Source organism: Trichosurus vulpecula, chromosome 1, assembly GCF_011100635.1.
Source record: "Trichosurus vulpecula isolate mTriVul1 chromosome 1, mTriVul1.pri, whole genome shotgun sequence".
Taxonomy (NCBI): Eukaryota; Metazoa; Chordata; class Mammalia; order Diprotodontia; family Phalangeridae; genus Trichosurus; species Trichosurus vulpecula.
This window is the reverse complement of record NC_050573.1, coordinates 2,359,642-2,428,659: the sequence shown is the minus strand read 5'-3', so window position 1 is coordinate 2,428,659 and position 69,018 is coordinate 2,359,642. Positions and strand designations below refer to the sequence as shown.

Below are 69,018 nucleotides of genomic sequence, written 5' to 3'. Positions count from 1 at the left end.
CGTGAATAGGGCTATAATAATAGATTCACGGACCTCACAGGTATGGCTGATGCTGGCAATTGCCACAAGCCACTTGGATGGAAGGTGACCTTGTGTGATTAACGGATGAAACCTTGTACATCTGGGGAAAAGCTGGGAGGACAATCCTAGTCTCTATCTAGGATGGGATCCTCTTGGTTTAGTCTTCCCATTGTGTTCACTTGTATATCTGGGGAAAGGCTGGGAGGACAATCTTAGTCTCTATCTAGGATGGGATACTCTTGGCTTAGTTTCCTCATTGTGTTCCTTTTGAAAAGAAACATTTCCCACCTGAGTTTGGCTCTGATATTGGATCTTTGCATAACTGAAATCTCAACCAAACTGGAGATGATTTTATTTGAAGGATAATAGCCCATACTTGCCTACTCTTTTAGTTCTTTGTTTTGATTAACCTTGTTGCTAGTTCTGTCTCTTTTAGGCTTAAGCACCCTGCACTTTCGGTGACTGCCTAAGCACATAGCATTCTTGGAATTCCTGCCAGCTCGCTAAAGAACTGACCTCTGGAATGGGACTCTTGGGGCAGGGACAGCTCTATGTCCAGTTTCAGCAAGAAGAAGCTGTGGAAAATGAGACCTTCACCCCTTACCCCAAGATTTTGAGCCCCAATCGTTTGGGGGGGTGGAATGATGATACTGTTCTGTGTACTTATTTTGTGTTATCCTTGCTATAAGGTTTTATTGTTGTGATATTATTGATCCTATGTAATGGATACAAAGATCTAGGCATGGACATTTGAATTATTAACAATTATTTTGGGGATGATTGATTGAAGAGATTATCTTGCTGGGACCTAGGGGTGGGTCACATTTGCATCATAAACCAATATTTGGGAATGTCACTGAATGATATGTTTTGCTTTATTGTGAATGATATGTTTTAGTTTCCTGCATAATTGGATCACGGTGTTCCAAGATATATACTTTAATTTAAATTATGATTGGATTGTATATCCTAGAACATTGTGAGGGGTGGAGTGTAAGCAGAATGGCCTTTGTTTTCTTTGAGTGACTCAGTTTATCTCATTGAGCCTTGCTGGGTGCTGGGCCCCAGGCCCAGAGCCCTGTTAGGTGTGGAAACTTGGTGGGGTAGGGCTAACTCCAGGAAGAGCCTATGTTGGATTAAAGTAAGCTTGTCAACCCCTTCACCTTGCTTCCCTTGGTTAAGCAGATCAAAAGAACCTGTGCTTTCCCGGCATGCCTGCAGAAGCTGTGGGCAGATCTTACACCCCCACAGAAGCTGCTAGCCAGATGGTTAAAAACAGCTTCTGTTGGAGCTAGAGGCAGCTACAGCCAAAGCTGAAGCAGGAGCTACCGGTAGCAGAGCTGACCTACGTGTGGACCAAAGAGTGCTGAGCTGTTTTTCTGGTTTGTTTTTTTTTTTTTTTTGGTTCTGTTTCTTCTTTCTCATGATTAATTCCATTGGTCATAATTCTTCTCCACAACTTGACTAGTTTATAAATTAATTCAATGCGAACTTATACGTGGTAGTTATATGAGATTCCATGCTGACTTGGGGAGGGAGGGGGGAGGGAGAGGAGAAAATCTGGAACTCAAAATTATGTAAAACCATGTGTTGTAAACTAAAAATTAAAAAAAATAAGCTCTACATAACAACAACAACAAAAAGAATAACTTAGCCAGCAAACTGAATATGATCCTGAATGAGAAAAAATGACTGCTTGATGAATTGAGAGACTGTCAGGTTTGGAACAAGAAGATCAAAACTCATTGGAAAATTCGATATAAAATATGCAGAAGAAATATCAGGAAATCATCAAAGCCTGATTATTAGGCCCCCATGAAGGTCAAACTGTTTTAGTATCATTTCTATATGAAAAAGTTATCAGTATTCTTTAACTGTCATCATTCCTGACGTAGTTTGAAAGACAGGTGGTGGCTGAGTTGTGTATGATGGGGTGATGATAAAAACCAAACGTGTGTAGGGAAAGTCAAAAGTGAAAAATCATATTGGAAAAAGGGAGAGTGAAAAAAAGACCTCATGGAGAGGAAGCAAGTAGGGGTGGAGGGGTGCTAATGTTGGAACTAAGGTTCTCATCTGGGTTGAAAAAGAAGCATCTTATACATGTGAAAGGGTGTACAAATCTTCTGAACATGTAGAGAGGTGAGAAAATTGGGGAACAGGATGGGGGAGGGACTTTTCTGAGGGGTGTGTGGACTGGGATTTAGGAGGGTCAGGGAGAGGTGGAGGACTTTTGGAGACCTTGTGGGCTGAAATTGGGGGGAAGGAAATGGGTGACTCTTGAAGGTTTGGGTGAATTGGGGGGTAGGAAGGTGGGGGGAGAAGATAAAGTAAAAGCAATAGGGTAAAAAGAGAAGGCAGAAAAGAAAATCATGAGTAAAAATGAGATGGAAAGAAATTCACAGACAGCAATTATGACTTTGAATGTGATTGAGATGTTGACAGCAACTTGCTTTGTGGTGACACCTGGAAAGTGCAGGGATCCCCATCATTTGGGGAAAGGCTGAATGGGTTGTGGTGTGTGGTTGTGATGGAATGCTACTGTGCTGTAAGAAAGGATGAGCTCAGTGGTCTTAGAACAGCCTGGAAAGACTTGCACAAAGTGTCTAAGAGCAAAGTGAGCAGAACCAAGAGAACACTGTATACAGTAACAGCAATATTGTGTTCAGATGGGTTTGAGCACATGAGTCATTTTGACTATTTTAAGGACACAAATTAAAAATAAAGGGCGGGTAAAGAGTTTCGCTATCTGTATCCAGAGAAAGAACTGACAAACGGTGGTATGTATGGAATAATGTTCCATGTATATATGTTCGTGTGTGTGCATTCACATTGTAGCCATACCTAGGGTTGGGGTAAGGGCAGAGAGAAAGAAAAGAATTTTCCATGATAATTTCTGTACATTTCAAGGAATACCACGTCATACATGGGAGATTTGCAGTTTTGTGAGCAATCATCTTTTTTATTGTACTCTTACAGAAATGCTTCTTCTGTTCCCTGAATTTTAAATAATTTTTTTTAAAAGGAAGAGGAAAATCCAGTTGCTAACGCTGAGTAGCTCACATTCTTGTGGAGAAGATAAAATGCAAATTAGTTTGTACATATAAGATTTATTTGTCATATAAAATGTTGTCATACATTCATGTGCATGTGTGTTGATAGTCATATGTATACACATATAATATATTAATTTGGCCTGGGGTTTCCCTTCCTCTGATCCACAAGTTCTCTGCTTTGGTCTCTGTGTCCTTCGGATTTAAATAAATCTTCCTACATCTCCATTCAACATGAAATGAAATAAATTCTACAGTTTACCATGGATATACAAATGAGAGATTAAAAAAATAATGTTTTAAAAAAGTAATAAATCACTTATGTCAGTGCTGATGAGGAAGATATTACCCATCATCCTCTCTCATGTTCCCCCACACATCCACCTTATTCATTGATCAAACACAAACTCTCTCCCTGATTCCACAGGAAGATGCATTTCAGAGCACAGTACTCCAAAGTTTTATTCTAACTTATCATGGAAAATGCTTTTCTCAAAACTCAGGCTCTTAACCACTGGGGTTTTAGAAGTTGACTCTGATTCTCATGAAGGGTCTGACTTTTCAGCAAATCCCTTCTCTGGGCTTCAGTTTTGTTCTGTAAATTTAATGAGAGTTGGATTTTTTAAAAGTGAAGTGTCCTTCAGCTCTACATTCCATGACTTTTAATGATTTTGGGGTTGGTGATATTCAAGGATGTGGCTGTGGACTTCACCCAGGATGAGTGGGGCCTCTTGGACCATGCTCAGAAGGAGTTGTACAAGGGGGTCATGCTGGAGAATGCCTGGAACCTGCTCTTCCTGGGTAAGGACACTTCCTCTGGTAATGCTCAGTCTTCACTCAAAGGAATATCTTCATCCCCTGGTGTGCAGGGTTTGGAGCACTGATCAGTTATTAGAGAGAGAAAAGCATTGGTCTCCTGTCCTGCTGCCTGGAGTTTCCTATAGAAAGTCTGTGCATTGCGTGACAGGAACCTGAGGGTTTCCTTGTTGCTCCTGAGGCTGTCTCTTACCTCTTCTAGGCAGCTTCAAATTAGTGTGGAAGAATCTCAGACCTGGAACTAATGTCAGGGGTCATTTACCCTAACCCCCACCTGGTCATGAATTGTGTCTGCCAGGTCTCTGAAAGGTGCTCAGGAGGCTTTTAATTACAAGCCCGTCCTCTCTGGGATGGGTCTGGGATCTGGAATATTCTTCTTTTTAACAGCATCATTTCGTAGCTCTCGATTTCTACTCGTCCCTCATATAGTGAGTTCGTCCTTAATCTTCCTTTCTATTGCCCTGAAATTCCATCACAGATGGTGGGAAAGGAAGGAAAGGGAAGAAGCACTTATTCTCACTTAGTATTTGCCAGGTGCTGGGCCTGGCGCTTTCTTTACAATATTATGTCACTTTATCCTCACAATTGGGTGATACTGTACTCCTCATTTGACAGTTGTGGAAACTGAGGAAAATGGAGTTTATGTGACTTGTCCTGTGGCACACAGCTAAGAAACTGTCTGAGGCTGGATTCAGACCCTGGCATACCTCACTCTAGGCCCAGGACTCTCTCCACTGCACCATCAGTTCACTCTAATTTCTAGAGAATGGAAAGTGTGCAATGAGTCCATCCTTCTATGAAGAAGGTGCACCAAGACCAGATTTTCTGACTCCAACCTGGTTCCCTGATCTTCTCCCCCACTTCTCCCCAAAGCTCACAAAGGAAATGGTATCAGCCTATCCTTCAGGAGGCCTGGGAACCACCCTGGGGTCCTTGCTTAAATGACTCTGGCATTGCCTGGAATAAGAGACTGGCCTAGAAATAGAATTTGGACCAACTAGGGTATCTTGAGTTTGCCAAAAGGAGACTCTCACCTGAAGAGGCAAAGATGCCCCAAATGAGCAGTACACAAGGTTTCTACAGGTTTCAGGGAGTGAGGAACAGGGGAGGGGTACAGTGCAGAAGGTGGGTGGTCAAGGATCCTCCTTCTGGCGCTTGAGGCTGGTCTCGCATAATAAGCCTTTGTAGCCTGCGTTGGATTTAGGAGTTTCCATGACAATGGGATTCGACAGGATGGGGGGCAGAGGTTTGGCTCTTTCTAACAACAGGTTGTACAAAAGGATAATGGGGCACACCCTGCTTTGGGTTACCTGCATTGTAATCACTAATGGGTGAGAACAGACTCATGTGTGTAAATCTCACAGTGGAGCAGCTCTGGGTCTGAACACCTTTCCCTAAAGAGAACTAAAGGCCAAGTTTGTCTCCATGCTCATCCTTATCTGTCTTCCCCATGCCCAGGGCTGCCAGTTCCCAGAGAAGACATGATCTCTTCCTTTGAGCAAAGGGAAGGCCCATGGATGCTGGAGCAAGAAGGCCTGAGGAGCTGCTGTCCAGGTGAGTGAGTGAAGGCAGATATATGAGAGGTGGGATTACAAGAGGCCGCTATTTGTTCTTGTGGTGAAGCAAGTGGTAGATCTGGGGGCAGGAAGGCCTGACTTGGAATTCTTTTTCAGATATTTCTCAGTAGCAGCTTCCTGGGTCAGTCACTGGACCACTGAGTCTCAGTGTCTCCAACAGTCATAAGAGGGGTTTGGACTCCATGGCCTTTCACCTTCCTTCCAGGGATAAATATATGATCCAAAAAAAAGTCATTGTTTGGAATTTGGGGGCATGGAATTCTCCTGAGAGTAGTAAAGGGGATTAGGTTTTCTTCTATGAGCTCTTTCCTAGACCTTTTTCATGTCAACCAACTTCTAAGTGTGTGCTCTGTCCCAGACCCTGTATGAAGGACTGAGTACATAACTCAATGCAAGAGATGTCCCCTGCTCCCATGGAGCTTACAGTCTGGTGGGGCAGAGAGCATGCCAACAACTGTGTAGAAACCCACTATGGACAGGAGAAATGGGAGCTAGTCAAGAGAGGGATGGCTCTGAATTTGAGGGAAAGGCTTACTGGGGGAGTTGGGCTCTAGCTGGGCTTTCAGGGAAGCCAGCAAGAACATTCTAGGCATCAGGGGTGGCAACAAAACCCCAGAGTCTGGGGGGAATCACCTGTTCCCAGAACGGGAAGGAGGCCCAAACAAATGGATTATAACATGTATGGAGCAGGGGAGGGTGGGAGAAAGAAGACTGGAAATGTAGGTGAGGATTAGGAAATGAAATGCTTTCACAGCCCTAGACAGGGTTTTATATTTCATATTTTGCTGGGGAGCCACTGGAGGCTGTTGAATACATCATGACCTGCTCAGGTAAGAGCTGAAGGAAGATGAACTTGATACCTGGATGGAGGATTAGATGGGACTGAGGGGAAAGTTGAGGCAGCTGGACCAACCAGCAGGCTCTGACAGTCTCTGAGGTATGGGGTGACAGGGGTCTGAACCAAGAACATGACAATACGGAGATAGAAAGGGGTCTATGGAATGATGCCACTGAGGTGGAATCAAGAGGACTCTACAAGAGATTGAACATGGGTGTCAGGCGTGTGAGTGTGTGGGAGTTGATGTGGAGGGCATGACATTTCATTTCTGAGCCTGGACTGTTTGGAGGATGCCTTGGATAGCATTAGGAATGGAAGAAGATGGGAAGGTTGGAGGAAAGAGAATGAGTTTCCTTTTGGATACAGTAGAAGGAGAACGAGGAGAGAGTAATGTTCCTAAAGTCTAGGGAGGGGAAGATCAGAAAGAAGGGACAGACTGAGCGTGTCAGAGCCTGCAGGGAAGTCAAGAAGGATTGGAATTAAGAAATGGCCACTGAATTTAACAATTTGAGATTACTGGTGCCTTTGGGAGATGTGTTTCACTTGAACAATACATTTCAGAGGTAGGGAGCTTGCAGAAAGTTTCTTTTCTTTCTTTTTTACTATTATAAATACCCAAATTACCTATAAAGGAGAAATGAAGAAAGATGCCATGCATATACGGAGAAAGACCTGATAAATAGAAATACGCCTAGAATAATTATACATGGATATAATTATTTGTGTCTAATTGTCACCATATCTTGGGTGGTGTGGCAAGGTAGAAAAAAGAAAAGAGCGAGAGTTCCAAAGAAAGCCAGGGAAAGGAGTTGGAGACACGAAATGGAAATGGGGCTCTCTAACTATTTAGTCATAAAATGGAGCAAGGATATTGGACACCATCTCGTGGGGGCACATGGGTCAAGTGAGAGTGTTTTAAGGATTAGAGAGAAATGATTTTATTTGTGGTAATAGGGAAAGAGTCATCAGTGTGGGAGTGAGTGAAAATTGGTGACAAGAAAGGAGATGCTGGAGGAGGAATATACAGAGGCAGAGTGAGATCATTGGCACATGTAAGGGGATTTTCATTAGCAAGCAGAAGAATAATCTTTCCATGTGATATGGGGGTCAAAAAGGAGAAGAAGACATCTCCGTTATGTGAGATGAGGAGGATAAGAAAGCCCTTGATAAATGACTAGTTTTTTTGTGTGGTTGGGAGGGGAGTGGTAGCAAGCCATGATGGAGTGCTGGGGATGAATGAAGAGATTTGGAAGAGCTGCTGTGGTGAGTGGCACAGGGAGTCAGTGTGTTGGTAAGCAAAATGGGCTCTTAGCCTTTGATTCCTGTGAGTAATTCCGTGTCTTTCATTGAGCCTTACTACGTGCAAAGCCCCAGGTCCAAACCCCTATTAGGTGTGGAACCTATGTGGGTGTGGATTGGTAACTGGGGTAGGGCCCAAGGTGGGGCTCTCAAAGGGGAGTTGCTAACTCCAGAGCCATGCTGACTTGAGTCTTACTAAACGCTGAGCCCCAGGCTCTAACCCCTATTAGGTGTTAACCTAACCTATGTGGATGTGAACCTCCCAGGGTCCTAAGGGGAGGGGCTAACTCAAGAACCAATCACCAGAGCCTAATTCTGGCCATTCAGATGATGTTTGATGACATCTGAAGCCCTATAAGAAGAAAGGACAGAGCCATTTCTTTAGAGCTCTCACTCGTGATGGTGCTGATGCAGAGACTCCAGGCAGCAGTAGCTAAGGAGCCCTCCAGTTTGTAACCTGGATGCTGAGACTTGGTTAAACTCTGGTAACTATGTACTGGGATTTGAATCAGACAAGGTCTGTCTGTTGATGTTTGTACTTTGTATTTTGTTCTGAAGTTCAGTGCTGACTTTTTCCCCTGAACTAAGTGAATGATATTTGTAAGCAGAATTAAAAGTAAGCTTGTCAACCCCTTCACGGAGCTTTCCTTAGTTAAGCAGATCAAAAGAACCTGTGCTTTTGCAGTGTGTTGGCAGCTTTCTGGGTGCAGGCCATTGGTGAATTTTACACTCCCAAAGAAGCTGCTAGCCGGATTGTTGAAACAGGGAGATGGCAAAGGATTGCCCTTCCCCAATGAGGGCCAAGCTGAAATTCCATAGCCTAAATTTGTGGTGGATCTGGCAGCCTGGTTTCATGATTTTCTCTCTGTACATTTAGCAGCACCTGAGGAGGAGAGATGCCTGCTGCCTTATTCAAGAGTCTTCTAAGGCTAAACTTTGCATAAATCATGAGGCCAAGTCCCTTTCCTAATTTCTATGGCTAATATCTGTCCCCATTCTTGGAGAATCATAGACCAGGTTAATGTAGGTGACCACCACATCACTTGAGGGAGCTGGGAGTTAGAGACCCAGAGGTGTCCTATAGCAGGAGACCCTTCAGGAGCAAAGAAAGAAGCCTCTGTAATCTTCAATATTGGTTCTGGTCTGGTTCCATCAGGGTTAGAACCTGACTAAGGGAACTACTTAGAGGTGATTGGGTACAAGAAAGGGACAGAAACTGGGCTGAGGCCTGAACATGCATTCAGCAACTAGGGGAGAGACCAGAGTGCAGGGAGGTAGTGGCTGGGACTGCTATCAGCCCTGGCCCCAGGCAGAGAATCAATAAACACAGATTAAATGCTTTCTCTTATAGGCACTATGCTAAACCATGAGGTTACAAAGGAAGGCAAAAGACAGTGTCTGCTGTCACAGAGCTCAGAATCTAGTTTACAAACTAATGCTGATACAAGGGAAAGTGAGTGTTTTGCAATGTAAATAAATTTAGTTCCCCAAGGACATAGGAGAATAAAGCAAGTGACAAGAATACAGGTTTAAGAAGGAGAACAGAGGGGCAGTGAGGTGGCATACTGAGTAGAGCACTAGCCCTGGAGTCAGGAGGACCTGAGTTCAAATCCGACATCAAAACACTTGACATATTTACTAGCTGTGAGACCTTAGAAAGCGACTTACCTCCAATTGTCCTGCCTTCCCTCTTCAAAAACAAAGAAAAGGAGAGCAGAACTGGGGAGGAAAAAGGCACAATCAAATGAAAGTAGTAGCTACCATTTATACAGCAGCTACTATGTGTTCTGCACTGTATAAATCTTGTCTCTTTTTATCCTCATAAGAGTCCTAGGGAAATAGATGCTATAATTATGCCCATTTTACAGAAAAAAAAATCTGAGGAAAACAGAGGTCTTCTGACTTCCCTAGGGTCACCCGACTGGCAAGTTTCTGAGGTGGTATTGAAATTCAAGTCTTCCTGATTCAAGGCCCAGCATTCTGTCCAATGTACCACCACTCGTATTCTCATTTTTTAAACGGAATTGTTGAAAATGCTCAATCATGGATGGGGTGCGAAAAGGAAGGTGACTTTGACAAGCTTCTTCCTGGCCTTGGAAATTCATTTTTTTAATTCTAAGCACTCATAAGGAATTGCTAATTAGTATGTTAAAATTTCTCCCACAGCCATCTGCATGCTTGTATTCAGAGTCGATCCAGGCCACTGCAGGTGAGAGTCAAGAAACTTCTCATTAAGTTGAGATCATTTCTGCCTCCTCACTGGGAAAGACCACAACGAGTAGCAGGAAATGGGGAAGCAATCACATTTTAAGAAGGCACAGAGACACGCTCTGAAGAATGTGGAGCAACAGAGTGGGAGAGGGCAGAGCTCTCAGCCTGGGAATGGGGTGGGGAAGGGAGGCAGAATGAGGAAGAGAAGGGAGGAGGAGAAGCAGAAAACATCTGTCCCCCAACCATGGCTCAGACTTGGGGTCCCTAGGCAGCGTGGCCTGAGGATGGTTGGGGAATGCAGTGGATGACCTTGGTATCTTCCATGTCTGCCCAAGCTCCAAGTCCACCACAGAGCCTGCTTCAGCCACCTTCATGGCCATTGGTATAATCTGTTCTCATCTGGTGATTCCTGGGTGGGAGGGCATAGTTCTTGTGCTTGGGGTTGGCACCCCCTCCCTCACCCATGTGTTTGTGGCTTTTTAGTAACCCTCAAGCTGGCTTAGCCAGAGGCAGTTTAGCAAGGGTGGCTGCTAGGCATGCTGCAGCTTCTTGGGGCCACAGGAGAGAGCTGGGTGAGAGGTGGACACCCAAGAAGTGTGAAAAGGGCTCAGCCAGGTGTGTTGGTGAGTAAAATGGGCTCCTTAGCACTTAAGTCAACCAAATGCCCTTGAATAGTTTGGCTTTTGTTTGCTTTGAGTAATTCAGTGTATTTCATTGAGTCTTACTAAGTGCTAAGCCCCAGGCTCTAACCCCTATTAGGTGTTAAGCTAACCTATGTGGATGTGAACCTCCCAGGGTCCTAAGGGGAGGGGCTAACTCAAGAGCCAATCATAGCAGCCTAAGTTCTGGTCATTCAGATGATGTTTGATGATGTCTGAAGCTCTATAAGAAGAGAGGACACGGCCATTTGTGCAGGGCTCTCACTCGAGATGGTGTTGATGGGGAGACTCTGGGCAGCTGCAGCTAAGGGCCCTCCAGCTTGTAACCTGGATGCTGAGACTTTGTTAAACTCTGGTAACTGTGTATTGGGATTTGAATCAGACAAGGTCAGTCTGTTGATGTTTGTGCTTTGTTTGTATTTGCTCTGAACGTCAGTATGCCAGCTTTTTCCCCTGAACTAAGTGAATGATATTTGTATGCTGAATTATAGTAAGCTTGTCAACCCCTTTAACCTTGCTTTCCTTATTAAAGCAGATCAAAAGAACCTGCAGCCTGCTGGTAGCATTCTTATTGTTGGTGTTGTGTTGGTCTTCCACTCCCACAGCAGCTGCTAGCTGAATTGTGGAAACACCAGGCCTCCCACCAGAGGGGCTAGTCCTCCTTGAACAGCCACATACCTGGAAAGCAAGAGGGGTGGGGCTAAAGACACCCTAGCAAGAGGGAGAGAATGTTCCCAGCATGGGGGACAGGCATTGGAAAGGCAAAGTCAGGAGATCAGGTCTAGGTGAAACATGAGCCAGGAGGACCGGGACCCTGGGTCAGAGAGCAGGAGGAGGAAGAACAGAGGAATGAGGTGTAAGAAGACTGGAAAGGGGGTGGGGCTGGTTATATGTACCTATTGTGTGCCAGGCACCTTGTACATTCTGCTTCCAGAATTCTCAGGGTCCTTGTTAGTGACATTCTGAATAAGGCATACAGAAGCACACATGAACAAAGAAACAAATACACGTGCACACACACTCACAAATATTTAATCAAAGGAATCAAAATTAGGGCACTTTAGGGAATTTTGTGTTCTCCCACAGGCCACCTACATGCATGTATTCAGACTGTGTCCAGGCCACTTCATGTGACAGTCAAGAAACTTCTCATTAATTTGAGATCATGGCTGCCTCCTGATGTTGGTGACCCAACGATCATGATGATGAGGCAGGGATTCCCCTGATGGACTTGAGGCAGAGCAGAACCATCATATGAAGAAAGCAGCTGCTCCTAGGCAGGCAAGAGGCCTTGCAATCTCTATCTGCAAAGCTTCCCATGGTTGTAGCTGCTCTGCCAGCCTGAAAAGGAAACCTAAGGGAAGTCAATTCCATATCAGAGGCATCTGGGCTGCTTGTCACCTGCTGTGTACAAATCAATGAAGGGCTCTGGTCCTGATGACAGCACACTCATCAGAGTGATGCTTTTATAATTTTTTAAATAATTTTTTAATTATACTGACAAGTATAATGATAATTTTCATCATCAGTGGTCAATCTATCAGATAAAGATCAATTCTTTCTTAGAAATAAGCTTCTAAACAATACCACCTTCTTGACTACTGAGTCAGAATTGGATAGTGAGCCATTGGAAAAAAGGGCTGAACCTGGGGTTCAGAGACTAGACAGGATTGGGCTCTTTAGCACTTGGAGGACCCATCCTCAGTAGGCTGGCTATAAACAGGAAACCTGGGTGCTGAGATCACTCTGCCTTCTGGAAGCCAGCTCTTCAGGAGCAGATCCCAGGTTGGTCTGGGCCAGGATCCTATAAGGTGCCAGATTCCTCCTGGCTCCCCTTCCTTTGGGCCTCATTTCGCTCTTCTTACATCTTGCTGACCAGTCTCCATGGATGTCAGGAACATGCCTCTCTCCTCGGCCTAGCTACTGCCTGGGCACCCTGTCCCTGAAACTTGACCAGACTCCCAACCACAACCCAAATGCCCCAGGACACCAACCTCGGTGGCTCCCACTGTCTCAATCTTCAGACGTCTACTATAGGACCCCAGGTATGTTCAACCCCTTCTCCCAGCTCAAGGTAAGAGGTTCCCTTGTCCTGTCTTCATCCCAGGTCCCCTGTGAATGAATAGCTTATGAAAGAGGGGAAGGGTTGCAGGCACATCTTGCTCTTTGTGTATTCACTGGGAAAGGCTACAATGAGGAACAAGAAATGGGGCTGCCATCACCCTTTTCTCAATTTATCAATCGATTTTGAGTTTTCAACATTCACTTCCATAAGTTTTAAATTACCCCGCTCCCTCCCCCGTCCCTCCCAAAGACAGAATGCAGTGTGATATGACTACTTGTACATTTCTATTAAACACATTTTCACATGAGTCATGTTGCATAGAAGAATCATAACAAATGGGAGAGAATAATGGTGTCCTTGGGTGCTTGTGCTTGAACCCCAATTCTATCATTTCTCCTTAGCCTCTGCATGGGTGCCTGTGCCTGGACCTCAATTCCAAAATCACATCGAGTTCTAAAATAACATCTCTCCCTAGCTTCAAAGAATTGGCCCTAGCAGTTCCTGTCCAGTTCAAGGGCAGCATGCCTTAGCAAAACACTCCTCTCTCCTCCTGATACTGCAGCCAGTTGCACCTATAGAATTTTATTGGTCCAACTCCCTGTGTAGTGCTAATTGGCTGTGCACTGGGACATAACAATATTTACTACTTACTGACCTTACTCATATGTATCCTAGACGTGGTCAAATGTATACTCCCTTACATCCATGTGGTTGAGCAAGACATTTGATGGAAGCCATCTGGATATTTCTAGTCAGCCCTGACCAATGGTTGACTTGGTGATGTTTCACGGTTAAAACCACACTCCCAGATAGCTCCCCCTTGGGCTGTTTCCCAGTGAAATCTGGGTAAGATACCTGCCCAGTAGAAATGTAAAGTGCATGTTCCTTTAAGAACCTACCACCTCTTAAGCACTCCCTAATCCCACCCCAAAACACCTAATTGACTTGTTTCATCTCCACACCTCCTATTTAAACTTTCCCTGTGCCATTGTAAGATTGCAGGTTCCCTAAGAACTCTTGCCCCCTGTAAAGCATAAGAAGTCTTTGTCACCTTGACTTAAAGAATGTTTGAGATCGTGAATTCATTCCAGATGGCCCCAACTCTCTGCAGTACTGGGTTCCTTGAGGGGCACTCCCCCTCAACGACCCCATCTGGGAACTGCAGTCTTGGGGTTCCTGGACCTCACCTCGCCCAACACGACCATGAGAAAGAAAAAGTAAACAAAAAAGAAGAGTCTGCTTTCTCTCTCTATTGAGCCTCCATAATGCAGGTTAGTAACTGGAGCTCCCCCCTTCTGGATCATGATCTGTGAGGTTCCCTCCAGGTTCCAACACTCCCTATGTGCCCATTTCCCTTACCCAGCAGTTGCCACATGGTTGTTGACCAGGAGTTAACTCTGGCCAGTCGGAGCCAGTTTGCTGGGGCCCGTAACTTTGGGGTTTGTGAGCTCCTTCCATGCATTGCAGTTACAACAATTTGGCTGGCAGCTGTTGTGGGGGTGAAACACCAACACAAGCCCAACATCAAGAACACTGCCAGCACAGGATCTTTGATCTGCTTTGCTGAGAAAAGTAATGTTAGGGGGTTAACAATCTTATTTCAATCCAACATACAAATATCATTCACTTAGTTCAGGGGAGAGAGCCAGCACCGTGAACTTCAGAGCAAACACAAACAGATTATAAACACCAACAGGCAGACCTGGTCTGATTCAAATCTCACTGCGCAGTTACCAGGGTTTAACAAAGTCCCAGCATCCGGATTTACAAGCTGGGGGGCTCTTAACAGCTGCCCAGAGTCTCCTCCAGTCAAAGGCCACTCTTCCAATGAGTGAGAGCCCCTGCAAATAGATCTGTTCTCTCTTTTTATACACTCTTTGGACGTCATCAAACGTCATCTGAGTGACCAGAACTTTGGCTCCTACTATTGGCTCTGGTCCTAGCAACTCACCTTAGGACCCTGAGGACTTCACACCCACCTAGGCTTAGCACCTAGTAGATGGAGTTTTGGGCCTAGGGCTTTGCACCTAGTAAGGCTCAATCAAAGACACTTAATTAATTTATCATTCTAAAACAGTTTTTAAAAGGTCCCAACTTAATTTGTATGACAGTTGTTCACTGGTCAAGCTTTGTATATTATCTCAGCAACTTTTGAGTAGGTTGGGGCCTTATGGCCCCAACTGTGTGGAAATTGAATTTTACAGCATTGTCCACCTGGCACTGGCCAGTTGGTCCCCAGGGGGGCAGCTACTATGGCTTACAGAATGTCGCTCACCCTTGGTTCTCAATACAAGGAGGGCAGAGCACCAGGTGGAGGGGCAGCTCTGATAGGTCTCATCCCACCTGGGATCCCAAAGCCCCCCGTGCCACTTTGGTCTCCATTAGAAAGACGGGGAGGGGAGGCAGACAGAAGAGAAGGAGGGAAGTAGTCTTCCTGTTCTGACCATCTTCATTTCCAAGAATGACACCCCTTCTGTGGGTTGGTGTATCACTTTCGGGTACTCTGGTGCTAGTTTAAATCTGCCAGTCTTTCTGCTCAGGAGGAGGAGGAAAGGAGGAGGGGAGGGGGTAGATGCATGGGAGAGGAGGAGCTCTTAGAGATAGAGATGGGCAGCCTGGTGGGTGGTGGCCTAGCTGGAGTTTGGGTGGAGGTCTGGGTGGAGATTGGAGGCCTGGGAGGAGTTTAGGGCTGAGGAGGCGATCCTAGCATTGGAGAAGGCTTTCCACTTTTTGGAGGGCAAGGGAGGAAGTCTGGGTCTAGCTGTGGGAGGGATTGGAGGAAAGAGCCCCGCCTTCTGGGGGGGCCTCAGGTGCTGGACAGAGTGGTGCTATTGGGAAAAGGAAGACCTTCCCAGAGTGGGCAGGACAAGAAGCAGGAAGTCTTTGTGCCCAGACTGCTCTGGCTTCCATCCACCTCAAATCTCTTCTTTGTTCCCCTAGATCTGGGATCGCTCCACCGTATGGACACCAGCTCTGCGTTTGCAGGTCCCTGGGAGATCTGAGTCGCAGCACTTCCCCTCCCCCCATTTCCTGGTTCTGCTGGCTGCCCCAGCAATTCAGTCTCCTTCTCCTCCTCTGACCACATGGTGAGTGTCCGCCAGGTCTGCAGGAGCACAGCTTCCTCCCCAACCTGGCTGCGGGATGAGCTCCCTGCCCCTAGATCTTTTCCAAACACCCCCATCACTCCCTAAATTCCTGGCTCACCTTCCCCAGATTTATCACTGGATAACACTTTTTCAGACTTTGCCCCAAGGTTTCCTGGAGTCCTGATTTCAGCCTTCCTATGAGGCCCCACGTGTCCTGTCTCACTGTCCCCTAATCTCTAACGTCCTGGTTAGAAATTCCCTTGTTTTGTCTTCAGATCCAGCCCCTTTGGAAATCCCAGAATCCTACCTTTCTACCTGCCTACCCAGTCTTGGACACAGTTACCAAAGCTCTCTCCTGGTCCCCCTTAACTGCACCCGGGTTTCTGGGGCTGATTCCCTGTCAGATTCCAGGCATGTAGCTCCCTGTCCCCACTTTCCCTTTAGGGATTCCAAGCCTAAGCTCTCCCAGAAGGTCCCAACAATCCTCCCCAGCCCCTAGTTAGACCTCAGGACACAGTCACCCTGCTTCCCCATGCTCAGTGTCCCCCTGGAGTCGCTCCAGTGTCCCTGATCTTCCTCCATAACTTTTGTGAGATTGTCTTGCCTCCCAGACCACACCCCTGCTCCCCTTCCTCAGGCCTCCTGCTCCCCTGCCTCTGGTCCCCTGCCAGGGGGCTTCATGCGAGACTGGATTTTGTCTCCCAGCCTCAGCCTTCCCTGGATCATTCCCTGGTGGCTCCATTCAAGAGCCTTCTCCCTCCTCAACCGTCTTTAGTTTCCCTCATAGATCCAGGAGTCAGTCTGTAGTCTATACAATGTGTATGTGAGTCAGGGAGAGGGGATGTAGGAAGGGCAGAGGACCACTTGGAGGGAGAGATCTGACTGAGGAGTCCTTGAGGCTCTGAATGGGGTCCCAAGCCCCCTCTGCCTCTTGGGTCTCTTTGGGAGAATGGGGGGAGGGAAGGGAAGAGAAGGAATAAGAAGGGGAGGAAGTAGTCTTAGTGTTTAGACCTTCTTCATTTCCAGCCTGACCCTCCCTGCTTCCTGCCTCCCTCTGTAGGGTGGAGTCTCTCCCCTGAGGGCAGGGCCAGGGCCTTTGTGACTCCTGTGGGGCTTCACCCTGTACATCCCTGTAGGCCAGCCTGCTGCCTGGGAAGAAAAGAGCAAGACCTCTCCCCCTCTGGGATCCTTCTCCCTGCCCAGCTCAGTCTGCAGAGGACCAGGGCCTGGCCCCAGCAGGGAGCCTGGAGCCAGAGGGAATGGCCCCTGGGAGCAGCAGCCCCCCTCCCCAGGTGAGTGCAGTCTGTGCACAGACATCAGCCAATGAGGCCATTGCCACAGGATGGTCTGTGAACCCAGCAGTGTTGTCCTCCTGGAGCATTTCTTTACAAAAACAGGCATGCAATTGAATCAGGTAGTAACAACAGTGCCCTGCTCTCTGCTCCTCTGCCTTAAACTGATTCCCTGGCTCTTTGGTATGTGAAGCACTAAGTCCTCATGCACAGTATTCTTAGCATGGCCAGTGGAGTTGTTTGCCATTTCTTTCTCCACCTTATTTTACAGATGAGGAAACTGAGGCAAGCAGGGTTCAGTGACTTCTCCAGGGTTATACAGCCAGTGTCGGAGTCAAGAATTGAGCTCAGGTCCTCCTGAGACCAGGGCCAGCACTCTATCCACAGGGCCACTTAACTTCCCCAACAACTCAGCAGCACTGTACAAACAAGCTTTGCCTAGTATAAAATGGTGTTGACTCTGAGAGGAAAAACTCTACCAATTTTGGGGACCAGGAAAATAATTTTCTCACAAAGTGAAATTTTAGCTGAGACTTGCAGGAAGCCCAAAGCAGGCATTTAGGGTCTGGTTAGAGTTAGGATTGAGAATGTTCCAGTCATGGGAGAGCGCTGTTGGAAGGGCCTTTCTCATTGCCTTCCTTTGTTTTTTCCATTTTGTTCGACTGTTTCCTCCTGTTTCCTACAGTCAGTAGCTTCGTCTTGCTTGATTCTATCTTTCAAGGAATTATTTTCTTCACTGAAATTTTGTGCCCCCTTTTCCACTTGGCCAATTCTACATTTCAAGAAGTGCTTTTCCTCAGCATTTTTGGTGCCTCCTTTGCTACGCCTTTGACTCTTTTTTTATGATTTTCTTGCATCCCTCTCATTTCTTTTCCCAATTTCTTCTCTACCTCTCGTAATGGTTTTTAAAATCCTTGTTCAGCTCTTCCATGTCTTGAGATTAATTCCAATTTGTTTTTGAGGCTTTGGATGTAAGGAGTTTTGACATAGATGTCATCCTCCCAGTGTGGTTTTTAATCTTTCTTGTCACCATAGTAACTTTCTCTAGTCAGAATTTTTCTGTTCTTTGCTCATTTTTCCAGCCCATTCCTTGACTTTAAACTCTTTACTAAAGTGGGGCTCTGCTCTCAGGGTGGAGGGCTCACTGTAAGTTTGCAGTTCTGCCAAGGTGGTAGGAGCTAAGGAGGGGTGTGTTGACTTCTCTCCTGGCCTGTGAGTGACCACAAGCATTCTTTTCTGCCCTGGAGCTATGAGGAGGGGTCCCACTCCCTAGCAGTTCCAAGCTCTTGTGTGCTCCTCCTCACACTGGGATTGCCATCCAGGACTGGGACCCAGATCCAAATATGGTCAAAGCACCAGTGCCCCCAGTGCCAGAACAGGGACCCTGTAATCTCCTTCTAACCAGTTATCTGACCCTTTACCATGTGTGGGCTGATAGGGCCACAAGCTGCCTCAGCCACCTCTGATTTCTTTCTGGGGCCCAGTCTGGACTGGCATAGCCTACGATGGACTATGCTCCCATCTTGCCCAGGTATGACACGTCTTTCCCCCTCTCACCTTCAAAGGCCCCTCCCCCTCACCTACTCTTTTGTGCTCTTCTCTTTTTGAGACCACAGAGGTGACCTCCATCCTCATTCTCCTTGACATCTCTCCAGCCTCTGACCCTGGTGATCACTCTTTCCTCCATGATACTCTCTTCCCTCTAGGCTTTTAGGACCCCACTCTCTCCTGGTTTTCCTCTGACCTGTCTGACTACTTGTCTGTCTTTTCCGCATCTTCCTGAGATCAAACCCTGTGACCATAGGTGTCCTTGGTCCTCTTCCCTTTTCCCTCTATACTACTTTCCTTGGTGATTTCATCAGCTGCCATCCATGTCATCACTATCTCTGTGCTGATGGTTCTCAAATGGACCCTTCCTGCCTCAGTCTCTCTGCTGACCTGCAGTCTTGTATGTCTAATTTCCTAAGAGATATCTCAAACTGCGTGACCAATAGACATCTGAAATTCAATGTATCATAAAGAGAGCTTGTGATTTTTACCCCAGACATTCACACACACACACACACACACACACACACACACTCCTGTTTCCCTATTACCGTATTTAAGTTGGAGGCCTATTCTGGGGCCCTTCTATTGGAATCCATATTCCTCTGTGACTTGTACAAAGTATGCATTAATACATTGCTTATTCTTAGACCTTGTATTTGGGGACTGACTAGATGAATATACTAAAAGCATTACAACAATCATTACCCCTTATAAAATCCTAAAGAACTGACTAATGCTGTTTGAGTAGGGGTCCTGAATGAATGGTTTCTCTCATATTCCCAAACCTGGCCAGCCTCTCCTTTATATGGCCCATCAGTAGGCCTCTTACTCCTCCTCTTGCTCTTGTTCTACCAAGTTTCTGTAATTCTCCGTGGGTGAATTTTCTGATGAAATAGCTCAAGCAAATCCCAGGTTAATTGAATATTGGTGTTTTTTTAACCAATGAAGGAACCCCCCCCCCCTTCCCCCTACTCCATCATTCTTGTTCACTCGTGTTCAGGACTTTATAAACTGTTTGGGATTTTTCTTGACAAAGATACTGGAGTGGTTTGCCTTTTCCTTCTCCAGTTCATTTTGCAAATGAGGAAAGTGAGGCAAGCAGGGTTCAGTGACTTGTCCAGGGTCACACAGCTGCTAATTTCTGGGGCCAGATTAGAATTTATGAAGATGGTATCTTCCTGATGCCAAGCCCAGTGCTCTGTCCATTATGCCACCTAGCTTGCTCTTCTCCATTATAGTTACTTTTATTTATAGGTAATTAATTTTATAATTAAGGAAGGCACTCAGAAAGGAAAGGAAAGGCATGAGCTGTCTTGACTATGACACATCATCTGTGGAGTAACCCGCAGCCCTCGGTGTAACAACACTGACTGGGGGCCGGCTCTTACAAATCAACAATTACAGTGAATAGGTCTTTAGAATCCTCTTCCAGATCAGACTTTATTTATTTCGGCCATTCAGGAAACAAACTAGATCTTTTCTTTAACTTTGCTCTCTCTCAAGTGATCACATTAAATGCTTTCCCCCGGAATGCCGTGCAACTGCCAGCTTCACACAGACTTTTCACAGAATTTTCTTTAGAACGTATCACTTATTAATTAGAAATTATTAAGGAAAAGTGCCCTTTAAGTTCTAGAAGAAGAGGGTAAAGTACAAATAGAAATAATCCATAAATCTGATAAGTAAACTATTCCTTGCTCTCCCAAATTACTTATAGTATCAGCTTTTGCTCCTAAATCATGAACCCATTTGACTTTTCTCTGGTATATGGTGTAAGATATTGGTCTATGCCCAGTTTCTGCCCTACCATTTTACAATTTTCCCAGCAGTTTTTGTGAAATAGTGAATTCTTAGCCCAGAAGCAGGCCTCTTTGGGTTTATCAAAGAGTAGATTGCTATAGTTGTTGACTTCTCCATCTTGTATTCGTATCCTATTCCACTGATCCACACCCCTGTTTCTTAGCCAGTACCAGGTAATTTTGATGACTGCTGCTCTGTAGTACAGTTTAATATCTGGTATGGCTAGGCCACCTTCTCTAGCATTTCTTTTCATTAATACTGTAGATATTCTAGACCTCTTCCAGATGAATTTTGTTATTTTGTCCAGCTCAGTAAAATAATTTTTTGGTAGTTCAATTGGTATGGCACTGAATAGATAGATTAATTTAGGTAAAATTTTCATTTTTATTATATTAGCTTGGCCTAACCATGAGCAACTGATATTTTTCTATTTATTTAGATCTGACTTTATTCGCGTGAAATGTGTGTCATAGTTATGTTTATATACGCCCAGGGTTTGTCTTGGCAAATAGACTCCCAAATATTTTATAGTGTCTACAGTAACTTTGAATGGAATTTCTCTTTCTGTCTCTTGCTGTTGGGCTTTGACAAGCAGGAGGATGATAAATGCTGGAGAGAATGTGGGAAAATTGGAACATTGTTATATTGCTTGTGGAGTTGTGAGATGATCCAGCCATTTTGGAGAGTAATTTGGAACTACGCCCAAAGAGCCATAGGAATGTTCATACCCTTTGACCCAGAAATACCACTTCTAGGGTTGTATCCCAAAGAAATCACACAACAGGGAAAGGGACCCATATGTACAAAGATATTTATAGTGGCTCTTTTTGTGGTAGCCAAGAATTGGAAATCAAAGGGATGCCCATCAATTGGGGAATGGCTGAACAAGCTGCGGTATATAATGGGGATGATACAGACTTCAAAGCAACCTGGAAAAACCTACATGACATAATGCTGAGTGAGCAGAGCAGAGCCAGGAGAACATTGTACACAACCACAGATATATGGATTCCGTGAGGACTAACCCTGACAGACTTCACTCTTCTCAGCAACACAAGGTACAAAGACAACTCCAAAGGACTCACGATGGAGAATGCTATCTACATCCAGAGAAAGAACTATGAAGTATGAATGCAGACTGAGGCGCACTACATGCTCGCCTTTTTTCTTCTCTTTTGTTTTTGTTTTTTGTTTTTTTTTTTGGTTCTGTTTCTTCTTTCTCATGTTTCATTCCATTGGTCATAATTCTTCGCCACAACTTGACTAGTGTATAAATTAATTCAATGCGAAGTTATACATGGTAGTTATATAAGATTCCATGCCGTCTTGAGGAGGGAGGAGAGAGGGAGGGTAGAAAATCTGGAACTCAAAATTATGTAGAACTGTGTGTTGTAAACTAAAAATAAAAAAATAAGTTAAAAAAAAAACAAATAGAAATAATCTACCATAAACCACCTGAAAGAGATGCCAAGAGGAAAACTTACATGAATGTCATAGCCAAGTTTCAAAACTCCCAGGGTAAGGAGAAAATCTTGCAAACAACAAGAAAAGAAAAAGAAAGCATTTCAATAAAGTGGAAATCTAGTTAGGATTTCCCAAGAACTGGCAGATTCCACTCTCAAAGACTGAAGGCTTGGGGACATTAGATTTCAAAGAGGAAAGGAGCTATGGTTGCACTCAAGAATAACTTACCCAGCAAAGGGAGTATGATCCTGAATGGGAAAAAATGACTGTTTGATGGATTGAGAGACTGTCAGGTTTGGAACAAGAAGAGAAAAACTCATCGGAGTTTACCATGGATATGCATATAAGAGATTAAAAAAATAATAAATCACTTATGTCATTTCTGATGAGGAGATATTACCCATCACCCTCTCTCATGTTCCCCCACACATCCACTTTGCTCACTGATCAAACACAAACTCTCTCCCTGATTCCACAGGAAGATGCATTTCACAAGAAAATACTCCTCAGTTTTATTCTACCTGATCATGGAAAATGATTTTCTCAAAACTCACTGTGGTTTTAGAAGTTAACTCTGATTGTCATAAAGGGTCTGACTATCTAGCAAATCCCTTCTCTGGGCCTCAGTTTTGTTCTGTAAATTTAATGAGGATTGGATTATTTAGACGTGAAGTGTCCTTCAGCTCTACATTCCATCACTTTTAATGATTTAGGGGTTGGTGACATTCAAGGACGTGGCTGTGGATTTCACCCACGAGGAGTGGGACCTCTTGGACCACCCTCAGAAGGAGTTGTACAAGGGGGTCATGCTGGAGAATGCCCAGAACCTGCTCTCCCTGGGTAAGGACACGTCCTCTGGTAATGCTGAGTCTGCACTCAAAGGAATATCTTCATCCCCTGGTGTGCAGGGTTTGGAGCACTGATCAGTTATTAGAGAGAGAAACGTGTTGGTCTCCTGTCCTGCTTCCTGGAGTTTCCTATAGAAAGTCTGTGCATTGTGTGACAGGAACCTGAGGGTTTCCTTGTTGCTTCTGAAGCTGTCTCTCACCTCTTCTAGGCAGCTTCAAATTAGTGTGGAAGAATCTCAGACCTGGAACTAATGTCAGGGGTCATTTACCCTAACCCCCACCTGGTCATGAATTGTGTCTGCCAGGTCTGTGAAAAGTGCTCAGGAGGCTTTTAATTACAGGCCTGTCCTCTCTGGGATGGGTCTGGGATCTGGAATATTCTTCTTTTTAACAGCATCACTTTGTAGCTCCCAATTTCTACTCATCCCTCATATAGTGAGCTCGTCCTTAATCTTCCTTCCTATTGCCCTGAAATTCCAGCACAGTTGGTGGGAAAGGAAGGGAAGGGAAGAAGCATTTATTCTCACTTAGTATTTGCCAGGTGCTGGGCCTGGCGCTTTCTTTACAATATTATGTCACTTTATCCTCACAATTGGGTGATACTGTACTCCTCATTTGACAGTTGTGGAAACTGAGGAAAATGGAGTTTATGTGACTTGTCCTGTGGCACAGAGCTAAGTAACTGTCTGAGGCTGGATTCAGACCCTGGCATACCTCACTCTAGGCCCAGGGCTGTCTCCACTGCACCATCAGTTCACTCTAATTTCTAGAGAATGGAAAGTGTGCAATGAGTCCATCCTTCTATGAAGAAGGTGCACCAAGACCAGATTTTCTGACTCCAACCTGGTTCCCTGATCTTCTCCCCCACTTCTCCCCAAAGCTCACAAAGGAAATGGTATCAGCCTATCCTTCAGGAGGCCTGGGAACCACCCTGGAGTCCTTGCTTAAATGACTCTGGCATTGCCTGGAATAAGAGACTGGCCTAGAAATAGAATTTGGACCAACTAGGGTATCTTCAGTGTGCCAACATCTGAAGAGGCAAAGATGCCCCAAATGAGCAGCACACAAGGTTTCTACAAGTTTCAGGGAGTGAGGAACAGGGGAGGGGTACAGTGCAGAGGGTGGGTGGTCACGGATCCTCTTTCTGGAGCTTGAGGCTGGCTCTTTCTCACAGCAGGTTGTACAAAAGGATAATGGGGCACACCCTGCTTTGGGTTACCTGCATTGTAATCACCAATGGGTGAGAACAGGCTCATGTGTGTAAATCTCACAGTGGAGCAGCTCTGGGTCTGAACACCTTTCCCTAAAGAGAACTAAAGGCCAAGTTTGTCTCCATGCTCATTCCTATCTGACTCCCCATGCCCAGGGCTGCCAGTTCCCAGAGAAGACATGATCTCTTCCTTTGAGCAAAGGGAAGGCCCATGGATGCTGGAGCAAGAAGGCCTGAGGAGCTGCTGTCCAGGTGAGTGAGGTGAAGGCAGATATATGAGAGGGGGGATTACAAGTGGCTGCTGTTTGTTCTTGTGGTGAAGCAAGTGCTAGATCTGGGGGCAGGAAGGCCTGACTTGGAATTCTTTTTCAGATATTTCTCAGCAGCAGCTTCAGTTCCTGAACTACTGAGTCTCAGTGTCTCCAACAGTAATAAGAGGGGTTTGGACTCCATGGCCTTTCACCTTCCTTCCAAGGATAAATATATGATGCAAACAAAAAGTCATTGTTTGGAATTTGGGGGCATGGAATTCTCCTGAGAGTAGTAAAGGGAATAAGGTTCTCCTATATGAGCTCCTTCCTAGAGTTTCTTCAAGTTAACCACCTTCTAAGTGCCTGCTCTGTTCCAGACCCTATATAAAGGACTGAATACGTATAGCAATGCAAGAAATGTCCGCTGCTCCCATGGAGCCTACAGTCTGGTGGGGCAGAGAGCATGCCAACAATTGTGTAGAAACCCACTATGGACAGGATAAATAGGAGCTAGTCAAGAGAGGGAAGGCTTAGCAAGTCACTTACCTCTAATTGTCCTGCCTTCCCCTTTCAAAAACAAAGAAAGGGAGAGGAGAACTGGGGAGGAAAAAGTGACAAATGAAAGTGGTAGCTAGCATTTATACAGCAGCTACTATGTGTCCTGCACTGTATAAATCTTGTCTCTTTTTATGCTCATAAGAGTCCTAGGGAAATAGATGCTATAATTATGCCCGTTTTAGAGATAAATAAATCTGAGGAAAACAGAGGTCTTCTGACTTCCCTATTGTCACCCGCCTGGCAAGTTTCTGAGGTGGCACTGGAACTGAGGTCTTCCTGATACAAGGCTCAGCATTCTGTCCACTGTACCACCACTTGTATTCTCATTTTTTAAACAGAATATGTTGAAAATGCTCACTCATGGATGAGCTGCAAAATGGAAGGTGACTTTGACAAGCTCCTTCCAGGCCTTGGAAATTCATTTTTTAAACTCTAAGCACTCACAAGGAATTGCTAATTACTATTTTAAAATTTAGTTTTCCTATGGGCTCTTGGCAAGTACTGCATTAAATGACAAATATGTTGGAAGGTCAGTTGCAAATATTGCTTTGTTGTTTTTATTAAATTAGTGTTTATATATGTTTCAACAATGCGGCTAGCAGCTTCTGTGGGGCTGTAAGATCCACCAACAACCAGCACACAGAAAGCTGCCAACATGCTGCAAAAGCACAGGTTCTTTCGATCTGCTTTAGTAAGGAAAGTTAAGTGAAGGGGTTGACAAGCTTACTTTAATTCAGCATACAAATATCATTCACTTAGTTCAGGGACAAAAATCAGCATCCTGAACTTCAGAGCAAAATACAAAGTACAAACATCGACAGACAGACTTTGTCTGATCCAAATCCCAATACATAGTTACCAGAGTTGAACAAAGACCCAGTATCCGGGTTAAGGAGCTGGAGGGTTCTTAGCTACAGTTGCCCTGAGTCTCCGCCTCAGCACCACCAAGAGTGAGAGACCTAAACAAATTACAAACATTGACAGACAGACCAAATACAGATTCATAGTTACCAACATCTAGGTTCAGCCTGGAAGCTCATAACGTGGGCTGGCCCAGAGACGCTCGCACCACCACTGCTGTGGGTAAGAGCTCTGGGGAAGAGAATGCCAACCCTTGGTTTTATACCTTTTTCAGGGTCAGGGGTGAGTCACACATGCAATTCACCCAGGGGACCTAGAATCCTCACAAAGAAGCGACTTAAACCCATGTGGTCTAAAAGGCCCTGCTGTCCCAGAGCGCCACTCAGTCACCTGTAAACTAGGCCCTCCCCGGAGGCGGGAGTCACCAAGCAGACCCAAATCTAATCAAGGAAAACAAAGGCCAAACTCTTCAAGGGCACTTGGTTGGACTAAGTGCTAAGTGCCCATTTTAGTTACCAACACAATATACAAAGCAAATTTTGGAAGGATAGGATTTCCTCAGACATGACTTTGTTATTGCTACCACTGGTAAAGTGGCTACACATTCACTGACACTACTGAAAGACTGATGTATGTCACCAGCCAAGTCCATTGAGAAGCTGCCAGATAGAAGAAGAGTGACATGAATAGAGCAGAAGTTCAAATTAGAAAACAACCTTAAGGTTAGTGGCATTTTAAGGTCTGTTTTTGTAGCACTTTTGTGGTGGTCTGTGACTGTTTCATGATGGACTCTACTGTGCATGCCTGGTGATGATGGTTTTCCAATTACCTGCTCTCACTGCTGCAAGAATACAAACCCAAGTGAGATCTTGATCTGGTGATTTCAGGTTTGATGAGATGTGGTTACAAGTTAGAACAAGAAGGAGAGAACTCCAGTGCAGTTGTATGCCAGTGACCATTTGCACATGAATGTGTAACCTTCCTGGAAGTTTGGAAACAATTTGATGTCAAGTTGAGAAACTAAAAGAACCTGTTGTACTTGGCCAGAAGCAGTCACAGTTTGAGGTACTTGCTGCACGATCCCCAAAAGCCATGTATTCCTTATCATGATAGTTTGGAACCACTGCAAAACTACACCTATTAAAGTGGAAACATGCATATACTTCTTGTCCGAGTAGATAAATATCTTTGTAACCAAACCGGACAATTATTTAACACTTAAGGTGCCACTGACAAATTTTTAGCTCAAAACCCTTGGACAATGTGTTGGTATGCAAAATGGGCTCCTTAGCACTTAGTTCAAGAAGTGCCCTTGAATAGTTTGGCTTTTGTTCCCTTTGAGTAATTCATTGAGCCTTACTAGGTGGTAAGCCCCAGGCCCAAACCCCTATTAGGTGTAAAACCTTAGTGGCTGTGGATTGGCCACTAAGGTGGGGCCCAAGATGGGGCTAACACCAGGGTGGGCTTAGTTTACATGCCTGGGAGAGCAGAGGCTCTTAGACCACATGGGTTTAAGTCACCTCTTTGTGATGATTCTAGGTCACATGGGTGAGTCACATTTGTGACTCATTCCTGATGTTGAAAAAGATATTAAAAAAGGGGTTGGCATCCTCTTCCTTGGAGCTCTTTGCTGCAGCAGTGGTGGCGTGTGTGACTCTGGGCCAGCCCTTGTTCTGAGCTCACAGGCTGAACCTAGATGTTGGTAACTATGAATTGTATTGTGTTTGTCTGTTGATGTTTATAATTTGTTTGTATGTTGCTCTGAAGTTCAGTGTGCTGGCTTTTTCCCCTGAACTAAGTGAATGATATTTGTGTGCTGAATTAAAGTAAGCTTGACAACCCCTTAACCTTGCTTTCCTTAGTTAAGCAGATCAAAAGAACCTGTGCTGTTGGCAGCTTTCTGGGTGCTGGCTGTGGGTGTATCTTACACCCCCACAGAAGCTGCTAGCTGGATGGTTGAAACAGACGATCGCCTCCATCTTTCAAGGGGTTTGTGATCATTTAAAGGGGAAGGGGTATAAGAAGACCACTTGTGAAACCTGCCATCCAATTCTGTACCAAAGGTTGATACACTCCAATTCCTGTATCAGACACATATTTCAGACATAGGCAATGCCATGCAATTTTTTAATATTGTGTTTTATGGAAGGCTTTTAATTTTGTTTTAGTCAGTAGAGCCATTTAAAGATAATTTTTAAAAGAATTAAGTAACGGCCATCTCAAGAAATTGATGAGTCAGAACAAAACCTCGCATGCCTCAGTTAAATACAGAAAAGTGTTAGTATTCTGTATGTGAACTGAGATAATCTATCAGAAAAAATAAGATTCAAAGTGATCCCCAGGTAACTTAGGTTATGATGACTGGTAGAATAGATGAAGAAATAATTTGAGTATTTACTACATGTGCTCCAAATGGCATCATATCTATGAAGAAAGGATTGAAATTGCTGACGGTGAAAGAGTAAGAGAAAGATTGAAAGTGGAGATAATATGTCAAGTACTGTGGACAGAGCAGACCAATCTCAGGGTTTGGATTCTAGTCCTAACTGCTGGGCTTTGTGTCAAATCACTCAGCTATTCTGAGCTCATGGTGTGGGTTTAAGTTGTGAATGTGATGAGAATGATGGCCCTGCCTTTGTGACAAGGTTTTTGTGAGATTCACTGTCAATATATGCTTGAAGCTCTTTGGAAAATCAATCATCTTTGGGATGTGAGCTAAGGGCATTTTAAAATGACTGTTTCTTCCCTTTTGAGATGTTTGTCTTTACCTGGGAAATAAAGAGTGACTTAGATTTTGTTCTGCCTGTGGACCAAAGGGGATAGAAACATGTATGTTTGTATGTATAGCGTCTATTTGTTTTAGTGTTGGTTTGTTTTTGTTTTTTTTTTTAAGATGGAGCGATGAGCCTGGAAATGAAGGAAGCTGCTACAGAGCTAAGCCTTTCTGTGGCAGAAACTCCCAAGGAAAGATTCATGAGTGATGGTCCCTCTGCCTTCAATTGGAGAGAAGTCTGCAAAATGCCTGAGAGTATCCAAACTGAAGAGAAACTATATGACTATAATCAATGTGAGAAGGCTTTTACATGTAAGAACAGTCTTGTTATGCATAGAAGAATCCTCCATGGAGAAAAACCTTATGAACATAATCAATGTGAGAAGGCTTTTAGAGAGAAGGGATGTCTCATTGCACATCAGAGAACACACACGGCAGAGAAACCTTATGAATGTAAGCAATGTGGAAAGGCTTTTAGAGATAAGCGCAGTCTTGTTTCACATAGTAGAATCCACACTGGAGAGAAACCTTATGAATGTAATCTATGTGGACAAGCTTTTATAGAGAAGGTTCATCTTATTGCACATCATAGAACACACACTAGAGAGAAACCTTATAAATGTAATCAATGTGGAAAGACTTTTAAATGGAAACATAATCTTGTTACACATAGAAGAATCCACAGTGGAGAGAAACCTTATGAATGTAAGCAATGTGGAAAGGCTTTTGCACAGAAAGTCAGTCTTGTTAGCCATGAAAGAATCCACACAGGAGATAAACCTTATGAATGTAAGCAATGTGGAAAGGCTTTTCAATGGAGGGAAAGTCTTATTACACATCAGAGAATCCACACTGGAGAGAAACCTTATGAATGTAATCAATGTGGAAAGACTTTTAAATGGAAACATAATCTTGTTAAACATAGAAGAATACACAGTGGAGAGAAACCTTATGAATGTAAGCAATGTGGAAAGGCGTTTCAATGGAGGGAAAGTCTTATTACACATCAGAGAATCCACACTGGAGAGAAACCTTATGAATGTAATCAATGTGGAAAGACTTTTAAATGGAAACATAATCTTGTTAAACATAGAAGAATACACAGTGGAGAGAAACCTTATGAATGTAAGCAATGTGGAAAGGCTTTTCCACAGAAAGACAGTCTTGTTAGCCATGAAAGAATCCACACAGGAGAGAAACCTTATGAATGTAAGCAATGTGGAAAGGCTTTTCAATGGAGGGGAAGTCTTATTACACATCAGAGAATCCACACTTTAGAGAAACCTTATGAATGTAATCAATGTGGAAAGACTTTTAAATGGAAACATAATCTTGTTAAACATAGAAGAATCCACAGTGGAGAGAAACCTTATGAATGTAAGCAATGTGGAAAGGCTTTTGCACAGAAAGTCAGTCTTGTTAGCCATGAAAGAATCCACACAGGAGAGAAACCTTATGAATGTAAGCAATGTGGAAAGGCTTTTGCACAGAAAGTCAGTCTTGTTAACCATGAAAGAATCCACACAGGAGAGAAACCTTATGAATGTAAGCAATGTGGAAAGGCTTTTGCACAGAAAGTCCATCTTGTTACACATGAAGGAATACACAGTGAGGAGAAACCTTATGAATGTAATCAATGTGGAAAGACTTTTAAATGGAAACGTAGTCTTGTTACACATAGAAGAATCCACAGTGGAGAGAAACCTTATGAATGTAAGCAATGTGGAAAGGCTTTTCCACAGAAAGTCAGTCTTGTTAGACATGAAAGAGTCCACACTGGAGAGAAACTTTATGAATGTAAGCAATGTGGAAAGGCTTTTCAATGGAGGGAAAGTCTTATTACACATCAGAGAATTCACACTGGAGAGAAACCTTATGAATGTAAGCAATGTGGAAAGGCTTTTCCACAGAAAGTCAGTCTTGTTAGACATGAAAGAATCCACACTGGAGAGAAACCGTAAGAATGTAATCAATGTGGAAAGACTTTTACATGTAAGCACAGTCTTGTTAAACATAGAGCAATCCACGCTGGAGAGAAGCCTTATATATGTAATCAATGTAGAAAGCCTTTTGCATTTAAGAATTGCCTTGTGAATCATGGGAGGATCCCCACTGGAGAGAAATCTTATGAGTGTACCCAGTGTAGAAAGGCTTTTAAACAGAAGTTCTCTTTTACTAAACATCAGAGAATCCACACTGGAGAGCAATCTTATGAATGTACCTAGGGTGGACAGGCTTTTAAACAGAGGAACCATCTTATCCAACATCAGAGAATCCCCACTGGAGAAAAACCTTATGAATATGCCCAACATGGAAAGGCTTTTACACAAAAGTCCTCTCTCACTGGACATAAAAGAGTCTACAATGGAAAGAAACCTTATGAATATACCCAGTACAGAAAGGCTTTTAAACAGAGGAACCATCTTAACCGGCATCAGAGCACCCACACTGGAGAGAAACCTTTTGAGTGTACTCAGTGTGGAAAGACTTTTAAACACAAGGCCTCTTTTACTACACATCAGAGAATCCACACTGGAGAGAAATGTTGTGAATGCATCCAGTGTGGATAGGATTTTAAACAGAAGTTCTCTTTTACTGAGCTAAGTAACTGCCTGAGGCTGGATTCAGACCCTGGCATTCGTCACTCTAGGCCCAGGGCTCTCTCCACTGAACCATCAGGTGCCTCTAATTTGTAGAGCATGGAAAGTCCATGCAATGAGTCCATCCCTCTATGAAGAAGGTGCACCAAGACCAGATTTTCTGACTCCAACCTGGTTCCCTGATCTTCTCCCCCACTTCTCCCCAAAGCTCAAAAAGAAATGGTATCAGACTATCCTCCAGGAGGCCTGGGAACAACCCTGGGGTCCTTGCTTACATGACCCTGGCATTGCCAGGGATAAGAGACTAGCCTAGAAATAGAATTTGGACCAACTAGGGTATCTTGAGTTTGCCAAAAGGAGACTCTCACCTGAAGAGGCAAAGATGCCCCAAATGAGCAGTACACAAGGATTCTACAGGTTTCAGGGAGTGAGGAACAGGGGAGGGGTACAGTGCAGAGGGTGGGTGGTCAAGGATGCTCTTTCTGGGGCTTGAGGCTGGTCTTGCATAATAAGCCTTTGTAGCCTGCATTGGATTTAGGAGTTTCTATGAGAATGGCACTCAACAGGATGGGGGGCAGAGGTTTGGCTCTTTCTCACAGCAGGTTGTACAAAAGGATAATAGGGCACACCCTGCTTTGGGTTACCTGCATTATAATCACTAATGGGTGAGAACAGGCTCATGTGTGTAAATCTCACAGTGGAGCAGCTCTGGGTCTGAACACCTTTCCCTAAAGAGAACTAAAGGACAAGTTTGTCTCCATGCTCATCTCTATCTGACTCCCCATGCCCAGGGCTGCCAGTTCCCAGAGAAGACATGATCTCTTCCTTTGAGCAAAGGGAAGGCCCATGGATGCTGGAGCAAGAAGGCCTGAGGAGCTGCTGTCCAGGTGAGTGAGTGAAGGCAGATATATGAGAGGTGGGATTACAAGAGGCTGCTGTTTGTTCTTGTGGTGAAGCAAGTGCTAGATCTGGGGGCAGGAAGGCTGTATTAGGAGGGCAGAGTTTATAATCTCAAAGAGGATCATAAACATGTCTGAAAGGTTCGGAACCGCCGGATATAAGAAACTCTCAAAGTAGAAGGTAGAAGAATCAAAACATATATTTAGGCTCCACAGTAACCAACCCATGAACCAGCAACCCCATTTTGATATATTGATCAAAAGCTTCCAGGCCCAATAAGTACACCTTGAAAGAGTAACCAGGAGGCTACAGAGAAGCATGATTGCGTAAAGCAAAATCATGCTTCCCCCTCTATGGTAAAAAGATTACCCACTGGCCTGAAGTCTTTGTTCAGCTTCCTCCCGTAGGTCAGCTCTGCTACTGGCAGCTTCTGCTTCAGCTGTGGCTGTGGCTGTAGCAGCCTCTGGCTCCAACGGGAGCTGCTTTTAACCATCCGGCTTCTGCGGGGGGGGGGGGGGGGGGGGGGGGGGGGTGGGGTGGGGGGGGGGGGCGTACCTTACCCCCGGGAAAGCACAGGTTCTTTCAATCTGCTTAAGCAAGGTGAAGGGGTTGACTGGGAAAGCACAGGTTCTTTCCATCAGCTTAAGCAAGGGAAGCAAGGTGAAGGGGCCGACAAGCTTACTCCAGTCCAACATACAAACAGCATTCAGTTCAGGGGAAAAAGCCAAACTAGTCAAGGGCACTTGTTGACTAAGTGCTAAGGAGCCCATTTTTGGTTGCCAATACAAAGGCCTGACTTGGAATTCTTTTTTCAGATATGTCTCAGTAGCAGCTTCATGGGTCAGGTCAGGCACTGAACCACTGAGTCTAAGTTTCTCCAACAGTAAAATGAGGGGTTTGGACTCCATGGCCTTTCACCTTCCTTCCAGGGATAAATATATGATCCAAAAAAAAGTCATTGTTTGGAATTTGGGGCATGGAATTCTCCTGAGAGTAGTAAAGGGAATGAGGCTCTCCTATATGAGTTCCTTCCTAGACTTTCTTCAAGTTAACCACCTTCTAAGTGCCTGCTCTGTTCCAGACCCTGTATAAAGGACTGAATACATAAAGCAATGCAAGAAATGTCCCCTGCTCCCATGGAGCTCACAGTCTGGTGGGGCAGAGAGCATGCCAACAACTGTGTAGAAACCCCCTATGGTCAGGATAAATGGGAGCTAGTCAAGAGAGGGAAGGCTCTGAATTTGAGGGAAAGGCTTATTGGGGGAGTTGGGCTCTAGCTGGGGGTTCAAGGAAGTCAGCAAAACATTCTAGGCAACAGGCGTGGCAACAAAAAGCCACAGAGTCTGAAGGGGGAATCACCTGTTTCCAGAATGCGAAGGAGGCCCAAACAAATGGTTTATAGCATATATGGAGGAGGGCAGGGTGGGAGAAGGAAGACTGGAAATGTAGGTGAGGATTAGGAAATGAAATGTTTTCACAGCCCTGAGGCAGCTGGACTAACCAGCAGGCTCTGACACTCTCTGAGGTACTGGGTGACAGCAGTGTGAACCAAGAATGTGGCAATATGGAGATAGAAAGGGGTCTATGGAATGATGCCGCTGAGGTGGAATCAAGAGAACTACAAGAGATTGAACATGGGCATCAGGAGTGTGAGTGTGTGGGAGTTGATGTGGAGGGCATAACATTTCATTTCTGAGCCTGGATTGTTGTGAACATGCCTTGGACAGCATTAGGAATGGAAGCAGATGGGAAGGTTGGAGGAAAGAGAATGAGTTTCCTTTTGGATACGGTAGAAGGAAAACGAGGAGAGAGTAATGTTGCTAAAATCTAGGGAGGGGAAGATCTAAAAGAAGGGAGAGACTGAGCATGTCAAACCCTGCAGAGAAGTCAAGGATTAGGATTAAGAAATGGCCACTGAATTTTAGCAATTTTAGATTATTGGTACCTTTCGGAGATGTGTTTCACTTGAACAACACGTTTCAGAGGTAGGGAGCTTGCAGAAAGTTTCGTTTCTCTCTCTCTTTTTTGCTATTATAAATACCCAAATTAGGTATAAAGGACAAATGAAGAGAGGTGGTATGCATAGACAGAGAAAGAACTGATAGAAAGAAATATGCCTAGAGTAATTTTACATAGATGTACATATTTTGTCTAATGGTGGCCATATCTTAGGTGGTATGGCAAGGTATAAAAAAAGAAAAGAGAGAGACTTCCAAAGAAAGCCAGGGGAAGGAGTTGAAACCCAAAATGGAAATGGTGATCTGTAACTGTTTAGCAATAAAGTGGGCAAAAAATATTGGACACCATCTCATGGGGGTACATGGGTCCTGTGAGAGTGTTTTAAGAATTAGAGAGAAATGATTTTATATGTGGTTATAGGGAAAGAGTCATCAGTGTGGGAGAGAGTAAAAATTGGTGAAAAGAAAGGAGATCCTAGAGGAGGAATATATGGAGGGAGATGAGGGAGCAGAGTAAGAATATTGGCACATGGAAGGGGATTTTCTTTAGCAAGCAGAAGAATAATCTTTCCATGTGATATGGGAGTCAAAAAGGAGAAGAAGACATATGATTTATGTGAGATGAGGAAGATAAGAAAGCCCTTGACAAATGACTAGTTTTTTGAGTGGTTGAGGGGGAGTGGTAGCAAGCCATTATGGAGGGTTGGGGATGAATGAAGAGACACGGAAGAGCTGCTGTGGTGAGTGGCACAGGGAATCAGTCAGGGAGATGGCAAAGGATTGCCCTTCCCCAATGAGGGCCCAGCTGAGATTACATAGCCTAAATTGGTGGTGGATCTGGCAGCCTGGTTTCATGATTTTCTCTCTGTACATTTAGCAGCACCTGAGGAGGAGAGATGACTGCTGCCTTATTCAGCAGTCTTCCAAGGCTAAACTTTGCTTGAATCATCAGCCCAGGTCCCTTTCCTAATCTCTATGGCTAATATCTGTCCCCATTCTTGGAGAATCATTGGCCAGGTTCATGTATGTGAGTACCACATCAGTTGAGGGAGCTGGCAGCTAGAGACCCAGAGGTGTCCTATAGCAGGAGACCCTTCAGGACCCTAGAAAGAAGCCTCTGTAATCTTCAATATTGGCTATGGTCTGATTCAGTCAGGGTTAGAACCTGACTGAGGGAACTACTTGGAGGTGATGGAGTACAAGAAAGGGACAGAAACTGGGCTGAGGCCTGAATGTGCATTCAGCAACTAGGGGAGAGACCAGAATGCAGGGAGGTAGAGGCTGGGACTGCTATCAGCCCTGGACCAGGCAGGCAATCAATGAACAGATTAAATGTTTTCTCTTTTAGGCACTGTGCTAAGACATGAGGTTACAAAGGAAGGCAAAAGACAGTGTCTGCTGTCACAGAGCTCAGAATCTAGTTTACAAGCTAATGCTGATACAAGGGAAAGTGAGTGTTTTGGTTGGAAATACATTTAGTTCCACAAGGACATAAGAGAATAAAATGAGTGACAAGAATACAGGTTTAAGAAGGAGAGCAGAGGGGCAGCTAGGTGGCATAGTGAGTAGAGCACCAGCCCTGGAGTCAGGAGGACCTGAGTTGAAATCTGGCCTCAGTCCCTTGACACATTTACTAGCTGTGCGACTTTGGCAAGTCACTTAACCCCAATTGCTCTGCCTTCCCCCTTCCAAAAAAAAAAAAAGGAGAGCAGAATTGGGGAGGAAACAGTCAAAATCTTATGAAAGTATTAGGTAGCATTTTTACAGCAGCTACTATGTGTCTCTTTTTATGCTCACAGGAGTCCTGGGGAATGCATGATATAATTATGCCCATTCTACAGATAAAAAAATCCGAGGCAAACAGAAGTCTTCTGACTACCCTAGGGTCACCCGACTGGCAAGTTTCTGAGGTGGCATTGGAACTCAGGTCTTCCTGATTCAAGGCCCAGCATTCTGTCCACTGTACCACCACTTGTATTCTCATTTTTTAAACAGAATATGTTGAAAATGCTCACTCATGGATGAGCTGCAAAATGGAAGGTGACTTTGACAAGCTCCTTCCAGGCCTTAGAAAGTAATTTTTTTAACTCTCTAAGCAGTCACAAGTCATTGCTAATTACTATTTTAAAATTTAGTTTTCCTATGGGCTCTGGGCAAGTACTGCATTAAATGGCAAATATGCTCGGTCAGTTGCAAATATTGATTTGTTTTTATTAATTTTGTGTTTATATACAAAACAAAGTTTAGAAGAATAGTATTGCCTCAGACATGACTTTGGTATTTCTACCACTGGTAAAACAGCTACACATTCACTGAAACTACTGAATGAATGACCTATGTTGCCAACCAAGTCCATTGAGAAGCTGCCAGATAGAAGAAGAGTGCCATGAATAGAGCAGAAGTTCAAATTAGAAAACAACCTTAGGGTTAGTGGCATTTTAAGGTCTGTTTTTGTAGCACTTTTGTGGTGGTACATGACAGTTTTGTGATGGACTCTACTGTGCATGCCTGGTGGTGATGGTTTTCCAATGGCCTGCTCTCACTGCTGCAAGAATACAAACCCAAGTGAGATCTTGATCTGGTGATTTCAGGTTTGATGAGATGTGGTTACAAGTTAGAACAAGAAGGAGAGAACTCCAGTGCAGTGATATACAGCCACCAAGGGTCTTTGCATGCCAGTGACCATTTGCACATGAATGTGTAACCTTCCTGGAAGTTTGGAAACAATTTGATGTCAAGTTGAGAAATTAAAAGAATCTGTTGTACTTGGCCAGAAGCAGTCAGGCCCTATGAGTGTAATCAATGTGGAAAAGCTTTTTGATGGATGAAAAGTCTTATTACACAGCAGAGAATCCACACTGGAGAGAAACCTTAATGTAATCAATCTGGAATGACTTTTAGAGATAAGCGCAGTCTTGTTTCACATAGTAAAATCCACACTGGAGAGAAACCTTATGAATGTCATCAATGTGGAAAGACTTTTACATGGAAATTTAGTCTTGTTAAACATAGAAGAATCCACACTGGAGAGAAACCTTATGAATGTAATCTATGTGGACAAACTTTTATAAAGAAGTTTGAGGTACTCACTGCACGATTCCCAAAAGCCATGTATTCCTGATCATGATAGTTTGGGATCACTGCAAAACTACACCTGTTAAGGTGGAAACATGCACATACTTCTTGTCCGAGTAGATAAATATCTCTGTGACCATATTGGACAATTATTTACCACTTAAGGTGCCAGTGACTAATTTTTAGCTCAAATCCCTTGGACAATGGCCTCCATCTTTCAAGGGGCTTGTGAACATTTAAAGGGGAAGGGGTGCAAGAAGACCAGTAGTGAAACATGCCATCCAATTCTGTACCACAGAGTGATACACTCCAATTCCTGTAAAGACACATATTTCAGACATGGGCAATGCCATGCAATTTTTTTAAAATTGTGTTTTGTGTATTTGTCTCAGCTCCCTGTATATTTTAGAGATGAGGCCTTTATCAGAGATACTAGTTGCAAAGATTTTCTCCCAATTTTCTGCTTCCCTCCTAATTCTTGTTGCATTGGCTTTTTTTGTACAAAAACATTTCAATTTGACATAATCAAAATTATCCATTTTGCATTTTGTAATGCTCTCTATCTCTTGTTGGGTCATGAATTCTTTACTTTTCCACAAATCTGATAAGTAAACTATTCCTTGCTTTCCCAAATTACTTAGAGTATCAACTTTTACTCCTAAATCATGAACCCATTTTGACTTTATTTTGGTATATGGTGTAAGATATTGGTCTATGCCCAGTTTTTGCCCTACCATTTTCCAATTTTCCCAACAGTTTTTGTGAAATAGTGAATTATTAGCCCAGAAACTGGCCTCGTTGGGTTTATCAAAGAGTAGATTGCTAAACTTGTTGATTTCACCTATTTGTGTACCTATCCTATTCCACTGATCCACACCCCTGTTTCTTAACCAGTACCAGGCAGTTTTGATGACTGCTGCTGTGTAGTACAGTTTAATATCTGGTGTGGCTAAGCCACCATCTCTAGCATGTCTTTTCATTAATATCCTAGATACTCTAGACCTCTTGTTTTTCCAAATGAATTTTGTTATTATTTTGTCCAGCTCAGTAAAAAAATTTTTTGGTAGTTTGATTGGTATGGCACTGAATAGATAGATTAATTTAGGTAGAATTGTCATTTTTATTATATTAGCTCAGCCTAACCATGAGCAACTGATATTTCTCCATTTATTTAGATCTGATTTTATTCGCGTGAAAAGTGTTTCATAGTTATGTTCATATAGGCCCTGGGTTTGTCTTGGCAAATAGACTCCCAAATATTTTATCGTGCCTTCAGTAACTTTGAATGGAATTTCTCTTTCTATCTCTTGCTGTTGGGCTTTGTCAGTAATGTATAGGAATGCTGAGGATTTATGTGGGTTTATTTTATATCCTGCAACTTTGCTAAAGTTGTTTATTATTTCAAGTAGTTTTTTACTTGATTCTCTAGGATTCTCTAGATAAATCATCATATCATCTGCAAAAACTGATAATTTAGTTTCTTCTTTTCCTATTCTAATTCCTTCAATTTCTTTTTCTTCTCTTATTGCTACAGCTAACGTTTCTAGTACCAAATTGAATAATAGGGGTGATAATGGACATCCTTGTTTCACCCCTGATCTTATTGGGAATGCATCTAGTTTATCCCCATTACAAATAATGCTTGTTGATGGTTTTAGGTAGATGCTATTTATAATTTTGAGGAAGGTTCCACTTATTCCTACGCTTTCTAGTGTTTTTAATAGGAATGGGTGTTGTACTTTGTCAAAGGCTTTTTCTGCGTCTACTGAGATGATCAAATGGTTTCTGCTGATTTTGTTGTTGATATGGTCAATTATGCTAATAGTTTTCCTAATATTGAACCAGCCTTGCATTCCTGGAATAAATCCTACCTAGTCATAGTGTATTATTCTCATAATGAGTTGCTGCAATCTTTTTGCTAATATTTTATTTAAAATTTTTGCATCAATATTCATTAGAGAAATTGGTCTATAATTTTCTTTCTCTGTTTTAACTCTACCTGGTTTGGGTATTAGTACCATATTTGTGTCATAAAAAGAATTTGGTAGGACTCCTTCTTCACCTATTTTCCCAAATAGTCTGCAAAGTATTGGAATTAGGAATACAAGCCATTCCCCAATTGAGAAATTATCAAAGGATATGAACAGGCAGTTTTCAGAGGAAGAAATTAAAGCTATCTACAGGCATATGGAAAAATGCTCTGGATCGCTGCTGATTAGAGAAATGCAAATCAAAACAACTCTTAGATACCACATCTCTCCTGTCAGATTGGCTAAAATAACAAATCAGGAGAATGATAAATGCTGGAAAGGATGTGGGGAAATTGGAACATTGTTGCATTGCTGGTGGAGTTGTGAGCTGATCCAGCCATTTTGGAGGGCGGTTTGGAACTATGCCCAAAGGGCTATAGAAATGTTCATACCCTTTGACCCAGCAATACCACTTCTAGGGTTGTATCCCAAAGAAATCACGCAAACGGGAAAAGGACCCATATGTACAAGAATATTTATAGCAGCTCTCTTTGTGGTAGCCAAGAATTGGAAATCAAAGGGATGCCCATCAATTGGGGAATGGCTGAACAAGCTGTGGTATATGAAGGTGATGGAATACTATTGTGCCATAAGAAATGGGGATGATGCAGACTTCATAACAACCTGGAAAAACCTACACGACACAATGCTGAGTGAGCGGAGCAGAGCCAGGAGAACGTTGTGCACAGCCACAGATATATGGATTCCGTGAGGACCAACCCTGACATACTGCGCTTTTCTCAGCAACCTAAGGGGCAAGGACAACTCCAGGGGACTCACGATGGAGAATGCTATCCTCATCGAGACAAAGAACTGCGAAGTTTGAATACAGACTGAGGCACACTACATGCTCGCCTTTTCTGCTTCTCTTTTGTTTTTGTTTTTGGGGTTGTTTTTTTTTTTTTGGTTCTGTTTCTTCTTTCTCATGATTCATTCCATTGGTCAAAATTCTTCTCCATGACTTGACTAGTGCATAAATTAATTCAATGCAAAGTTATACATGACAGTTATATGAGACTTCATGCCGTCTTGGGGAGGGAGGGGGGAAGGAGGGGAGAAAAACTGGAACTCAAAACTATGTAGAACCGCATGTGGTAAACTAAAAATAAATAAAGAAATTTATTAAAAAAAATTGTGTTTTATGGAAGGCTTTTAATTTATTTTTATTGAGCAGAGCCATTTGAAGATAATTTTGAAAAAGAAATAAGTAATGTCTTTCTCAAGAAATTAATGAGTCATAACAAAACCCCTCATGCCTCAGCTAAATACAGAAAAGTGTTAGTATTCTGTATGTGAACTGAGATAATTTATCAGAAAAAATAAGATTCAAAGTGATCCCCAGGGAACTTATGTTATGGTTATTGGTAGAACAGATCATGAAATAACTTGAATATTTAGTACATGTGCTCCAAATGGCATCGTATCTATGAAGAAAAGATTGAAATTGCTGACAATGAAAGAGAAAGAGAAAGATTGAAAGTGGAGATAATTTGTCAAGTACTGAGGACAGGGCAGACCCAATCTCAGGGTTTGGATTCTAGTCCTAACTGCTGGGCTTTGTGTCAAATCACTCAGCTATTCTGAGCTCATGGTGCGGGTCTGAGTTGTGAATGTGATGAGAATGATGGCCCTGCCTCTGTGACAAGGTTTTTGTGAGATCCACTATCAATTCATGCATGAAGCTCTTTGGAAAATCCGTCATCTTTGGGATGTGAGCTAAGGGCATTTTAAAATGACTGTTTCTTCCCTTTTGAGGTGTTTGTCTTTAGCTGGGAAATAGAGAGTAACTGAGATTTTGTTCTGCCTGTAGACCAAAGGGGATATAAATATGTATGTTTGTAAGTATAGTGTCTGTTTGTTTTAGTGTTGGTTGGTTTTTGTTTTTTTTAAGATGGAGAGATGAGCCTGGAAATGAAGGAAGCTGCTACAGAGCTAAGCCTTTCTGTGGCAGAAACTCCCAAGGAAAGATTCATGAGTGATGGTCCCTTTGCCTTCAATTGGAGAGAAGTCTGCAAAACGCCTGAGAGTATCCAAACTGAAGAGAAACTATATGACTATAATCAATGTGGAAAGACTTTTACACAGAAGGTCTCTCTTATTGTACATCCTGAGAATCCTCACTGGAGAGAAAACTTATGAGTGTAGCCAGCGTAGAAAGGCTTTTAAACTGAGGAACCATCTTAACCGGCATCAGAGCATCCACACTGAAGAGAAACCTTATGAATGTGATCATTGTCATAAAACTTTGAGGCTAAAATCAGTCCTGGTACACCTTCAGAGAATTAATGTGAGACCTAGGACTCTTCTAACTGACCTCAATGAGGAAAGGCATTAAAATGGAGTACAGAGATTCATAGCAGAAAATTCACTCGGGGTACAAGCCATCTATGAACTCCCTATGGGAAGGCTTGCAACCAGAGATCCTCTCTTATCCTCTCATCACAGGATTTATAATGAAAAGAAACCTTATGAATGTGCTTACTGGAATGTGCCTTTCTCTAGATCATGGAGGTCACAGGTGAAAGTGAAATTTTGTGTCTGAATATAACAGAAAGATGAGATAAGGAAAATAATTCATGCCGACCTTCAAGGTCGCACAAGCAGAAACGGAGGCAATTGTCGGATAAAGTGCAGAACTTTGTGAAAGAATACATCTGGATGTTTTCATAACAAGGAAAAGACTTTGTGCCAATCTTTTGTCAACTGGGGAACAATCTTTGGTGAAGGGAAGAAATCAGATTTGTTTGATGAAGGATATTAGAACTGGAGCAGTTGAGGGGAATGTTGTGTTCTCCCACAGCCACCTGCATGTGTGTATTCAGACTCCATCCAGGCCACTGCAGGTGAGAGTCAAGAAACTTCTTATTAAGTTGAGATCATTTCTGCCTCCTCACTGGGAAAGCCCACAATGAGCAGCAGGAAATGGGGCAGCAATCACATTTTAAGAAGGCACAGAGACACACTCTCAAGAGTATGGAGAAACAGAGAGGAAGAGGGCAGAGCACTCAGACTGGGAATGGTATGGGGAAGGGAGGCCGAATGAGAAAGAGAAGGGAGGTGGAGAAGCAGAGAACATCTGTCCCCCAACCATGGCTTAGAGTTGGCTTCCCTAGGCAGCTTGGACTGGAGATGGCTGGGGATGCAGTGGAGGACCTTAGCATCTTCCATGTCTGCCCAAGCTGCAAGCCCTCCACAGAGCCTGCTTCAGCCACCTTCATGGCTGTTGGAAGAAATTGTTCTCATCTGCCCATTCCTGGGTGGGAGGGGGTAGTTCTTGTGCTTGGGGTTGGCACCCCCTCCCTCACCCATGTGTTTGTGGCCTTTCAGTAACCGTCAAGCTAGCTAAGCCAGAGGCAGTTTACCAAGGGTGGCTGCTGGGCATGCTACTTGGGGCCACAGAGGAGAGTTGGGTGAAAGATGGACACACAAGGAGTGTGAAAATGACTCAGCCAGTCCGCCAGAGGAGCTAGTCCTCCTTGAACAGCCATGTCACTACAAAGGAAGAGGGGTGGGGCTAAAGACACCCTAGCAAGAGGGAGAGAACATTCCCAGCATGGGGGACAGCCATTGGAAAGGCAGAGTCAGGAGATCAGGTCTTGGTCAAACATGAGCCAGGAGGACAGTGACCCTGGGTCAGAGAGCAGGAGGTGGAGGAAGAGAGGAGTGAGGTATAAGAAGAATGGAAAGGGGGTAAAGCTGGTTATATGTACCTACTGTGCGCCAAGCACCTTGTACATTGTAGCTCATTTGATTCTGCTGCCAGAGTTCTCAGGATCCTTTTTAGTGACATTCTGAATAAGGCATACAGAAGCACACATGCAGAAAGAAACAAACACAAATCCACACACATCAACACACTCCCTCAAATACATATCTGTGTCATAAAAGAAATTTGGTAGGACTCCCTTTTTTTAACCCATTTTTTCTATTCCTTTTTTTTTAAACTTTTTTAATGTAAAATCACCATGGAAGCTAGGATTTTAGGAAGCTAGGACATATTGGAAGCTAGGATTTTATTCAAATTGTTCCATTTTGTGTAGAGTTTAGAGATACTGGAAATTATATTCCATTGCCTCAAAAAGAAAAGGAAGTCCATGTTATTAACATCCAGGAATATAAAAGATGCTTTATCAGGCAGCAGTCACCCACAGTATTTATATTATGAATGTTCAAAATTACTTACCTATTTGTAAAAATAGTTTACATAGTATAGAGATTTTTATGTAAAGGTTTGGTAGACAACTGGTGGCTCAGTAGATAAAGCACTGACTGGGCCTGGAGTCAGGCAATCTGAGTTCAAATCCAGCCCCTGAAGAAGGAAGTGGGAATCTACTCTAGAAACTTTGTCAAGAAAACCCCAAGTGGGTCATGAGGGGTCAGACATGACTGAAATGAGTGAAGAAGAATTTGTTGGTAAGTCCTTCTGTTCCTGGGTTTTTTCACCCTAAGAGGCTCATCTATGGCTTGTTCAATTTCTTTTTCTGAGACAGGATTATTTAAGCATACTATTTCCTCTTCTGTTAATCTGGGCAATTTATATTTTTGTAAATATGCAACCCACTTTGTTTAAATTGTCAGTTTTATTGGCATATAATCAGGCAAAATAGTTCCTAATAATTGCTTTAATTTCATCTTCATTTATTGTGTTTTCCTTTTGGATACTGGCAATTTGATTTCCTTTTTTAAATCAAATTAAACAATGTTTATATTTTCATAAAGCCAGCTCCTAGTTTAATTCATTAATGTTTTGTTTTTGCTTTATACTTTAAATTTTATTAATCTTTTCTTTGATCTTCAAGATTTGTATTTTGATATTCAAGTGAGATTTTTAATTTGTTCTTTTTCTCATTTTTTTAGTTGCATGCCCAATTCATGGATCTGATATTTCTTTTATTTATGGTTCTAGAGATGTATTTGCAGCTGATCATTGCTCAATATATTGTCACTTTCTTTAATGATTGTTCTTTTTATTCAAATACGATTGTCTTCAGTTATCTATTATATATAACTTATCTAAAATTCTGTTCATCTCGTCAACTTCTTAATTTTATGGTTAGATTTATTTAGTTCTGAGAAGAGCAAACTGAGGTCCTCCACTAGTACAGTTTTAAAGTCTATTTTCTCTGGTAAATTCATTTAAATTTACCTTCAAGAATTTGGGTACTAAGTGATTTTGTGTGTGTGCGTGCGTGTGTGTGTGTGTGTGTGTGTCTGTGTGTGTGTGTGTGTGTATTCAGTATTCCTCTTAACTCCTTGTCTAGGATACCTTTTGGTAAAATATAGTTTCCATGATTATTTCTTTTAATTAGGTTAATTTTTTAATTTTGCTTTCTTTGATTGTGATTGTTACCCATCTTTTTTCACTTCAGCTGAAGAACAATAGATTCTGCACTGGCCTTTTTTAATTCTGTATGTGTTTTAAGTGTTTCTTGTAAACAACATGTTGCTGGTTTCTGGTTTCCAGTCCATTCTGCGATCCACTTCCACTTTTATGGGTGTTCATAACATTCACATTCACAGTGATAACTGTGTATTTCCTTTCATCTGATTTACTTCCATTTTAATTTTTGTCCTGTCACCTCAAGTCTGTTTTGCTTCTGACCGCTGCCTCCCTTAATTTCCCCTCCCTCTTCTCACTCTTTCCCCTCTTTTAGCTCTTTCTCCTCCTACTTCCATCTTAGGTAAAATGAATTTCTATACCCAGCTGTTTATTTATATTCTTTCCTATGTGAACCAGTTAAGAGTTCAAGCATTGCCCACTTCTTCTCCTGCCCCAACCTTTCCCCCCTGCATTGTAAAAACTCTTCCTGGTGGGCCTCTAGGTGAGGTAATTTTTCCCGTTCTTACTCTCCCTTTCCCCTTCTCAGCCTTACTCTTCCCCCTTCTTTCTCACCCTTCCATTTCTCTTTTGACATATCTCAACATAACAGACTCACATCCATGTCTTCTGTGTCAGTAGACTCCTTCCAATTGTCCTAATGATGATAAAGTTCTTAGGGGTTATATGTGTGTAACTAGAATGGCCTTTGTTTTCTTTGAGTGATTCAATTTTTCTCAGTGAGCTTTACTAGGTGCTAAGCCCCAGGCCCAAACCCCATTAGGTGATAACCTAATCCATGTGGATGTGAACCTCCCAGGGTCCTAAGGGGAGGGGCCAACTCAAGAACCAATCACCAGAGCCTGAGCTCTGGTGATTCAGATGATGTTTGATGTCTAAAGCCCTATAAGAAGGGAGGACAGAGCCATTTGTGCGGGGCTCTGGAGATGGTGTTGATGAGGAGACTCGGGGCAGCTATAGCTAAGGAGCCCTCCAGCTTGTAAACCCGGATGTTGAAACTTTGTGGAATTCTGGTAACTGTGTGTTGGGATTTGAATCAGACAAAGTCTGTTGATGTTTGTAATTTGTTTGCATTTTGTTTTGAAGTTCAGGTTACTGGCTTTTTCCCCTGAACTAACTGAATGATATTTGAATGCTGAATTAAAAGTAAGCTTGTCAACCCCTTCACTTTGCTTTCCTTAATTAAGCAGATCGAAAGAACCTGTGCTGTTGGCAGCTTTCTGGGTGCTGGCTGTGGGTGAATCTTATACCCCCACAGAAGCTGCTAGCCAGATTGTTGAAACAATGTGCCATCTCTTCATTTGGGAACATAAACAGTTTAACCTCAAGTTCTTTATGATTTCTCACTTGAGTTTTCTGATGCTTCCCTTGAGTCTTGTGTTTGGAGGTCACATTTTCTATTTAGATCTGGTCTTTTCATCAGGAATGGTAGGAAGTTCCTTATTTCATTAAATATCCATTTTCCCCCTTGTAGCATTACACTGGGGCCCCTAGGTAGCACAGTGGATAGAGTGCCAGGCCAAGAGGTAGGAAGACTCATCTTCCTGAGTTAAGATCTGGCCTCATACACTTACTAGCTGGGTGATCCTGGGCAACTCATTTAACCCTATTTGAATCAGTTTCTTCATCTGTAAAATGAGCTTGAGAAAGAAATGGCAAACTACTCCAAGATCTTTGCCAAGAAAACTCCAAATGATCTGACTCATGAAGAGTCAGACAAGAGCGAAAATGACTGAACAAAATAAAGGATTACATTCAGATTATTTAGGTAAATTATTCTTAATTGCAATCCTAGCATTTTGCCTTTTGGAATAACATTCCAAGACTCCACTACTTATAGTGGTACCTGCTAAGTTGTGTGTGATCCTGACTGGGACTCCATGACATTTGAATTGTTTGTTTCAAGTTTCAGATAGTATGTTTGTCTTCTTGATTAGGGCTCACTGGAATTTGGCTATAATATTCCAGGGAGTGTTCACTTTGGGATATCCTGTGGGAGGTGATCAGTGGATTCTTTCCATTTCTGTTTGACCCTCTAGCTCTAAATTTTGAGGGGAATTTCCTCTCTAATTTCTTGAAATGGGATGTCTAGTTTCTCTTTTTAATCATAGCTTTCAGGTAGTCCAATAATTATTAAATCGTCACTCTTCAAACTGTTTTCCAGGTCAGTTGTTTTTTCTCAGATATTTCACATTTTTCTTTTTGTCTTTTGACTTTGTTTTATTTCTTGATATCTAATGTTATTGAATCATTAGCTTCCACTTGACAAATTCTAACTTTTAAAGAATTATTTTCTTTAGTGAGGTTTCATACCTCTTGCCATTTGGCCAATTCTGAATTTTAAGGAGTCATTCAGTGTTTTTGTGTCTTTTTTACCAAGTTGTTGTCTTTTCATACTTTTCTTAAATTTTTCTATTTCTTTCCTCAGTATTTCCTCTATGGCTCTTTTTAACTTTTTAATCTTTTTTTTTAGCTTTATACAAAATCTCTTTAGTTCTCCTAGAAATTCTTATTCAATTGTATACAGTAACAGCAATATTTTGTGATATTCAACTATGATTGATTAGCTCTTCTCAGCAATACCGTGATCCAAGGCAATTCCAAAAGACTCATGATGGAAAATGCTATCCATATCCAGAGAAAAAACTAAGGAGTCTGAATACAGATCAAAGAATACTAATTTTCTTTTTTAGTGTGTGTTGCTTTTCCCTTTTGTTCTGTTTCTTCTATCACAACATGAGTAATATGGAAATATATTTACATGATTGTACATGTATAAACTATATCAGGTTGCTTACCATCTTGGGGAGGGTGGAGGGGAGGGAAAGAGAAAACTGAAACTCAGAATCTTAGAAAAAAATGAATGTTGAAAAAAAATTCTTGTTCAGCTTATATCCAATCTGCATTTTTCTTTGAGTCTTTGCTCTCAGATGTTTTTGAATCATTGTCTTCTCAGGATGTCTTTAGCCTCTCTGTCACCAGTGGCTTTTTACATTCAGGTTTTTTGTTGTTATTTGCTCATTTTCCCAGCCTATTTCTTGACTTTGTACTTTATGTTAGAGTTCTTTTTACCTCTTTTTACCTCTGAGGGATGTGGGGGAGGCCTAAGCTTCAAGCTTTTCTTTCTTGTTTTCATAGCTAGGTATAAGTCTTGAAAATTTTCAGTGCTTCCAAGGTGGTGTGATCCAGGGAGAGTTCTAGTTACTGCCTTACTGGTCTGTGCTCTGGTTATTTCACAGATAGGGCCCCTGCTTCCTCGGCTTCAACTTCTCTCTATCCTGGAACTGTGACCCGTACCCACGTAGGGCTCTTGCGCCCTTGTGAGCATTGGAACACCTCTCTTCCTTGAAAATACTACAAAGAACTGAGTGATAGGTGCTGGAATTGCCATATGGTGTCTGGTCCTGTGCCATGGCTAGCACAGCATTCCCCTGTAATCTCTTTCTGACCTGATGTTCAATCTCCTTAAACTCCCTGGTGTAGCAACAAATTGGCTAGCAGCTGCTGTAGGGATGTAAGACCCAACAAGACCAGCAACAAGAGCTACCAGAACAGGTTCTTTGATCTGCTTTACTAAGAAAAGTAACTTTAAGGGGTTGACAATCTCACTTTAATCAAACACATATATATATATATATATATATATATATATATATATATATATATATATATATATATATATATATATATATATATATATATATATATATATATATATATATATAAAACTCACTTAGTTCAGGAGGAAAAGCCAGCACCCTGAACTTCAGAGCAAATAAATTACATAGACTATATAACCGCACCAAATCACAATACATGGTTACCAAGGAACCACTAGGTCTGGGTCAGCAAAACCAGGGGGCAGTTACAATGCTTTGTCCAGAGTCTCTTCAAGTCACATGACACTCTTCCAGTGAGTGAGAGCCCCAAACAAAACATCTGGGTTTCTTCAAAGTCGGAGTGGGGGTGGGGGGTGGTGCTCTTAACAATGGCTGCCCAGGGTCTCTTTAAGTCACATGACACTCTTCCAGTGAGTGAGAGCCCCCCAAGGAAAAACACCAACCTTTGAGTTTATATATAGCAGGTTCAGGGTCAAAGGGCATCACCACATGCAACTCAAACCCGCATGGACTAAAAGTTTCTGGAATCACAACCAAGTGACTGAAACCCATGTAAACTAGGCTTTCCTTTGAAGCAAGGAGGTCATCAAAGACTCCTGATTTAATCAAGGAAACAAAGGACAGACTCTTCAAGGGCACTTGATTAAATAAGTGCTCCAAAAGCAAGAACAGTAAAAAAGTCCCACCTTAATTACTGATACACCAGGGTGCTGAGTGCTTCTGGTACTGCTACTGCCACTGCTACCACCCCTGCCTCCACACCCCATGACTGGCACTGCTTTTAATGCTACCAACCAGGCTCTCATTGCCTGTAAACTTTTCTGTTTTCCTAAGCTTCATTGAGGTGGAAAAATGATTCACTGTCAATGTTTGTTGGTCATCCCTCTTAGCATTTGATTTGATGCACTTTTTAAAATTGCTTAAAGAGAAATGTGAGGAAGAGCTCAGTGAAAATGCTCACTTCTGTCATCTTGGCTCTGCCTCCTCCTGTCTTTTAACTCACAAGGATCGAATTCAGGACTTTACCTGGGCTATGCTGTTTCTATTTCATCCTTCTCCAATCGATCCTGTACAAAGCTGATGACATAATCTTTCAAAGGTGCAGGTCTGACTATCACTCCCCTACTGACAAATCTTTCTTCCCATTTGACCTCTAGAATAAAAGATGATCTCCTTACCACAGAATTTTAGGCCCTCCCCAATATGGCCCCTGCTTATCTCTCTAAAATTCAATTCAGTAAACATTGATTAAGCACGTATTATGGGCCAGGCACTGTGCTGAGGGCTGGTGATGTAACGGACCCCATCCTAAAGGAGCTTACAATCTAATGGGGGAATGACACAGGTGGAAGGGGGGATGCCAACAGGGAAAACCTGACATGGAGGCAACATTATGCTCCTCAAACCAAGCAGAGCTACAGATAGAAAATGGAAAGTTAGTTGGAGAGCCTAGATCCAGCTCTCTGTAACAAAAAGCTTTGGGAGGAGATTAGTACTCCTCCCTCTAGTCCTCCAATCAGATAAGACAGGAAGCTGAGGGAGTTGGGAAGGTGTTGAGTATCCAAAGCTGAATTAAACAACATGATGATGAGATTTCAGGCAATCAAACCCCCGGAATGGAGGTCATGTTCCTTGCAGTCCAAAGCAGCAGAGCTGCTGATGGAAGCTCATTGGTCCTCCTGGTTAGTCATCATTCCAGGCAAAGTGTTCCTCACACACGATGGGCCACCTCTGCTATGACTGAAAAAGTGACCAAGTATTCCACGATTCTCTGGCTTAGCCTAGAAAATGTTCCATAGCTTTTGGTCCCAAGGGGAGAACCTGGCCACAGACAGGTGTGCGGTCTCACAGCCATAGTCACTGCCCAAGTGGAGTGTAGCTAACTAGTCTATAGTCTTACAACTAGACAGAAAGGACAAAGTGAAGTTTTTCCTCCTTTGATGCTTTGAACCCAGCCACCTCCATGAATGACACTGGAACCATTAGAACTAGGAAGGACATAACAGATTTTTTCAATGTAAACAGATGGTTATAGATGTCTCTCATCCTGGAAAGGCCATAGTGCCCAACACTGAAATTTGAGAACAACTGACCAAGACATCCAAGACAACTCTAGATGTCATTTTTGTCTTTGGATTCAGAACCCATTTTGGTAGTGGTAAAATAACAGGTTTTGGCATGATTTATGATCCTCTTGACTATGCAAAAAAACCAAAAAAATCCCAAGCAAGACCTGCAAGGCATGGCCTCTATGAGAAGAAAAAGGCATCAAGAAATAAGCAAAAGGAACAGAAGAATAGAACTGTCTACTGGCTGCTTCCCTACTGTCTGCAAACATATCCATGTCTCCCCATCTTCAAAAAGAAAAAAAAAAAACCCTTCCCTTGGTCTTTCCATTCCCATTATCATCCCTTGTCTCTTCTGTCTTTTGTGGTTACACTCCTCAAAAAAAATCTGAAATAGGTACCTCCACTTTTTCTTCCCTCATCTTCTGGATACCTTACAATCTGGCTTCTGACCGAAGCATTCACCAAAACCACCAGTGGTGTCTTAATTGCCAGATCCAATGGCCCTTTCTTGATCCCACTCCTCAGCCTTTGGCACTGCTGTTTTAATCTCTTTTCCTTGATATTCTCCTCTCTAGGTTTCCAGGACACTCCTCTCTCTGGTTCTCCTGACTCCTCTTTCTCACCCTCTTTTGCTGGATGTTCACTTAGGTCATGCCCACTAACTATAGGTATCCCACAGGGTTCTGTCCTGGGCCCTCTTCTGTTCTCTTTAAATACTATTTTGCCTGCTGTTCTCATTAGCTCCCCAAAATTCAAATATCTATGTGCAGATGATTCTCAGATCTATTTCTTCAGTGCTAACTTCTCTCCTGCCTTACAGTATCACACTTCCAAATGCCTGAGACTTCTCAAACTGGACTTCACACACATCATGAACTCCAACTGTCCACAACTTAACTCATTCTTTCCCAACAATCTCCCTTTACAGATTTCCCTATCACTGTTGTGAGCACTACTCTTCTCCCAGTACCCCAGGCTCACAACCTTGGTGTCACCCTCACCTTCTCCCTCTCTCAATCCCCATATCCAATCTGTTCCCAAGCCTGTCCATTTTGCTTTTGTAACATCTCTTGAATATTTTCCATTCTCTCCTCAAACACGACTGTGCTGAAGGCCTTCATTTTCCTTATGCCTGGACTGTTGCAGTAGCCTGCTGGTGAGTCTGCCTGCCACAAAGTTCTGCCCAGGCCAGCCCATCCCCCAACAACTTTGCTAAAACACAGGTCTGAACATGTCACCTTCATACTCAATGCTCCAGTGGCTCCCTATTGCCTCCAGGATCAAGAACAAAATCTTCTGGTGTTCAGACCTTTTTATGACTGAGGTCCCATCCCACATTTAGTCTTCTACCTTACATACCCCTGTACTCTTCAATCCAGTGACAACAACTTCCTCGTTGTTTCACAAATAAGACAATCTGCCTAATGGACACAGGGCATTTTCTCTGGATGTCCCCCACATCTAAAATCAATTCCCTCATCTCCATTTCCTAGCTTTCTTCTGGTCCCAGCTAAAATCCCACTTTCTAAGAGAAGCCTTTCCCAATATCTCGTGAATACAATATCTTGTTCTGTTAATTACTTCCTCTTTATCCCATATGTATCTTGTTTGCACATAGTGGTTTGCAAGTCACCTCCATTAGATTATGAGTTCTACAAGGGCAAGGACTGTCAATTAACTTTCTTTGTATACCCAGTGTTTGGTTACGCAGTAGGACCTTAATGTTTATGGAGTTTGAAAGAACATGAGAGGAAGTTAACTGAAACCAATACTGTGGGGAATGAAATAAGAACCTGCTTTCTCTAGAAGGCTTTTACTCATTCAGATTTTCTGAAATCCTTACATTCATTACATTCATTTTGGTTTTTCCATAAATTGTTTTGAATTTAATAATCTTTATAAAACATTTCACTACACAAAGAACAAAAGAGGTGATTGTATAAGGACCATTAACTTCTGTTAGCACAGCTTCTTTAAAGCATATATAAAATTGAACAAGGTAGTAACAAAATTGCCTCAAACATTTTTTTGGGGGAGGACTCTTTAAATGTTTTCACAATTCTTTTTTTAAAAACTTCTATCATTACTCACAAACTCACACCAGCTTGAAGAGAAGCCTTTCCTCATAATAGATGTAGTTTAGCAAAATAAACCTATTGCCCTTGTCTAATGCTGAATTTCTCATTGTATACCTTTCTATCACCTCTCTGAGTATGGATGGGTGGCACACTTCATTGCCAACTTTCTGAAGTCATGACTGGTTATTGCTTTGAGAAATGCTACCTTTCAAAGTTGTTTGATTTTAAATTGTTGTCATCGAATCATGTGACGGCGGGTTCAGGAGGAAATGGCTGAAGGAGTCGGAGGTACCTGCGGCCGAGGACAACGGCAACCTCGGCAGCCCGAGCCCGGTGTGGAGAGCGTCCCCGCGGGAAGAAGGAGCTCATCATGGCGGATGATTTGAAGAGATTCCTCTACAAAAAGTTACCAAGTGTTGAAGGTCTTCATGCCATTGTAGTCTCAGACAGGGATGGAGTGCCTGTTATCAAAGTGGCAAATGATAATGCTCCAAAGCATGCATTGAGACCTGGTTTCCTGTCTACTTTTGCACTTGCAACAGACCAGGGCAGCAAACTTGGACTTTTGAAAAACAAAAGTATCATTTGCTACTACAACACATACCAAGTAGTGCAATTCAATCGGTTAGCATTGGTGGTGAGTTTCATAGCAAGCAGCAGTGCAAATACTGGACTGATTGTCAGCCTAGAAAAGGAACTTGCTCCATTATTTGAAGAATTGAGATAGGTCGTGGAAGGTTCTTAACCTGACTGTGGCCTGACTCTGGCCATGTTGTGATCCCAGTGAGTCCAGTCCAGCAACCTTGACTATATCAAGTAATGTGACTCCACACACTCAGAAAAGACAACTTTCCCCAACTTAGACTGAAGAAGAAGATTGTGTTTATTATTTCTAAATGAATGGACTGTATTGGGTTTTAGGCTCAATTCTTCTGTAGTGTGATTTCTGGGGAGACCACTAAAAATGGTTCAGTATCTCCCATGGAGTTTAGCTCAGCCACCGATGAGGGATGAGATTCTCATCCAGTGGATCAGAATCCAAATGAGCCACCTAAAGCTCCCCTGTTTTGTGTAGTACATATAGGCTTGCAGTAGGCAGGCCCTGCTCTGTATATGCTAGTGTTTTATTGTGAATAATAGAGAACTTATTTTTGTGTGTGCCATGTCGTATGTCTGCCCTGATTGAGAGGAAGATAGCCTCTAACAGCAGTAATAAACCAGTACAATCACTAACTACCCCTGTTTATGTCATTGTGAGGTAGAGTTTTAAGAAAGCGTTACTAATTGGTATTTCTCTTTAACGTGTTGTATGTCTAAAAAGAAATCTCTTGCTTTGGATTTAGTTTTACATTCAGCTATCAATAACAAATCAGTATTTTGATGTTTTTCTCTTTGTACGATTTAAATGTGAAAATCAATATCAAAGCTTTGATTTGTGACATATATATGAATACCATAATACAGCAGTTCTTTTTCCTTTTCCTAAATAAAATAGTATTTTGTAAAATTTAAAAAAAATAAATTGTTGTCGTCATTGGGTATAATGATTTCCTGGTTCTGTTCATTTTACTTTCCATTAGTACATACAAGGCTTCCTACCTTTGTCCCAATTTATAATGCTCATTATTCCTTACAGTGTGAGAATATTCCGTTTCATTCACATATCACAATTTGGTCATTTCCTGATTGGCGGACACCTGCTTCATTTACAATTCTTTGCTACAAACAAAAGTGCTGGTATAAATACTTTCATACATAGAGGCTCTCTATCTCTCTGATCTTTCAGGGATATATGCCTAGAAGTGTTAAGACTAGATCAGCAGTTTAGGAAATTTTCGACTTCTTTCAAATTGCTTACTAAAATAGGTGGACCAATTCATAGTTCCCCCAATAATGCGTCAGTATTGTCTTACTCAGCCCATCAAACTATGTACATTTTTCATCTAAGCCTTTTTTCTTTATTCATTACATTCATAAAGTTTCCCATTCATAAGTCTTCTCTACAGTAGGAATTTTTGATTCATAATAAGATCTACAGGCACAGTGGATAGAGCACTGGACTTGGAATCTGGAAGACTAATCTTCCTGAGTTAAAGTTTGGCCTCAGACACTTAGTAGCTGTGCAGTCCTGGGCAAGTCACTTAGCCCTGTTTGCCTTAGCTCCTCATCTGGAGAAGGCAATGGCAAACCACTCCAGCATCTTTACCAGGAAAACTCCAAATGGGGATCGCAAAGAGTTGGACATACCTGAAATAGCTGAACAAGATCTAGGCTTTGAAGGGCTTTCCATACTGATTAAAAGCAAGTTTTCCCTCTGCAGTGTAGATGGGTGAAGAGTAAGGCATTGGGAGGAAAACCCTTTCCTCAATAATTATTCAGTTTCTCTCCAATGTGAACTCTTCTGTTGAGTAAAACATTCTCAGTTGATAGGACTTCTCATATTCATTAGGTTCCTCTTTAGTAACAATTATGTGACATAAAATAAGCTATGTGCTCTGAGGGAAAAACTGCTAATTCCTATTCATAAAGATTCTATCTAGTATGAAACATTTGATTTTGAATAAACCATAGCATAGCCTTGAAGATTTTCCCACACTCATTGTCATTCTAATCTTTGGAGAGTAAATTCTGTGTGCTAGCAGAAAGCACTTTCCCCTTCAACGACTTCAGGTTTCTCTGTACTGTGAATTACCTGGGGTATATTTAAGGTTTCCTCTTTTATCAAAAACTGGAAGACATTCATTATATTTGTAAGGTTTTTTCCCCCAAGATAAATTCTCTGGTATAAACTAAATTTTAAGCTTAGGCAAAATGCCTTCCCATCATTATTACATGTGTAAGATAGCACCATTATCAATTCTTCAAAGGCAAATGTGGCATTATGAAAAGAGCTTGTCTCAAAGTCAGGAAGTCTTGGTTCCAAGTACCACTGCTAATACATATTTGTGTTAAACTGAGGACATCAGTTGTTTTTCCCAAGTGACTTTCTAAGGTTATAAGTTGCAGAGAAGGCACAAAGGGTACTTTGGTAGTTTCCTCCTCTAGGAGTTTTCTATATCAATGAAGCAACAGGTCCGGTCCATATATCTATCCCCTAAGGAGTTTTCTATTGTACATTAAGGTTTCTTCCCAGCAGCTCTTTCTACATTTATTACATTTTAAAGAATTTGCCCTAACATGAATACTATGAGGTATGCTACGTTGGCAACTCAGATGGAATGCCTACTCACCTTTAACATATTTAAAAAGTTTATCTCCGGAATGAGTTGCTGATGTCAGAGAGAAGCTCTGGGTTCTGAAAGGCCTTTCCACATTTATACAGTATCTTTCAAGTATGAGTTAGTCTGATGTTTGAATAAGATTTGAGCTCTGGTCAAATTCCTTTCCATGTTCATTAGATTTCACTCTAGTATGAATTGTCTGATGTGCAATAAGATGCAGCTTCTGGCGGAAGAACTTCCCACATTCATTACATTCATAAAGCTTTTCTCCAAGATGAATTCTGTGATGGAGAATCAGTTGTGAGCTCATTCTGAATGCCTTTACACATTCCTTACAATCATAAGGCTTCTCTCCAGTATGACTTCTCTGATGTGCAGCAAGATGTGCAGTCGGGTGGAAGAATTTCCCACATTCATTACACTTATAGGGTTTCTCTCCAGTGTGAGTTCTCTGATGGAGAATAACTTCTGCATTTCAGCAGAAAGTCTTCGCATGTTCATGACATTCATATTGTGTTTCCCTATTGTGAATCTTCTGAGGTGGAGACTTCTACTTAGGACAGACTTTCCCATGCTCACTGCATTCATAAAATTTCTCTCTTCTGGAAAGAAATAAAGGCATAAACAGGGGGAAATAGGATGGAGAGAAAAACACAGAAAGTAATCATAAAGGAATGTGAGTGGGATGAACTCTCCTATAAAATGGAAGTGGATAGCAGAATGGATTAAAAACCATAATCCTATAATATGTTGTTTACAAGAAACACATTTCAACTCAAAGAATCCAGCTTCTGGGAGAAGAAATCACAATTTCAGAAAAGCTGCTGGGAAAACTGGAAAATAGTGTGGCAGATACTGGGCATAGATAGACCAATATCTTACACTGTATGCCAAAATAAAGTCAAAATGGTTTCACTATTTAGATATAAAGGCTGATACTATAAGCAATCTGTGCGAGCAAGGAATAGTTTACCTGTCAGATTTATGGAAAAGAGAAGAAATTATCACAAAACAATAGATAGAGAGCACTATGAAATGCAAAATGGATAATTTTGATTACTTCAAACTGAAAAGTTGGGGTTTTTTTGTTTTTTTTTTGTTTTTTTTTGTTTTTTTTTTTTTTTTTGTTTTTTTTTTTTCAAATACAGCCAATGCTACGAAGATTAGGAGGGAAGCAGAAAACTGGGAGAAAATCTTTACAAACAATGTATGTGATAAAGCCCTCATTTCTAAAATATACAGAGAATTGAGTCAAATTTATAGAAATACAAGTCATTCCCAATCACTAAATGGTCAAAGGATATCAACAGGCAATTTTTAGAGGAAGATATTAAAGCTATCTGCAGTCATATGAAAAAACGCTCTAAATCACTATTGATTAGAGAAATGCAAATCAAAAAACTGACATACCACATCTCACCTGTCAGACTGGCTAACATGACAAAACAGGAAAATGATAAATGTTGGAGAATATGTGGGGAAATTGGAACACTAATTCACTGTTGGTGAAGTTGTGAACTGATCCAACCATCTTGGAGAGCCATTTGGAGCTATGCTCAAAAGACTATAAAAATGTGCAAGCCCTTTGACCCAGCAATATCACTTCTTCCCACATGCACAAAAATATTTATAGTAGCAATTTTTGTGGGGTCCAAGAATTGTAAATTGAGGAGATGCCCATGAATTGAGGAATGGCCAAAAAAGTTGTGGTATTTGAATGTAATGAATACTATTGTGCTATAAGAAATGATGAATAGGTAGACTTCATAAAAATGTGGAAAGACTTATATGAACTGTTGCTGAGTGAAGTGAACACAACCAGGAGAACATTGTACACAGTAACAGCCACAGTGTGCAATGACTGACTTTGATAGACTTAGCTCTTCTCATCAATGCAAGGACCTAAAATAATTCCAGTAGACTCAATGATGGAAAATGCCATCCACATCCAGAAAAAGAAATACAGAATCTGACTGCAGATCGAAGGAGACTATTTTCCTATTTTGTTTCCTTTTGTTTTATGTTTTTCTTTCTCATCGTTACTCTCCTTCAATCTAGTTCTTCTATACAACATGACTAAGGTGAAAATATGTTTAACAGGCCATCTTGGAGACAGGAAGGGCAGGGAGTGGGAGAAAATTTAAATTTCATGGAAGTGAATGTTGAAAACTAAAAATAAATAAATTAACATAAAAATTGGCATTTTTGTAAAAAAAAAAAGGATTAGAGACAAATTATTTTATTTGTGGTAAAAAAAAAAAGGGAAAGAGTTGGTGGATTCTTTCAATTTCTATTTTACCCTCTGGCTCTAGAATATCAGGTCAGTTCTCCTTGATAATTTCTTGAAAGATGATATCTAGGCTCTTTTTTTGATCATGGTTTTCAGGTAGTCCAATAATTTTTAAATTATCTCTCCTGGATCTATTTTCCAGGTCTATGGTTTTTCCAATGAGATATTTCACATTGTCTTCAACTTTTTCATTCCTTTGGTTCTGTTTTATAATACATTGATTTCTCATAAAGTCACTAGCTTCCACTTGCTCCAATCTAATTTTTAAAGTAGTATTTTCTTCAGTGGTCTTTTGGACCTCCTTTTCCATTCGGCTAATTCTGCCTTTCAAGGCATTCTTCTCCTCATTGGCTTTCTGGAGCTCTTTTGCCATTTGAGTTAGTCTATTTTTTTTAAGGTGTTGTTTTCTTCAGTATTTTTTTCTGTATTTTTGGGGTCTCCTTTAGCAAGTCATTGACTTGTTTTACATGGTTTTCTCGCATCCTTCTCATTTCTCTTCCTGATTTTTGCTCTACTACTCTAACTTGCTTTTCCAAATCCTTTTTGAGCTCTTCCATGGCCTGAGACCAGTTCATGTTTTTCTTGGAGGCTTTTGATGCAGGCTCTTTGACTTTGTTGACTTTTTCTGGCTGTATGTTTTGGTCTTCTTTGTCACCAAAGAAAGATTCCAAAGTCTGAGACTGAATCTGAGTGCATTTTCAGTGCCTGGCCATGTTCCCAGCCAACTTACTTGACCCATGAGTTTTTTAATCGGGGTATGACTGCTTGTAGAGTAAAGAGTACTTTGTTCCAAGCTTGAGGGGATGTGCTGTTGTTTTCAGAGCTATTTCTATACAGCAAGCTCTGCCACACCAGCACTACTCCTTCCCCAAGAACCCCCAATCCAGACTAGACTCAGATCTTAAGCCGGCTCTGCACTCCTGCTCTGATTCACCACTAGATTCCTCCCACCATGTGGGCCTGGCACCAGAAGCAACTGCAACCATAGTTCTGTAGCTGCACCACCTGTTATGAGGATCCAATGTAAATTCATGCATAAAGCTCTTTGGAAATTCATTCATCTTTGAGATGTGAGCTAAGGGCATTTTAAAATGACTGTTTCTTCCCTTTTGAGATGTTTCTCTTTGCCTGGGAAATAGAGAGTAACTGAGATTATGTTCTGCCTATGGACCAAAGGGGATATAAATATATATGTTTGTAAGTATGTATTTGTTTTATTGCTGGCTTTTTTTTTTCAGAAGGAGGAATCAGACTGGAAGTGGAAGAATGTACTACAGATCTAATCCTTTCTGTTGAAGAAAGTCACAAGCAAAAATTCATAAGTGATGGTCCCTATGACTTCAGTTGGACAGAAGTCTGCACAACACCTAAGAGTATCCACAACCTAGAGAAATATTATGACTGTAAACAGGTTTTACAGAGAGGAAGTATCTTATTGGATGTCAGAGAATCCACACTACAGAGAAACCTTATAAATGTTATCAATGGGGAAAGTCTTTTACATAGAAGGATGGTCTTCTTCACCATCAGAGGATCCACACAGGAGAGAAACCTTATGAATGGAATCAATGTAGAAAGACCTTTACAACAAGGAGATATCTTATTGCACATCAGAGAATACATACTAGTGAGAAAACTTATGAATGTAATCAATGTGGAAAAGCTTTTACACAGAGGTCTAATCTTGTTCAATATCAGAGAACATACACTGGAGAAAAACCTTATGAATGGAATCAATGTGGAAAAGCTTTCATACAGAAGGGTCATCTTATTAGACATAAGAGAGCACACACTGGAGAGAAACCTTATGAATGTAATCAATGTGGAAAAACTTTTAGAAAGAAGAGATGTCTTATTGAGCATCAGAAAGTACATACTGGTGATAAATCTTATGAATGTAATCAGTGTGGACAAGCTTTTATACAGAAGGCTAATCTTATTCAACATCAGAGAATACACATTGGAAAGAAACCTTATACAGTGTGGAAAGGCTTTTAAAAAGAGGGACTGTCTTACCCAACATGAGAGAATCAACACTGGAGAGAAACGTTATGAATGTAATGAATGTTGAAAGACCTTTGCAGAGAGAGGTGTCTTATTGCACATCAGAGAAGACATACTGGAGAGAAACCTTAGGAATGTAACTAATGTGGAAAAGCTTTTATACATAGGGCTAATCTTATTGTACATCAGAGAGGACACACTGGAGAGAAATCTTACGAATGTACCCAGTGTGTAAAGGCTTTTAAAGAGAGGAACCATCTTACTCAACATCAGAGTATCCACACTGGAGAGAAACCTTATAAATGTAATCATTGCGGAAAGACTTTTAAATGGAAAGCTACTCTAACCCAACATAAGAGAATACAGTTGAGAAAACTTGAGAATGTGATCATTGTGGAAAAGTCTTCTGGCTAAATTTAGTCCTCGTTTACCATCAGAGAATTCGTTGCAGATATATGAATCTTCTAACTGATCTGAATGAAGAAAGGTATTAAAATGGAGGACAGAGCTTCTTAGCAGAAAATTCACTCTGGGTACAAGCCATCTATGAACTCCCTGTGGGAAGGCTTTCAGCCACGGATCATCTCTTATCTTCTCATCAGAGGATTTATAATGAAAAGAAACCTTACGAATGTGCTCAGTGGGTACGCGTCTTTCTCTAGAACGTGGAGGTCACGGGTGAAGGTTAAATTTTGTGTCTGACTATGACAGAAAGGGGAGATAAGGAAAATAATTCGTCCTGCCCCTCCGGGTTTAAAAAGCAGAAAAGAAGTCCATAGGCTGATAATCAGTAGAACTGTGGGAGAGAATCCATCTGGATGTTGTCAGAAATAGGATGTCTTCAGAATAAAGGAAAGCCCTCCTGTCAGTATTTATAGCAACTCCGGAACAGTCTTTGGTGAAGGGAAGGATTCAGATTTGTTTAATGAAAGGCATCAAAACTTGGGCACTTTAGGGAATTTTGTGTTCTCCCACAGGCCACCTACATGCATGTATTCAGACTGTGTCCAGGCCATTTACATATTAGATAACCAAGAATACTTAAACATGAACCATACAAAGTAATGCAGTCATTATTAATAATGTTGATTAACATTAAATTCCTTGTGTCCCAGTAGTACAGTACTATAACATCATAAACTTTAGCTATGCCATGTCTCTTTCATGGCATTTACAAAATAATCCACAAGCCATTCTTAACAAACTTACTGTTTCTGATTTAATTCCAGCAATTAATTGCACAATTTGTATCACAGTTACATATTCCCAATAGTTTGGGACAAACTCAGTCCCATGAAATCTGGACTTAAACTTATAAACGGTACCATACAGAATTGCCTAAGAGTCATTTTCTGTCAGCACTTTCAATAATGGAGCCCATTAATTTCAGTTAGGGGCTGCTCAAGTTTTATCCTGGCTGTCTTTCAGCAAGAAGGAGGAGGATCTGAGCCTTAAAGCAGGGGGGGTAAGGGAGATGGTGGAGGGATAGGAGAGGCAGAGTTTTCCAGGATGCCCTGGTTCGGGGATCGTGGCCTTTCTTTTGATCTGCTTTACTAAGGAAAACAATGTTAAGGAGTTAACAATCTTACTTTAATCCATCATATACATATAAACTCACTTAGTTCAGGGGGAAAAGCCAGCACCCTGAACTGCAGAGGAAATACAAACAAATTACATACATACATTATAAACAGACCAAATGCAATTCATAGTTACCAAGAAACCATCAATGTCTGGGTTGATGAGCCCAGAACCATGTGCCACTCCAACTGTGGCTCAGAACCCCAAGCAAATAGCTTTCTTCTCTTTTTATACACACTTTAGCCTTCATCAAATGTCATCTGCGTGACCAGAACTTAGGCTCCTAGTATTGGCTCTGGTCTCAGCAACTCCACTTAGGACTGTGAGGGCTTCATGCCCACATACGCTTAGTACCTAGCAATTAGGGGTTTCAGACTGGGGCTTTGCACCTATTAAGGCTCAAAGACATTTAATTACTTTATCATTCAAAACAGTAAAAAAGTCCCAACTTAATTGATATTACATGGCCCAAGTGAAATTAAAACCCTGGGGTGGGGTTTGGAGGCCTAGGAGGAGTCTGTGCAGGAAGAAGTCTATGGTTTTCAGAGAGAAGCTCTAATAGATTTAGGTACCAGAAAAAAACTTTTTTCAGAAGGTGAGCTGTTGCCTGAGAAGACTGAATCCAGGAGGCTGAGGTGATGAGAGAGAACATTCTAAGCATAGGAAGCTGCCATTGGAAGGACACAGTTTCAGAAGATGGAGGTTCTTGACCAAGGATGAGCCAGGAGGCCAGTGGCCCTGGGTCAGAGACTAAGTGGAGAGGAGTGAAGTATAAGAAGATGGGAAAGGGGGTTGGGACATTCCCTGAGATGCAGGGTAGGGCTTGGGGAGGAGAGGCAGGCAGGGTCCTGAGGTGCTGAGGATCCAGTGAGCCATTGGAAGAAAGGGCTGAATCTGGGGTTCAGAGACTAGTCAGGATTGGGCTCTTTAGCACTTGGAGGACCCATCCTCAGTAGGCTGGCTATAAACAGGAAATCTGGGAGCTGAGATCACTCTGCTTTATGGAAGCCAGCTCTTCAGGAGCAGATCCCAGGTTGGTCTGGGCCAGGATCCTACAAGGTACCAGATTCCTCCTGGCTCCTCTTCCTTTGGGCCTCATTTCCCACTTCTTACATGCTGCTGACCATTCTCCATGGATGTCAGGAACATGCCTCCCTCCTAGGCCGAGCTATTGCCTGGGGTCCCTGTCCCTGAATCTTGACCAGACTCCCAACCACAACCCAAATGCCCCAGGACACCAACCTTAACTCTATCATTGACTCCCACTGTCTCAATCTTCAAACTTGTCCTATAGGACCCCAGGTGTGTTCAGCCCCTTCTCCCAGCTCAAGATAAGAGGTTCCCTTGTCCTGTCTTCATCCCAGGCCCCCTGTGAATGAATAGTTTATGAAAGAGGGGCAGGGTTACAGGCACACCTTGCTCTTTGTGTATTCACTGGGAAAGCCCACAGTGAGGAACAGAAAACGGGGCAGCAATCACACTTTTCTGAATTTATCAATTGATTTTGAGTTTTCAACATTCACTTCCATAAGTTTTAAATTACCCCCCTCCCTCCCCCAGCCCTCCCAAAGACAGAATGCAATGTAGTATGACTACTTGTACATTTCTATTAAACGCTTTTTCACATTAGTCATGTTGCATAGAAGAATTATAACAAATGGGAAAGAATGAAGGTGTCCTTGGGTGCTTGTGCTTGAACCCCAGTTCTATCATTTCTCCTTAGCCTCTGCTTAGGTGCCTGTGCCTGGACCCCAATTCCAAAATCACATGGAGTTCTAAAATCACATCTCTCCCTAGCTTCAAAGAATTGGCCCAAGCAGTCCCTGTCCAGTTCAAGGGCAGCATGCCTTAGCAAAACACTCCTCTCTCCTCCTGATACTGCAGCCAGCTGCACCTATAGAATTTTATTGGTCCAACTCCCTGTGTAGTGCTAATTGGCTGTGCACTGGGACATAACAATATTTACTACTTACTGACCTTACTCATTTGTATCCTAGACATGGTCAAATGTATACTCCCTTACATCCATCTGGTCGAGCAAGACATTTGATGGAAGCCATCTGGATATTTCTAGTCAGCCCTGACCAATGGTTGACTTAGTGATGTTTCACGGTTAAAACCACACTCCCAGGTAGCTCCCCCTTGGGCTGTTTCCCAGTGAACTCTGGGTAAGATACCTGCCCAGTACAAACATAAAGTGCATGTTCCTTTAAGAACCTACCACCTCTTAAGCACTCCCTAATCCCACCCCAAAACACCTAATTGACTTGTTTCATCTCCACACCTCCTATTTAAACTTTCCCTGTGCCCTTGTAAGGTTGCAGGTTCCCTAAGAACTCTTGCCCCCTGTAAAGCATAAGAAGTCTTTGTCACCTTGACTTAAAGAATGTTTGAGATCGTGAATTCATTCCAGATGGCCCCAACTCTCTGCAGTACTGGGTTCCTTGAGGGGCACTCCACCTCAACGACCCCATCTGGGAACTGCAGTCTTGGGGTTCCTGGACCTCACCTCCTCCAACACGACCATGAGAAAGAAAAAGTAAACAAAAAAGAAAAGAGTCTGCTTCTCTCTCTATTGAGATTCCATAATGCAGGTTAGGCACTGGAGCTCCCCCCTTCTGGATCATGATCTGTGAGGATCCCTCCAGGTTCCAACACTCCCTATGTGCCCATTTCCCTTACCCAGCAGTTGCCACATGGTTGTTGACCAGGAGTTAACTCTGGCCAGTCAGAGCCAATTTGCTGGGGCCCGTAACTTTGGGGTTTGTGAGCTCCTTCCATGCATTGCAGTTACAACAATTTGGCTAGCAGCTGCTGTGGGGGTGAAAGACCAACACAAGCCCAACAACAAGGATGCTGCCAGCACAGCTTCTTTGATCTGCTTTACTGAGGAAAGTAATGTTAGGGGGTTAACAATCTTATTTCAATCCAACATATAAATATCATTCACTTAGTTCAGGGGAAAGAGCCAGCACCCTGAACTTCAGAGCAAACACAAACAAATTACAAACACCAACAGGCAGACCTCGTCTGATTCAAATCTCACTGCACAGTTACCAGGGTTTAACAAAGTCCCAACATCCAGGTTTACAATCTGGGGGGCTCTTTACAGCTGCCCAGAGTCTCCTCCAGTCAAACGCCACTCTTCAAATGAGTGAGAGCCCCTGCAAGTAGGTCTGTTCTCTCTTTTTATACAGTCTTTGGACATCATCAAACGTCGTCTGACCGACCGGAACTTAGGCTCCTAGTATTGGCTCTGGTCTTAGCAACTCCCCTTAGGACCCACAAAGGCTTAGCACCTAGTAGATAGGGATTTGGGCCTGGGACTTTGCACCTAGTAAGGCTGAAAGACACTTAATTAATTTATCATTCTAAAACAGTTTTTAAAAGGTCCCAACTTAATTGGTACGGCAATTGTTCACTGGTCAAACTTTGTATCTTATCTCAGCAACTTTTGAGTAGGTTGGGGCCTTATGGCCCCAACTGTGTGGAAACTGAATTTTACAGCACTGTTCATCTGGCACTGGCCAGTTGGTCCCCAGGGGGGCAGCTACTACTGCTTACAGAATGTTGCTCACCCTTGGTTCTCAATACAAGGAGGGCAGAGCACCAAGTGGAGGGGCAGCTCTGATGGGTCTCATCCCACCTGGGATCCCAAAGCCCCCTGTGCCACTTGGGTTTCCATTAGAAGGATGGGGAGGGGAGGCAGACAGAAGAGAAGGAGGAAACTACTCTTCCTGTTCAGACTATCTTCATTTCCAAGCATGACACCCCTTCTGTGGGTTGGTGTATCACTTTCAGGTACTCTGGAGCTAGTTTAATCCTGCCAGTGTTTCTGCTCAGGAGGAGGAGGGAAGGAGGAGGGGAGGGGGTAGATGCATGGGAGAGGAGGAGCTCTCAGAGATGAGCAGCCTGGTGGATGGTGGCCCAAGTGGAGTTTGGGTGGAGGTCTGGGTGGAGATTGGAGGCCTGGGAGGAGTTTAGGGCTGAGGAGGCGATCCTAGCACTGGAGAAGGCTTTCCACTTTTTGGAGGGCAGGGAAGGCAGTCTGGGTCTAGCCCTGGGAGTGATTGGAGGAAAGAGCCCCGCCCTCCTGTGGGCCTCAAGGGCTGAACAGGGCGGTGCTATTGGAAAAAGGAAGACCTTCCCAGAGTGGGTAGGACAAGAAGCAGGAAGTCTTTGACTCCAGACTGCTCTGGCTTCCATCCACCTCAAATCTCTTCTTTGTTCCCCTAGATCTGGGATCGCTCCACCGTCTGGACACCAGCTCTGTGTTTGCAGGTCCCTGGGAGGTCTGAGTCGAAGCACTTCCCCTCCCCCCATTTCTTGGTTCTGCTGGCTCCCTGGGCAATTCAGTCACCTCCTCCCCTGACCTCATGGTGAGTGTCCGCCAGGTCTGCCAGGAGCACACCTTCCTCCCCAGCATGGCTACCAGATGAGCTCACTGCCCCTAGACCTTTTCCAGACATCCCCATCACTTCCTAAATTCCTGGCTCACCTTCCCCAGATTTATCACTGGATAACACTTTTCCAGACTTCAGACTTTGCCCCTAGGGTTCCTGGAGTCCTGATTTCAGCCTTCCTATCAGGCCCCACGTGTCCTGCCTCCCTGTCCCCTAAACTCTAACCTCCTGGTTAGAAATTCCCTTGTTTTGTCTTCAGATCCAGCCCCTCTGGAGATCCCAGAATCCTACCTTTCTACCTGCCTACCCAGTCTTGGACACAGTAACCAAAGCTCTCTCCTGGTCCCCCTTATCTGCACCTGGGGCTTGTGAACCTGGATGTTGGTTAAAGGAAACAACAGACTAGATAATAGAAAGATTGTATTACTTATATTAATTCCCATAAACATAGCAGACAGACATACATGTATGAGTCTGAGCCAGAGAATGTCTGACCGACTTGTACAGAAACATGAACAGGTTTTATATTCTTTAGAACAATCACAATTCAGCATGTTACTTAAATTTATGATTCTCAGGTATGTTTGACCATAAGACAAGGATTTCCCTTAATTGAATAGAGTTGTAAAGGATGTTGACAAAAGTCAGTTGAAACTACAACCCAGCGCCTCTGTGTCTCACTACATTCCATAACATAGTATATACCTGTAGAATATTAAGCAAGGTGATCTCTCTTGGGATTAGGGTCTTATCCTTAATGACTAACAATGGTCAGCCTAGTCTGGTTTTGTTGACAGAGATAAGGGTATTTCCTGAGCAAACTTTTAGAGGGAACAAAGAAGCCCAGGTCCTGGATCTTCATCCAGTTACTCATTAATTCAGGCTCTGGGTCTAGTTGAAATTAAAAATGATATAAAATAGTATAATATTTTCCACATTTCCTCTTTTTGGTCAAAGGCAAACTGAAAGTTTCGCCTGTAGACCAAGGAAGATTGGGAAAGGAAAAAGAAAATATATATGATAAAAAATAATAACAACAAAACAAAAAGAAAAAATTACTCCTCTTCTGGGGGTTGGAAGGGTAATTCTAAAAATCCTTCCTTTGTTGACTGGGGAGATGAGCTAATCTCCATGTCCATGGTGGGCCCCGAAGACCAGGGGAAAATAACCACGGATAGCATTATTTTCTTTGCTAAGGTAGTAGAACATTTACGAGCCATAGTTAGCCCCAGTCGAATTCCTAGTAGGACTAGAGTAAATAGAGTAAGCACCCCAGAGGCAGAAAGAAGGAGGGATCTGAGTAAACTACCTAACCTGGGGGAAAGAGAACTAAACATATCATACCATTGGTCTGTCGCAACTTTTTCCCTTAACTGGGTGACATGAGAGCGAAAATCATTTATGCTATCCTGTATCTGCTGGGATTTGTTAACATAAAAACAGCATTCCTCTTCTAGGAAGACACAGATACCCCCCTGGGCTGCAAGGAGTGCATCAAGTGCTCTTCGATTTTGCAAGACCATTCCAGCTAGAGAGCCAAGTTTGTTCTGCATATTTCCTATCACTTTGGCTATCCGGTCATTCATGTCAGCCATCTCTCGGGACAGAGCTCTGTAAACGTCATTTGCAGTGATAAGTCCTGCTGTTCCTACGCCTGTAGCTGCCAGGATGCTGCCTCCTACTACGAGGGGCAGGATTGGGATTGCACGTCGGAAACGAAAAGGCCTGGCAGGAGAGCTGGGTTCAGCAACAATCAGGTCTTGAAGTGATACAGGTATTGGGGTGGTGCCTGGAATATATCGGAGGTCTGGTATTGCCTGGACAATGGTGCATAGTCCTGTCCATCGGAGAGGAAGGGTTTGATAAAGGTAATCACCACATAGGAAAAACATTCCCAGGGACCATGGTAGAGTAAGTGAAAAGATAAGAGATCCTGGGAATTGGTTGACAGTTACTCTGGATCCCCTTAAAGTGTAGGAGCCTTTACCATAGATTGAGGGAGTATTATTGTACAGGAGCTGGGACTGGGAAAGAAGTAGGCCCATGGAAGGGTTTAGGCAGGGATTGTTGGTTATCCCTCCAGAGACAGGGCCATACCCATTTTCTGCCCATAAGTATCCCAGATAGTGATCCCAGTAAATTGTTTCATTCCCTGTTTTATCAGGCCAAAGCTTAAGACAGGACCCAGCAGAGGATTTTACACTGATAAGAGACCAGTCATTATAACAGAGATTGTCACCGGCTCTAGCTGGCCGTCCTGAACAGTACCAGGAATCAGAGTTACCCTGGGTTGTATTTGTTCCTAGAATCCAAGGAGAGGGTAGGGACACATAGATAGAATTTTATTTTTCTTCCATAGATTCGCCAGGGTGAATCCAGATTGTGTAGTTGCACCGTGCAGGGTCAAGGCTCCCTACCGGGATTCCTGAGGAATGATTAGATAGGTAGCAAAAAGCAGCAGAAGGGGCTATGGAAATGGAGGAGGTCGAATTCTCGGTCAGAGTTAGCCTGCTCAGTCTTGTGAAATACAGTTGGCTTTTCAAGAGTTCCTTTCTCAGAAAACTTTAAGCCATCAGTGGGGTGGGTTTGAGCGATCAACTCAACAGACCCCCAATCAGAAGCAGAAATAGGTTGCACTGAAGTATGTCCCAGAGGGTCAATGCACAACCAGCAACTGGACAGGTTAAATAATCTGACTGACTGCCTCCTGGCCCAATTTCCACATGGGGTGAATAGGGGAATGGGGGGAAAACTTCTTTTTCCCTGTGGCTGGACATCCCCAGAGGTGGATAGCCACTGTGAGGCAATTATAATCCAGCAAGTGGAGTAAGCTGCAAAGGGGCTCAAAGTGGGGAAAGTAAGGGGCATAGTGAAGTACAGAGTAACTAAGTAAAGTAAAATAACCAGTCTTAAAGGATTTAGATGGGGAGGGAGCTTCGTTTCTCACAGGCCTTGTCCAGATTCTTGGGAGAGCAGTCTACATCTGATGTCGTCTTATTCTGGCCCCTTTGTAACCAGAGGGCAAGGTCTCCTATTGGCTCAGATGTCCACTTGGGAGCAGGAGCAGTCTTTAGATGTGACAGATGGATCCAAGAGTCTATTACTTGGAGCTTGGCAGCAGTAGAGGTTGTGAGCAGTACTTGGAAGGGTCCTTTCTACCTCGGTTCTAGGGAGTGTCTCCGCTGGTGGCGCTTCCAATATACCCAGTCTCCAGGAGAGATAAGAGAACTGGTCTCAGGTGGAGGACCTAGAGAATGAGACTGAGAGACAAGGTCCTGAACCTGATGAATTTGCTGACTAAGTTTAACACAATATTCTCAAAGACAATGAGAAGCCAGAAGGAAAAGATCAGCTGGGGTAAGGGGCATTGGTCTCCCGGTGACAATCTCATAGGGGGAAAGTTTAGTCTTGCCCACAGGTCGAGATCGGAGGGCAAGGAGGGCAATGGGCAGCACCTTGATCCATGGTGCCTGGAAATCTGAGGTTAGTTTTCCTAGTAACCCTTTCAATATCCCATTAGTTCTCTCTACCAACCCTGAGCATTGGGGGTGATAAGCACAATGTAGATGCTGGCGAATTCCCCAAGCCTCCAGGATGGCTCTGAATCCCTGACCTGTAAAA

General features: G+C 42.7%; 2 protein-coding genes across 2 annotated transcripts; both read left to right on the top strand.

Moving 5' to 3' along the window:
• Positions 1–28,358: 28,358 nt before the first annotated feature.
• On the top strand, positions 28,359–30,455 carry LOC118833888 (zinc finger protein 260-like). The gene is made up of 2 exons (XM_036741305.1): positions 28,359–30,143; positions 30,312–30,455. Exons 1-2 carry the CDS (start codon positions 28,359–28,361, stop codon positions 30,453–30,455), a joined length of 1,929 nt encoding a protein of 642 aa, XP_036597200.1.
• Positions 30,456–52,267: 21,812 nt separating this feature from the next.
• On the top strand, positions 52,268–52,661 carry LOC118834833 (ragulator complex protein LAMTOR3-like). Its single transcript, XM_036742274.1, has one exon. The coding sequence runs from the start codon at positions 52,269–52,271 to the stop codon at positions 52,623–52,625; it is 357 nt and encodes a 118-aa protein (XP_036598169.1). The 5' UTR covers position 52,268; the 3' UTR covers positions 52,626–52,661.
• Positions 52,662–69,018: the final 16,357 nt, after the last annotated feature.

Coding starts and splice junctions, on each gene's coding strand:
- LOC118833888 (XM_036741305.1), top strand. CDS start 28,359: ATGAGCCTGGAAATGAAGGAAGCTGCTACAGAGCTAAGCCTTTCTGTG. Junction 30,144..30,311: donor GAAAGGCTTTTCCACAGAAA/GTCAGTCTTGTT, acceptor TTTGCATTTAAG/AATTGCCTTGTGAATCATGG.
- LOC118834833 (XM_036742274.1), top strand. CDS start 52,269: ATGGCGGATGATTTGAAGAGATTCCTCTACAAAAAGTTACCAAGTGTT.